Below are 71878 nucleotides of genomic sequence, written 5' to 3' on the forward strand. Positions count from 1 at the left end.
AAGAAAGCTGAGTACCGAAGAATTGATGCTTTTGAACTGTGGTGTTGGAGAAGACTCTTGAGAGTCCCTTGAACTGAAAGGAGATCCAAGTGGTCCATCCTAGAGGAGATCAGTCCTGAGTGTTCATTGGAAGGACTGATGCTGACGCTGAAACTCCAATACTTTGGCCACCTCATGCGAAAAGTTTATTCATTGGAAAAGACCCTGATGCTGGGAGGGATTGGGAGCAGGAGGAGAAGGGGACGACAGAGGATGAGATGGCTGGATGGCATCACCGACTCGATGGACATGAGTATGAGTAAACTCCTGGAGTTGGTGATGGACAGGGAGGCCTGGCCTGCTGCAATTCATGGGGTTGCAATGAGTCAGACATGACTGAGTGACTGAAGTGAACTGAACTGAGCCACTGCTCTGCCCCACCCTCACGTTCCTGGTCCTCCTCTTCCTTTTCTCCTGGACCCCTGGACAAGAAGGCTATCCTTCTGTAACCTAGACCTGCCCACTGTCCCTCCTCCACGTTTAATCAGAGTCTCTCAGGCTTGGGTCTCTGAAGTCCTACTCTGACTCCTAAGTGCTGTAACAAATAAATTCTTTGTTCAGATGGTCCACATCCCTTCCTGATTGCTAACAAGATGCAAATACATTCAAATCCCCTCCCCAGGTATGTTGCCCTAGGTAACAAAGTATACAGTTAATCCAGCCTTGAGGGGCAGGAGCAATAGGACAAGAATACCCAGTGCCTAAACCTGAAAGAGGAAACAATCAGCCTCTCAAAGTTTAGAGTCCTTGCTATTTATCGGAAGCACCCAGAGGGATTGATAAAAATTACAAGTTCCTGAGCCAATTAGAATATCCTGAAACAGACTCTCTGTGGTGGCACCAATAGCTCTTTGGTAATCCAGATGCACACAGAAGTTTGGGGGCTACTGGTTTAGGGGTATTAGTTCTATGGAATCCGGAATGAGAGATACTCCAAAGAGCCTCTGAGATACATAATTTAGAATCCTGTAACAATATTCTTAGAGGTGGGAGTAGTAATGATTGCTAGCATTTACAACTGCTCTTCACATGCCAGTTGCTATTTCTAAGTGCTTTATGTGTTATTTCCTTCCCACAGAAACCCTCTGTAAGTTAGCCCTGCTATTATCTCCATTTTGTAGATTAGGAAACTGATGTGTAGAGAGGGCTTTCCTAAGGTTACATAGCTAGTAAGTAGCAAAGCTTAAATTTGAACTCAGAAAGCCTAACTCCAAAATTCTCCTCTGAGCATTTATGCCATACGATCGCCCCATCCTAACTGTCCCTCTCTCCTTTTTCAGTAGGTGTAGGGTTGAAAGGGGAGAGGAAGTTTAGAGACTAACTGACAGGAAAGTGGAGAGTCCACTGGGCCCCCTCCCCACCTGTCACCAGCCCCACTACGTTAACAAGAGGACAACGAGGGGGTCTGGGGGTCCGAGAGGATGAGGAGAAAGAAATGCCTCCCCATCCAGCCTGAGCACTCTGCAAGTGACTTCCTACTAGCCCGTCCATGTGTCTGAGGAGTGGCCAAGTCTTCTCCCTCTGCCTGCCTTGTCTTTCTCTGCATCAGCATCTGACGAGATCCTCCTGATCCTTCAAGGCTCTCTGGAAAAGCCTTCAGGAACCCTCCACCCTGACCAGGCTTATGATGACAGCCATTTCTGAGATGATAAACGTTCACCTCTTTCTCTAGGTGTGTATTCCTTAAAAGCAGGGACTCCACAGTCCTCTTCCTCACTGTAGTTCCCATCCTTGGCACTTACGGACACAATAATGTTGAGCAGAAATGAATGAGGGACCTACGATGTGCACACACCACTACATCCCATGGATCTAGGAGGATTTGGCATCGTCCCTGATTGCAGGGAACGTGTGACCCCAGTAAGAGGAGCAGCTGGGCTCCTAAATGCTGCTGGCCAGCTACATCACTGTGAGTCACCACTGCCCGGGAGAAAGTCTTTCCTGGTAGAAAAAGATATATAAAACCTTTGGAGATGTTTTCTGCAGTTCTGTTACCTCTTGTTTCCACGAAGAAGAGACATCTTGAATAGAAAGACCTGTGTGCCTGTGGTTTGCAGGTGGGAGGGAGCCCGAGAAGGGGAGCGGGAACGGGGCCACCAGGAGGGGAGGGCAGCAGGTGGCCCTGTGTGGAGGAGAGGGGAGCTCACAGCCCTGGGAAGAGAGGGGGCCGCCTCAGGGGCCACCTGGGTGGGGGCCATGCCCCTAGGTACGGCCGGTCTGGGTGCCGGTCAGAGGCGGCTCTGCACAGTCTGGGTCTTGCAGCGGAGTGGAAGGAGCCAGCCCGACTCAGAGTCCGGGAACCCTCAGGCCACACTGGCTCCTGCAGGCCTCACACATTAGTTTGAGCCTTGCATACTAACTGACTCCACGCTGGCTTCCAGGGCTTAATTGTGAGCCCGTCACGACCCCTTCTGTCCTCAGATAGGAATGTGCACAGACTGTCAGCAGAAACTGGGGCCGCACGAGTACAGGAGGCTGGAGCGGGGCTGGCGGGGATCTTGAGTGTTAAGCTTTGCCCGAATGGATGCGTGGCCATCCCCTAAAGGGTGAGAGGAATCAAGATCAGGAGACCTAGCCAGCGCCACAGAGGTCAGGAAGGAGGCAGTGGCCTCCCGTGAATTTCCCTAGTGGAAAACCCAGGGTCAGAACCCAGGGTGGAGAGTTAATGCATCTCCCAGATATGGGCTACTTTCTCTCTCTCCTGATCGTAGATGTTTCCCAGATGACTTGTCCAGGCCTGGCCGGCAAAGCCTGGCCTCAGCAGAACCTGGATGGATGAAGTTAGGGCAGAGAGGTCAGCACTGCCAACAGTATTCAGGAGCCCCAAATCGGTCTTCTTTCCAGAGTGAGTCAGTCCAGGCTGCCCTAGCAGACTACCTCGCCTGGTCCCCACTGCAGGGGTCCAGCACCATCTGGGGTTCCAGGCCTAGATCTGGGCAAGAAGGACTAAAGGTGTCGAAGCCCTGAATTTGTGCATCAAGCCCCTGCCGGTTCATCTACCTCTAACTTCAGACCTTAGTTCTGACAACAAGCTTTCTCCCTCATTTTTGAGGCCCAGTTCCTCACACCCTGAAGATCTTGGCCTCTCCGCCAGTCTTTTAGTAAAGACTTAGTTGGGTAAACCCCTGCCTCTGGGGACTGCCAGCTACCAAATCCTCCTGTTCTTGTCCAGGCACAGCAAATCTTCTCTAGGCACCCATGGTAGCCACTGTTATTCAATCGCATTACTCTCTCCTACTTTTTCTGCTGAGGTCAGACTTAAATCCCCCCTTGACTCAGAACGCCAGATGGGCACTACCAATTCATCAGATCTGGCATGGGAATTCCCATTCCCTCCTAATCTCAGAGAGATACTGACATTATTCTACCTAGTTTAGGAAGAGGAGAATTTGGGAAAGAAAGAGGATACAAGAATCTTCTCTGGTTCTTAATCCAAAGTGGGAAATATGCTCTAATGAGACTGAACAAAAGTTCCAGAATGTCACAGGGACCACTAGCTTTATCCAATGTTCCCCTCATTAAAAAAACAAAGTGCATGATCTCCATTTACCTCAGGGGAAGTCTTACCTTTCATTCAGCAATAAACTCTCATCTCACACCTCTTTTATGCTGTTTGTTGTCAAGTACATACAGAGATGTCTATGCATATGACACTGTCCTTGCCCAACTGGACTCAAAGTCCACTTCCTCAGTATTCCCTGAGTGTGTCTTTGGGAATCTTAAGCTCTGACTTGCAACGTAGATCTAAGGCATTGGTTTCCTAAAACTTGTGCTTCAGAATCACTTGCAAGTTTGTTAAAAATACAGATGCCTGAGCTCTACCTTATTCACACTAAGAATCTCCTGGATTAGGGCTGGAGATTCTGGTCCTATACCAGTATTTTAAAGGGTAGCCCACAGAGCACTGGCATTATGAATACATGGGAACTCCTGATAAATACAAATTCTCCCTCTCTATCACAGACTCTGGAGATGGGGCCCAGCAATCTGTGTTTAACAGCCCTTCGGGTGATTCTGGTGAATACAAAAGTCTAAGAATCACTGCATTAGGTGGTTCTGAGATAGATTCAAGTTTGAGCACCATTGATCCAAGGGGACTTCCAGAATTCTGAGTCAAGCTGCTATTCCTTTGGGCATATCCGGTGCAGCCCAATGGATAGGGAGGAAACACCAGAGGATCTTTTGTCTTTTCTAGGGGACTGGCATGTTGCAAGGGAGAGGCTGGAGGAGACAGCTTCTCCAGGCTATTGCTATACCTGGCATTAGTTTCTACTGGCTGTTAGACCACTAGCCAGCCAAAGGCCCTTCTGAAAGGTTCTATTCAGAGTTGTTAAATGAGTAAACACCATCACTTTTTTCCTTTCCCTGCACCTGGAGCTGTGACCAGAAGTGTTGGCAACTGTACCTGTGGCCCCAGAAAAGGGTCAGAGCAAAAGAAGATGAATCCTTTCCTGTGGGGGAGCTGGGTCACTGGGAAGGAGCTAGCCAGTGGGTTAGGAAGCGAGCATGTCTACTGGAAAATTGGGGCGATTCCTTGGAGTGGGAAAACCAACCCTTAACTACATAGAATTTATAGGAATATTCCCAGCACAGTGCGTACATTTGAAAGGTGCCTGAATGCTGGGCTGTGCTACATGCTTAACAGATAGTCTCTAGGGGTCTCTCAACCTGAGGGGGACACATGGACAGGCCAACCCCACAGACAATCCTACAGCAGCGTTAAAACCAAGGCTGGAAACTGCGCTGTAGCACAGTCAGAGGTCGGGGCACTGGGATGGAAGCATCGGGCCCTTCTGGCTGCAGACAGCGCAGAGGTTTAAATCCATCCTGTCCTCCACGGCCTGCATCGCAGGACCAACTCGGGGCTCTGTAAGGAGCCGGCCCCTGAGTGGAGGCAATTACGCAGCCGTGCATCCTCTCTCAGGAGTCCCCACTCAGAGTCATTTCCACAGTGCAGTGTAAGTCCATAGTTGTGAGGTCAACTACAGCTTATTTTTTTTATCCTCCCATCCTTTGATTCACTCAGGGACCAGGAACAAATCCTCTGGTATTCTATAAAATCATACAGCTTTGACATGTTGAATCTGAGCCCCAGAAGGGGTCAAATGCCCTTCCTCTCCACTCCCGAAATCTCTTCTTACTAGCAGTGGCATCAGGTAACTTCCATGCCCTTTCCCAGCCTCAATCTTTTTATCAGCAAAATAGGGATGACATTGTCAACCTCACAGTGCCCTTATATCATGCTACAGGCAATGAACAATTTCTAATTTCCTACTCACTTTCTTTGGGCTGAAGAAGCTGATACCCAAGCCCCAAAGTGGTAGAAGTGAGGCCTGAGTTCGGTTTCTCCATCTCTCCATCCAGGATTCCATTGCAATGAGTTGCACATACCCTCAAAAGGAATGTTGTAGTCCTAATCCCTGGTACGTGAGTGCGTGCATGCTCAGTCACTCAGTTGTGTCTGACTCTTTGCAATCCCATGAACTGTAGCCCACCAGGCTCTGCTGTCCATGGAATACTGGACAAGAATACTGGAGTGGATTGCCATTTCCTCCTCCAGGGATCTTCCCTACCCAGGGATCGAAACCACATCTCCTGCAGTTCCTGCATTGGCAGGTGGATTCTTTACCACTGAGCCTCAAGGAAGCTGAAAATACAACCTCAGGGTCTCTGCAGATGTAATCAAGTTAAGATGAAGTCATATTGGACTAGAGTTGGCCCTAAGTTCAATAATTTATATCTTTATAAGAGAAAGGAGACTGAAACTTGGATTCAGAGACACACACAAAAAAGATAGTGTAAAAATGAAGGCAGAGATGGGAATGATGTAGCTATGAGCTAAGAAATGCCAAGAATGACTGGGAGCCACAGGAAGGTAGGATGAGGCAAGGAGAGACTCTTCTCTGGGGCCTTCACAGGGACTGCAGCCCTGCCAATACCTTGATCTCAGACATCTAGACCAGACAACTGTGGAAGAATAAATTTCTACTGTTTTAAGCCAGCTAGTTTGTGGCAGTTTGTTCTGGCAACTTTAGGAAACTAATACCTGCATCCTTCCCTCAGACCCAAAACATGGCCCTTGGCAGGCCCAGGTCCCATCAGCAGTCTCTGCTCTCCTGCTCATCTCCACCCTTATCTGATTTTCCATAGGAATCTTGCTTTATAGTTTACAGGGCATCAACAACATACAACTTTTCACTCAACTCTCACAGTCACCCTGAGAGATTTAAGGTTGTTGACTTAAGATATAGTCAAACTTAACAGTTGAGAGTTATATTTTATTCAGTGGGAATTTTTAGAACCTCAAGCCTGGGAGACAGCCTTTCAAGTAACCCTGAGAGAACCTCTCTGAGGCAGTAGGGGTGGGGGAGGAGTCAGGTTATACAAAGTTTGCAACAAAGGGCAGGTACTCTGAACATCAGAAGATTATTGTTAATTATGGAAAACCAGATATCTCAAGTTAAGGAATTTAGAACTTTTCTATCCTGGGATGATGCAAGAGTCTGGCTCACTGAAATCATTCCTTTCATACACATTTCAGCTCTCTGGGGCCAGTATCCTGCTATTATTTTTCACATCCTTAGTTCCTTGCTCCCTATAGGGAGTGGGGGCAGCCTCGTGGCTGCCAGATAACAGGCATTGATCTTCCTGTGTGCCCTTGGGGCTCAGAAAATCACATATGGATGGCTAGAATTGCTGATGACTATGATATCCTTGTTTATGGCAGGAAATACTACATTTCTCAAGGTTTGGTGAATCCATTTTATAGATGTGGAAACTGAAGACTAGAGAGATTAAAAATGATTGTATTATGATCTCTTGACAAATAAGTGGAAAAGCCAAAGATGAACCTCTATATTCTGATTCTTAGGCCAGGGCTAAGTTTATTTGTTGTGAAATTTAACAATATACATAAAAAATGCACAAAACACAAGTGTATAGCTCAAGGTCATCAATATTCACATAACCACTAAGTAGGTCAAGGAATTGCCAGTTCCCAGAAATCCTCTGCCAGTCACTCCCTCCTTCCTTCCACCCAAGGTAGTCACTGCCCCTCTCCAGGCCAGTGCTCTCTGTTCCGTTCTGACTTTTGCATCATTAAGAATCAACAGAAAACACAGGAAAAGACAGAAACCTATGTAAGTCCTCTCAACTTTTTCCCCAAGGCCCAGGAGTTCCCTGACACCAGGACAGTCTAAGGCTCTTCCCCATCCTAGTCTTCAGGAGAAAAGCAAAAACAAAACTCCCAACTGGCCTTGACATTTCAGAACCACAAAATCTGGGAGTGGTTGCCACTTTTTGAAAGCAGTCAAACCACAGACTTAACAGAGAGAGGGAGGGGGGAAGGCAGAGGACAGGCTCAAGAGCTGTGATCATAGACAAGTTAAAGAAACAAAACATAATTAGCCTCCAATTAAAATAAATAAATTTTTTAAAAAAGAAACAAAACAAAAATTACAAAGTCCCCCAGAACCCTCTAACTGGCACTGCTCGCTCCCCATCCCATCAGAGATGCCTCTGCTCTACTTGCAGAGGTTAGCTAGATCCACTGGATTTCAACCTAATCTTACTTGGAGTCAGGGGTGAATCACATGGATTCTTGAACCTTTCCTGCCTGAGTTCATGACACCTCTCTTCTCCAGAAGTCTGTGCTCTGCTTCTCGGTATCATCGGGCAGGGCAGGATATGGGGAGAGTAAGAGAATAGGGGCTGATCAGAAAGCTCCAGCCAAGAATTTGTACTGTCCTTCCCTTTCCTGACTTCTGGAAATTCACTTAACGTTTCTGGGCTGCAGATCCAGTCTTCTGATGTGAGAGCACCGGTCAAGTCCCTTTGGGGAGTTAATGATGATGCAGACATGAAATGCTCAAGCAGATTCCCAAATGAGGAGGGACAAGCAGAGGGATTCTCTGTGTGGGGTGAGCCTCTGGGTCACCCGCACACCCCCTCCCCGAGCTGTGGAGGTTCATTGTAACTATTTCTGCAGAGGGACTGAAGGCAGGAACACCAGGGGCTCTGGAGGGACCCAGGGGCTCAGGGGAAGCCGCAGCGCAGCTGGCTGTCAGTGACACTCGGTGCCACCCCCTCCCTGCCATCAGGCTGCTGCTGCGGAGCTGAGGCTCTGGCGAAGGCAGGACAGCATGAAGGGCTGGGAGCGCAGGGTGGTGGCCTCCCTGCTCAGGGCTCCTGTCTCTTTCCTTGGCCCAGGGCAGGGCAGGCCCCTGAGCCCAAGCGGAAATTCACACTATTGGAGACTTTTTACCCTCTAGGGAAAAGCCATGGCTTGAGTTCCTGAAATCTGTTTGAGAAAGACTGGCTCTGTGATCTAAAATTGGAAGCCCTGGGTTTACTTAAAATCCTGTGATATATAGGGGGCTTGAGCAAGTCGCTTGAACTCTCTGAGCCTCAGTTTCTGTATCTCATAATAATAATATTTTAAATTTATTGAGCACTTAGTATGTGCTAGGTAATGACCTAAATGCTTAATATGCAGTCTCTCTGATATCTGCTCTGTCCACCTCACAGGGGAGGATCAAATAAAAATATACTTCCTCAAAAGTTAGACATAGAATTGTGTTTACCATATTGTTGCAGGAAGGGGGGGCCCCTTCCAGGGCTCGGAACTGGGCTTTTGTCTAACACTCGGAAATGAATTGTCCGAAGAGACACATGTGCTGACAAAGCAAGAGACTTTATTGGGAAAGGGCACCCGGGTGGAGAGCAGGAGGGCAAGGGAACCCAGGAGGACTGCTCTGCCAGTGGCTTGCAGTCTTGGGGTTCATGGTGATGGGATAACTTTCTGAGTTGTCCTTAGCCAATCATTTTGACTCAGAGTCCTTCCTGGTGGTGTGCATCTTGTTTAGCCAAGATGGATGCCATAGAGAAGGATTCTGGGAGGTGGGCGGACAGGTGGTGTCTCCTTTGGACCTTTCCTGAACTCTTCTGGTTGGCGGTGGCTTATTAGTTCCATGTTCCTTACCAGGACCTCCTGTCATAAAACAACTCATGCAAATGGTTACTATGGTGCCTGGCCAGGGTGGGCAGTTTCAGTGCCCTTCCTCTAACAACTCCCCCTTGAGAGACTTCATACTCAAGATACTTCTTGGGAATTGGGGTTTAGGGCTCTTTCTTCTGTAACTTCTTCCTGCTGTGCATGGGCATAGGCCTGCCTAGCAGAGCAGAAGTCTCTCCCTACCTAGTCCAAGTCAAGGTATTTTTTGCCTTGACTGAAACCAGCATTCACCCTTGTAATAGTAGAACTTTAGTTTGAAACTGTTGGCTCCTCTCAGAGAGGAAATAGACAGGGACCAAACAGGGGACCTAACAGGATGGTCATCACTGGTCCCCAGAAACAGGAGGCAACATTTGGGGTGACGGCTGCAGGGTCTGTGACTTTTTTTTTTTTAATTGGCTGGTGGTGAAGCAAGAGAGCTGTGTTCCAGGAAACTTGTGTTTAGTCTGAAGTCACCATCCTCCACCTGGGTGGGGCTCCAGTTCTGTAGAAGAACTCAAAGACATTGTTATGCATATTTCTTTGAGTAGGAACCAGGACCCTGTCTCAAGGCTGTACCACCATTTGATTGTTTCTCCTCCGTTTCTGTATCCCCTCCCTTCCCTGATTAGCAGTTGTTTGAATCGACCCTTTGGAACTCAGGGAAGGTCAAGGAGCTGAATGAAGCCTACATCCTACAGACAAGAAATGGAGAACACAGAGCAGATCTGAACTCCAGAGTCGCCACCCCACAGAGTCCTGCTCAGTTTAATTTAGGGGACTGGGCAACTATGACTGTGATAACTTCCTGTCAAAATGGGGCATAGGACTGCCTCAGCTTGGAGAATAGACACTGAATTGGAAGTATTCCTGAGTTCCAGGACCTAGATCTGAGCCTTGTATGATGAAAATCTCAATCCCTTGGTCTGCCATTTTGTTGTAACAGACCCAATTAGAAGTAGCTGGAGGAGGGATAACTAGAATTTTAATAGACAAAATAAATCTCATTTCTTTTTAGAAGAATAGGCCTGAAACCCAGTCTGGACCTTGCACTTTGGGGAGACTTGTAGCCAGTTGCCTAGTTTTATAAAAATTAAGGTTGCAGTTACTAGCTTCCAGCAGACATTGTTTTGAGAATGGTGGCATCTAAGCCTGCCATGACCTAGAAAACTCAAGTGTTTAGCAATACAATGTCTAATCTGAAATTACACCCATAGTATCACCTAGTTATTTCCCAGGACGTCTGAACCATAGCTATTCTATTTTGACTTTTAATTGTAAAATTTTCCTTAATAACCAAAGCAGATGTCACCATTAATGACATCAGTGTTTCTCTAGGTATGAGAAGATGCAAGAATTGGAACTTAAAATCTTCTCCTGAAAAGATCTAACTATCTGAAGCCCTGTTCTGCCAGTTTTTCCCAGAGCACAGAGTGCCTCATTCCTGATTTTCACCCTGAACTCCTTTCAGGGGCATTGAAAGTCAGCAGTTGCAGTGGCCATGATTTAATCTTTGTAGACATAGATGGCAAGTGTCAGTTTTCAGTTGGCAGAGCCCCTTTTTGCTCATAAACTAGACCATGATTTTGAGGGGGGCATTTCATGACCATTTTATCCCCTGGTGCTGAGAGTGTCCATTCTGAGGTTTGGCAAAGATTTTGCTGATAAGGCACTCAATGTGCTGTGACTGGACTAGGCCATAAAACAGTATCCAAAATTCTCTGGACCACCTGTCTTACTAGCCTCTTGGTCCAGGAAAAAATTCCCTCTTGTTGCTTCTTCCCATATGTAGAGTTACACTGTTACCATCATCAATCTCATATGGAACCATATAGTATTCTATCAGAGGCCTCAACGCACATTTGGCAGTGTTCAGCTGAGTTCAGTTCAGTCGCTCAGTTTTGTCTGACTCATTGCAACCCCAGGAATCACAACACGCCAGGCCTCCCTGTCCATCACCAACTCCAAGGGTTTACTCATACTCTTGTCCATTGAGTCAGTGATACCATCCAGGCATCTCATCCTCTGTCGTCCCCTTCTCCTCCTGCCCCCAATCCCTCCCAGCATCAGGGTCTTTTCCAATGAATCAACTCTTCACATGAGGTGGCCAAAGTACTGGACTTTCAGCTTCAGCATCAGTCCTTCCAATGAACACCCAGGACTGATCTCCTCTAGGATGGACCACTTGGATCTCCTTGCAGTCCAAGGGACTCTCAAGAGTCTTCTCCAACACCACAGTTCAAAAGCATCAATTCTTTGGTGCTCAGCTTTCTTTATAGTCCAACTCTCACATCCATACATAACTACTGGAAAAACCATAGCCTTGACTAGATGGACCTTTGTTGGCCAAGTAATGTCTGCTTTTTAATATGCTATCTAGGTTGGTCATAATTTTCCTTCCAAGGAGTAAGCATCTTTTAATTTCATGGCTGCAATCACCATCTGCAGTGATTTTGGAGCCCAGAAAAATTAAGTCAGCCACTGTTTCCCCATCTATTTGCCATGAAGTGATGGGCCTGAATGCCATGATCTTAGTTTTCTGAATGTTGAGCTTTAAGCCAGCTTTTTCACTCTCCTCTTTCACTTTCCTCAAGAGGCCCTTTGGTTCTTCTTCACTTTCTGCCATAAGGGCGGTGTCATCTGCATATCTGAGGTTATTGATATTTCTCCCAGCAATCTTGGTTTCAGCTTGTGCTTCTTCCAGCCCAGAGTTTCTCATGATGTACTCTGCATATAAGTTAAATAAGCAGGGTGACAATATACAGCCTTGACGTACTCCTTTCCCTATTTGGAACCAGTCTGTTGCTCCATGTCCAGTTCTAACTGTTGCTTCCTGACCTGCATACAGGTGTCACGCGAGTGTATGTTCCTCGGTTCTTTGTCTCGTCACAACAAAAATTTGGAGCGACGGACATTGAAGCCCCTTGGCGGGTCAGAGCTCTCGGAGGACAGACCGTGTTATAGCCCTCAGGTCTCGAACGGACCGTGTTATAGCTCTTAAATAAATCAGTGTTACAGCTCAGTGTTACAGCTCTATTTATTTAGATAATAGCAGGAAAATCCACCTTTGAGGCATGAGGACACATTGATCCAAAGACCCGAAGAGACGATCGCCCTACCGCGCGGGGGAGAGGGAGGGAGCAAAAGGAGGGAAGAGGGCTTTGGCTCCCCTTTTTATATGTTTCTCTGTCCCTGAGCCCGCCTTATGTAAATTGGGCTTAGTCAGGAGCGTTGTTTGTTTCACCTGAGGTTCTCACTCCGGTCCTCGGACCTTCCTTTGTTCTATTTTCGCGGGCTTTCCCTTCCAGGTCTTTTAGCCGCCGCCATTTTGGACTCCTTTTCCCTATTCTAACTACCTAACACAGGTTTCTCAAGAGGCAGGTCAGGTGGTCTGGTATTCCCATCTCTTTCAGAATTTTCCACAGTTTATTGTGATCCACACTGTCAAAGATTTTGGCATAGTCAATAAAGCAGAAATAGATGTTTTTCTGGAACTCTCTTGCTTTTTTGATGATCCAGGGGATTTGATCTCTGGTTCCTCTGTCTTTTCTAAAACCAGCTTGAACATCTGGAAGTTCATGGTTCACGTATTGCTGAAGTCTGGGTTGGAGAATTTTAAGCATTATTTTACTAGCGTGTGCAATAGTTTGAGCATTCTTTGGCATTTCCTTTCCTTGTGATTGGAATGAAAACTGACCTTTTCCAGTCCTGCAGCCACTGCTGAGTTTTCCAAATTTGCTGGCATATTGAGTGCAGCACTTTCACAGCATCATCTTTCAGGAGTTGAAATAGCTCTACCGGAATTCCATCATCTCCACTAGCTTTATTCATAGTGATGCTTCCTAAAGCCCACTTGACTTCACATTCTAGGATGTCTGGCTCTAGGTGAGTGATCACACCATTGTGATTATCTGGGTTTTGAAGATCTTTTTTGTACAGTTCTTCTGGGCATTCTTGCCACCTATTCTTAATATCTTCTGCTTCTGTTAGGTCCCTACCATTTCTGTCCTTTATTGAGCCATCTTTGCATGAAATGTTCCCTGGGTATCTCTAATTACTTGAAGAGATCTCTAGTCTTTCCCATTGTATTGTTTTCCTCTATTTCTTTGCATTGATTGCTGAGGAAGGCATTCTTATCTCTCCTTGCTATTCTTTGGAACTCTGCATTCAAATGGGTATATCTTCCCTTTTCTCCTTTGCTTTTCACTTCCCTTCTTTTCACAACTGTTTTTAAGGCCTCCTCAGACAGCCATTTTGCTTTTTTGCATTTCTGTTTCTTGGGGATGTTCTTAATTCCTGTCTCCTGTACAATGTCACAAACCTCTGGCCATAGTTCACCAGGCACTATGTCTATCAGACCTAGTCCTTTAAATCTATTTCTCACTTTCACTGTATAGTCATAAGGGATTTGATTTAGGTCATACCTGAATGGTGTAGTGGTTTTCTCCACTTTCTTCAATTTCAGTCTGAATTTGGCAATAAGGAGTTCATGATCTGAACCACAGTCAGCTCCCAGTCTTGTTTTTGCTGAATGTATAGAGTTTCTCCATCTTTGGCTGCAATGAATATAATCACTCTGATTTCAGTGTCAATCATCTGGTGATGTCCACGTGGTCGACCATCTGGTGATGTCCAGGTTGGAGACAGTCCCTTAAATTATGTCTTTTTCCAGTCCTGGTTGCATGTCCTGAGGCATCTGATTTTCATCCAAAGATACATTATTGAGATAAGCTTCAGAAACAAACTTAGGGTGTTCTTTAAGAATACAATTACATTTTACATTAATATCACATAACAGCAAAGAACTATCCAAGAAACTAGTCTTACTAGATGTAGACCTCCATTAACAAACTGGGATTTAACACTTATTGAAACATCTTTTTCTCCCTAAAATTACCCTCATTTTTATCAAATATAACCAAATTAAGGCTAGCTTGTTTGCAAAATAGGTCTGTTCTCACTAATTTTGTTCTGATGATTTATATAACCATAATTGATCTCAGACTTTTTATGCATTTATAGAGTCTCAGACTGAACTTTTAAAATAAAACAGGGCTGGGAAACTCACACCTAAGGCTTATCACAGATTTTGTCTAACAAATCTAGGTGAATTCTTCCTTTTTTAAGGTCTGAAAAATTCCTTGAGATTTTTGTACCTGTTAGTGAGATAACCTTCCTAACTCATTTGATAAACTTACTGGAAACCTAAGAGTTTCAAATTTCTGGAGGAGTCAGATAGAGAGAAAATATAATTGCTTTGTTTATAACATATAGTTTTACCAAACTATTGTCATAATTAATTTGAGAGGAAGGTTTTCCCTACTCCCAGAAAACACAAGATTCAAACCTTTACTTTTTCAGATAGAAACCATAAAAGTTATAAGCATATTCTCTGTTCATTCAATCCTTTGTTAACTTTTGTGAAGTCATCAGGTTTTTCATTAGAATATCAGGATACATCAGAATGTTAAGAGCTCCATATAATTTCTAGGATGTCTATATTAGTAGTATTTACAATACATTATAACATGGGAGGATTTATTACTCATTTGATAATATTTTTCATGTAATTTAACCTCCAAATAAATACAGCTTAATATCTCTCTTTGGGATGTTTCAGGGGCCCTTTGAAGCACCCCAAAGTTAGTTAGAGGTCAAAGGAACTTCAAATGAATTCGATTTAGAAAGTTTTGTCAAAAAATCAATTAAAAGGGTTTAGAACATTTGGTCAGATATAGTCAATGTTGATGGGTGTATCATTTAGTTTACTGATATGTCACGATGTGCGTATATGCCGAGGTCAAGGTCTAGTGAAAGTTGACTCCACCATCTTGGACCTAACCAGTTTTCCTATGGCTGTGTCATTTCTAACAAAATCCATTTATCTAGCTAATTGTAATCCAATTTTTAAAAAATCCTGATCATGCATAACTCTTTTTAGTATTTTTTCATAATTTCTTTTACCGAAAGCACACTTCCTACTTTCCTTTAGCAACCAAGAACTAACTTAGCAATACCAATGATAATTTCTTTTCTTTTCTTTTTTTTTTACCAGTGATAATTTCTAAAACCCTTGCTTTCTTAAAACATTTTAGGATGGCACCAAACATTATTCATTTATAGTCCCAAATCTGTTTAGTTTTTCTGTAAAAGGAAATCAGTGTTTAGTAGTAAATGTTTCAAAATCTTATTTTATTTGGAAATGACCTAATTATTCAATAGACTTCCAATACTTAGTTTAGCACAACCCTTAGAAATTCATGTTACCCCAATCTGGGGAGACTATTTTAGACAGATATTCCTAAAGCATAATTATTCATAATAGAGCTTATCTAAAAGCTCATATCTCATTTACATTTTTTAAGAAGTTTCTTCACTCAAGGTAATGTCCTTGTTGATAAACTTGTAACAGATATGATAATAATTAACTTATATTAAACCTAGATATAATGAAAATATTCTACATAATGTTAATTACTCTAAGACATGTCTATATTAGATAGGTCAACAAATAAACATTAATATCAGGTATTTAATACTGAATATTTACCAGTTCACATGAACCTGGAATTTATTGTTTAATTTAGAATTATTTGATTTGTAAGTGCTTACCTTACTTCAAGCTGATTAAATAGAGCTCATTTACAAATTAACCTCAAAAATATTATCCAGAGACAAAGACATACCAAGACATATTTAGACAGACACAGTGCAAGATCTAGCTTCATTTTCTAAGTTTAGTCATGAATTAGATATTATAATATAAAATTGACTAGTTTATAAAAACAAGTTGGAATAAATAAACATTTTAAAGGCTTTTTTCCATTTTCCCTCAGTCTCAGGAGTTAGAGATGGTCTAGATAAGTGTTCCTGAGAGCCCTGGTCTCAAGGCACAGGGAAAGAAAATCAAGTTCTAAAAAAATGGCGGCACGTCTAAAACAAATGGTGGCTAGACAAAGCAAAATGGCCGTCACAAATCACAACACAGAACACAGAGTTAAAACACACACCTATATACCTGGCAGTCCTCATCAGACACTCCTTTACATACAAGGTTACAGCCTCTCAGAAAACCCCCTATAGGACACAGAACTTCAGATCCAAGTACTAACAGAGTAAAGGAAAATATCTCAGATCTTCAAAGATTTCAAAGGGAGGAAAGGAAGCCAGGTTGAAAGAAGAAGGGGGAGGAGGTGGGAGAGAGGGGCAAAAGGGGTGGCCTTACAGATGTCTCCTGCCACCTGCAGATTCCCAGGCGTTACAGGACTTTACCCTGGGCCTCCAGAGAAGGGAGGACTGGAACTTGGCCCTACCAGAAACCAGACCAGAACAGAATCAGAACTCAAACTAGAAACCAGACCAGATCAGAACCAGAATTCAAGTTCTCTGCCAGGAGGAGGTGATCAGTCTCCAATCTTCAGCTCAGGCTGAGGCCCTTCAACCAGAGTCCTGCGTCCAGGACCAGGGGACTAGAAAAACAGGGAAGGATAGGAAGGGCTAAGGAGAGGAAAGAGAGAGGGAAGAAGAGAAGTCAATAATGTCTCTTGTTCCTTACCGGTAGGGGCACCCTGGCCAGTTGTTCATTTCAGGAGAAGACCAGGGACAAAAGGGTCCCAGTTGTGGCCACTGGGTCTGGTCCATTGGCAGGCAAGCTGGCCCTTGAATACCCCAAGTGGTCAGGATGTCAGTCTCCGCAAAGAAGAGTCCTGCCAGAGTTGCCATTTGTTGCAGAAAGGGGGACCCCTTCCAGGGCCCGAAATTGGGCTCTTGTCTAACACTCGGAAATGAGTTGTCCGAGGAGACACATGTGCTGACAAAGCAAGAGACTTTATTGGAAAAGGCACCCGGGTGGAGAGCAGGAGGTAAGGGAACCCAGGAGGACTGCTCTGCCACGTGGCTCGAAGTCTTGGGTTTTATGGTGATGGGATTAGTTTCCGGGTTGTCTTTAGCCAATCATTCTGACTCAGAGTCCTTCCTGGTGGTACACGTCTTGTTCAGCCAAGATGGATTCTGGGAGGTGGGCAGACAGGTGGTGTCTCCTTTGCACCTTTCCTGAACTTTTCTGGTTGGTGGTGGCTTATTAGTTCCATGTTCCTTACCAGGACCTCCTGTCATAAAACAACTCATGGAAATGGTTATCTGGCCAGGGTGGGTGGTTTCAATCAGTGTGCTTCCCCTAAACAATATGATCCAGCTATCCACTGCTAGGTATATTCCCCAAAGAACTGAAAACAGGTACTCAAACAAATAATTGTTCACAAACATTCATAGCCACACTATCCACAATAGCCAAAAGGTTGTTACAACCCAAATGTTTATCAGTGGATGAATGGATAAATAAATTGTAGTGTATACATACAAGGGATTATTATTCAGACATAAAAAGCAGTGGAGTCCTGATAGATGCTACTAGTTTGGATGAAACTTGAAGACATTGTACTAAGTGAAAGAGGGCAAAGAATCACACATTGTATGATTTTTTTTTAATATGAAAAATTCAGAATAGGCAAATCCATAGAGATAGAAACCAGATTTTTGGTTGCCAGGGACTGAAGGGGAAGAAAGAATAGGGAGTGATTGCTTAATGTGTGAAGGGTATTCTTCAGGAGTGACAAAAATCTTTTGAAATCAGAAAAATCTTTTGAAATTAGCTTCATAATGTTGCAAATGCACTAGATGACACTGCATTGCACGTGTAAATGGCTAATTGTATTTTTATTTCAATAAAAGATGTACATATTTATGGAAGTTTGGCAGTGTGTGAAGCCTTTGGTGTTTATGACCACTGACTTACTTTCTCCTCTAAAATGAGAAGAGATGAGGGCAGCTTGCCTTAACTCTCCTCTAAAGCATATTGAAACCACACTCCACTACATATGGTTCAGTTCAACCTCGCAGGTCAGTGTTGCTGCCAGACTGTGTTGGCCTATGTTATCATGAATACACTGATGTGCCCACAGGTGGTGGGGCTCTGCGGAAAACACAGTTCCTGCCTGGAGCACCCATCGCTCCGCAGTAAGCAAATATGTCCTAATTTATCCATCTCAGGTGGAGAATTGTCAGCGAATCCAATGAGTTCCTATTTTCATTGAGCTCTTCACACATAGCACTGCCCAATAAAGGCCAGAGAGACTCCAGAGGCAATAACCAGAGGGAGACTGTGGGCAGCTGAAGGCAATGTGCAGACGGGGTTTGCTTTTCGCTGATGAATAACACACCACACTCCTCTGACGCCATCCCCGGCTTGTAAAGGGTGCTGCTTTCCTTCGGGAGGGCCCCTGTAGAGGCAGGGGCCAGCAGGGACCCTGAGCCTGTAGGGTTGGATGTGCACCGTGCTGAAGGAGTGTGGCCAGATTGCTGCTGCTCCAGGAACTCTGGGTTGGTACCCAAGCCTCGTGTGCTGTTAGGGCTGGCCCTTAGGCCTGGGTTTACTACTCTGTGAAGATCCCAGGAGGGCTGAGTGGGTAGGACAGTGCGTGTGAGGTGGCAAGAGAACACTCTTGGGTGCTGGGTGCTCAGCAGGAAGGCTGCTTTCTTAGCCTCCCAAACAGGAGGGCCTCCAGCTCTCCTCATCCATCCATGCCCGGGGATGCAGAAGTCTAGCAGGAACCTGATCACCAACCTCTAGAGGAGCCGCCTGTCTGCCCTTGAGGCCATATCCCTAATGACCTCAGGTGAGTGGAGCCAGGTGACCTCCCTGAATCCCAGAGCTTAAAGTGGAAGTGAGTTCATGCTGCTGGGCTTCTTTGCATTGGTTGGCGGGTTAGAGGGGCAGTTACTACATGAGGTGCCAGAGGTCCTGCCAGGAGCACTCAAGGCTCTACCTGGTGGCCTGTCTCACCCAACCTCTGAAAGCCGGAAGTCTTAGGTAACAGTTCCTGGCTGTTTCCTTGCATTTCCCCAGTCCTGGGATGTACTGGGCTTTAGGAGAAGCTGCTGGCAGCCCAGGACACAGACAGCAGTCTGCAGGAGGTTTTGCAGGAAGTCAGAGGGAGCCTGGACAACCAGGCAAGCCATGTGCAGCGATTGTTCTCCAGGGCACATGGACCTGCTCATACATAGGCATTCATGGGCATAAGACGCAAGAGAGCGAATAATGCAGAAGGGAGGAGGTTTGTCAGAAGTGGATCCTCTGTAGTTGGAGAGGCATCCAGCCAGCAAAGAAAAAGAATGGCAAAATCTGACTTTCCTTTCCCTACAACCAGCTGGTGCTCTCTTCCTACCCCCCGCTACACTAAACTAGGAGAGGGCCTCATGCAGCGGAGGATAGGACACTAATTAAAGCATCACTCTGTGCCTGAACCCCAGGCACTTTTTCCACTCACTTAAAATGCCTCCTGATGATATCCCTACACAGTTCAGAGCCTCCATGGGGCTCCCAGCCCTGGGTTGCAGACATAGGTCTCTAAGAACAACAGTACAACTAAGCACACGACTAAGAACACGTCTCAGCTACTAACCTTTCAAACCTTCCTTCCCTCCCAAGTAGCAGCACTTGCTCACATCAGATCCCACCAGCTGCTGACACTAGCTCCTCTGCTCCAGCCAACCCACAGCAGCCAACTGCAGACCGAAGCCTGACTAACTCTGGGCCCCCTCCTGCTCCTTTCCCAACCTCTGCCTCCTCTTCTCTCTGCCTTGTCCTGTCTTGCCCTCTCCCCTCCTGCCGAGGCAAGATGGTACGTCTGGCAGCTGGCAGCTCAGTGCACTTTCTCAAACCCTGACTGAACGAATACGAACGATGCCCCAGGCCCAAATGCAGAGTCAGAGGAGCTGTTCCTTCAGCAATGTCAGTGCATACAAGGCCCCGAGTCAAAGAAAACTAGGCCAGAACACAGAAAAAGAAAGAAAAAGAGTAAAGAGCCCCTTGACTTCTGCCCCCTTCAGGCATAGTTCTCATGGAAGCCTGAAGAAAGAGACGGGGAAGGATGAAAAAGCAGCTGGGTGTCCTGCAGCAGCTCACGGGCTTCCTGCAGCTCTGGACCCTGTGCTAGAGACCATAGGAACCGCCCCTCTGGAGCCGGGGCTTTCTAGAAGTTCCTTCTCCTTCTATGTACCATTTACTTGTGTTTAAATCTTAGCTCACTTCTTTGAGGCTCCATATGTTAACTATGTGTTAAATAGAGATAATTGTAGCTGTGTTCCGGAGTAGCTTCCCTGCTGACTCCGATGGTAAAGAATCTGCTACAATGCAGGAGACCCGAGTTCAATCGCTGGGTTGGGAAGAATCCCTGGAGAAGGGACTGGCTGGCTACCCACTCCAGTATCCTTGCCTGGGAAATCCCATGGACAGAGGAGCCTGGTGGACTACAGTCCATGGGGTCGCAGAGTTAGTCTCAAATGAGTGAGTAACACTTTCACTTTCTTTCCAGAGTTCTATAAAGTTCAAATGAGATGATGTGTGAGAACTTAGCCTTAAAAATATTAATTCCCTCTGTTTCCTTTTTCTAGGTCTCCAGAAAGAAGGCAGATCCTTCTAATCCTGCACCCTACATCCCAGTTATACCCTCAAACCAGAACATGTTTGCTCCTGGAAGATGTTGTTTTATTGATTTATGAAATGAGATGTTGGAGGAGGGGAGGGGCAGGTCCAAGGGAATGTAGCAGGCCAGACAGAAATGTCTCAAGGTGAGTGAACTTTTTGTGAGGCTGGCTGCTGGGGGAAGTGAAGGAGAGAGCAAATTGTCTCACAAGGATGTGTTTTCTAAACCGGTTGGAAACTGAAGAAGCAAAAGAAGAGGGAGGAGAGTGAGTCTTTCTGCATCTTGATTAAAGATGAAAACGGTTTCTATTCTTGTAAATTCCTTTAGAAATGTGGCCTCATGAGGATTGGGGAAGGAATTCACTTCTTCATAAACCTTTACCAAGCTGCCTGGCCAGGAGCCATTTGGCAGTTTCTCTAGTAAAAAGCTGTGGAGGAAGCAGCAGTGTCCCTCCTCAGGCTACGCAGCAGACTGCAGGGGGCTGGGCCGGTCAGTTCCTGCTTTGGGTGACCTCACGGCCAGCATACCTCCCCGAGATGCAAAGGGGCACCCCTGCACCCCCACCCCTACCATCACCAGCTGCTCCTCCAGTGACTGAGGTGCTCACCAGCCAAGGTGACCTAAAACTGTACTATTCAATTTGGGATTCCTGGGATTCACGAGGCCCTGGAAAAGCAAGGCGTATCTGAAGCATCATTTTTACTACAGGAGATTTTTTTGGGGGGGGGGGGGGTGATGTGCTCAGTTGTGTATGACTCTTTGCAACTCTATGGACTGTAACCCACCGACCTCCTCTGTCCACGAACTTTTCCAGGCAAGAATACCAGAGCAGATTGCCATTTCCTACTCCAGGGGATCTTCCCAACCCAGGGATCACATCCATATCTCCCGAGTCTCCTGCACTGGCAGGTGGATTCTTTACCACTGTGCCACCTGGGAAGGCAATTTTTTTTTTTTTTGATGAGGGGGTAATTTCTACTGAAATAAACATGAATGTTTTATGGAACAAAATTCAGGTGATTTTTTAACATCAGATGTGAGATCAGTTTGAATGAGCTGCTTTGGATTATGTTCCTTAATCACTGGAGAGTGCACATTCATTCTCTCCTTTTCTGGGTATTTCATTTTAAAAAATGTTTGAAAAGCCCTTCTATTTGGAGCTAGATGTTAGGATGATCTCTGTCTTAAAATTCATCATGATCATCCGCCTGCCTCTAGAGAGCCCTCTCAAACCTGGTTACACACTAAAACCATCAATCAATTCACAAAAAGACGTCAGATCCCATCTGCAGAAATTCTGCCTCATTTCCCTAGAATGGGGCCTGGGGCTGGGTTTGTTCTAATGCCACCGCAGTGGCTCCCACGTGCAGTAGGGGCTGAGAACCACTTTTCTGAAACTGAGTGCTGCATTGTCAGAATCCTAGATCCTTTGGGCCTTTGTTCTGTTTTCTCTTGGGTGTCAAGTGTTTACTCTGTTTTCTTTCTAGGCTGTCATCAACTACAACCCTACTAAGATTATTTTCCCTCTGATCTTCCCATAGATTAAGACATAGGTCCTCCTTTTTAACCAGTTCCTGGACAAACATCCAAGGGAAGGAAAGGAATAACATTTTCTAAGTATCTCCTATGTGCCAGGTGCTGTGCTAGACACTTAAAATTTTTTTTAAACTACCCCAAGAGCTAGGTGTTAACATTTCATGCTATAGATAAGGAATCTGAAGACCAAGGAAATTAAGTGGTATGTTCTAGATTCTGGGATTGAAAGTCATTCTTTCTGACTCAAAATCCCTGCCCTTTCCAAGACAATGACAATATATTGCCCTTCCTTTTTGTTTTTAAGGGATTTTTCTTAATTATTTTTTTTAATTGTTAAACTATTGCTTTATTACAGGAACCATAGAGTGAATTAGAGTCCTAGATATCTCACATAGTACTAGGGATCATTATTTCTGGTCTTTGCAGACCTAATAGAACTAGATCCAAGTCCAAAGACCTTTGGATGGACTCTCGGGAGCTGTTTCCAGTTCTTGCTTTGAGAATTCAGCCTTGTCCATCTCCAGGTAGGAGTTAGCCACTCTTCGCAGCCCAAAGGTATTCAGAGTGCTGCCACCAGTTAGGTGGTATTCTCCTCCCAGCCCAAACCTGATTCTTATACTCCTGTGTGGGAAGGAGCTGAGGCATCTCCCTTTCTGGACTGCTCTGTACATGGCTCTTGAATCCTGACTTTTCCATGACCCCCTGGGTAAGATATTTCCCCTATCTATCCCCCAAAGACATTTGTACATGTCTGTGGAGGTTTCTACACTGATGTTATAGTCACCTCTGTTGTCCTTCCTTGGGGCAGTTCAATAATTTCAGCCCTAAGATTCCTACCTCTATCCTCGGCTAACTTCTCTCTGATTGGTTTAAGTTACCAAAGTATGTTTACTACCGTTTAGTAAAATCAGCTTCCTCACCGCTCATTTATTCATAAGGTTTAGAAAAGGCCTAAGATGTGCCAGGCACTTGGCTAAGCATTGTACTAAAGGAGGCATAACAACATTGCCTCCTTCCTCAGGGAGCTTGCAATCTACTAAAATATCAAAGGATGCCCCCATTTATTGAAGGCCCACATGTGGCAGTCTCCCTACTAGGAGTCTATGTCCTGTACGTCATTAAGTCCTCCCAACATCTCATGAGTTTAGGGTTATTGCCCCCACTTTACAAACTCCAAATCTCACTGATGCTTAAGCAATGCTCAAAGTCACAGAGACTTCGCTTTAGTAAGTGGTAGAGCTGGAATCTGAACATATATCTGTGTTCTCAACATGCTTTTTCCTTTACTCTGGAGATTCTATAGAGCATAGTGGTTAGAAACCCAGACTCTAGAGGTGGACAGGCTTAAGTTTAAAACCCCAGCTCTGCCACTTTTAATTGCTATACAGTCTTGAAAATATTAATTCCTGTCTCATAGGTTGTGATGAAAATTCAGAAATGGTAGGTAGTATTTTAGAGCTAATATCCAGGCCTGGTCTCACCTACAGCCAGGTCACATTGCGGCAGATACTAGCATGTGGGCACTCATCTGTCCTATACCTGTTCTCTCCTATAGCCCCAGGCACAGTCTGAGAGGCACCACCAGCTCATTTGCAGAACAAAGACGGATGTCACATACTTAATTACTGAAAGACCAAACCCTCTAGGCTTCAAATTTCACTCTGTCTCCTCTGTCTCCTTCCTCATTTAGGTATCACTCCCTGAACCATCCTCCCTTTCCTGACTCAAATATACTCATACTTTCCAGAAGGTGATTTTCTGGAATCCATCATGTATGTCATCACCATGTGAATAAAGACAAATGTGCAATAAATACATAGTAAAAACAAGAGATGCTATCCATTAAATAATAAAGGTTGTTTTCTGTCTTATTTTTAAAGAACTTATTAGAAGGAAATTCCGAAGCCCTCAGTGCATTTCCCAGAACTTGGAACTTGAGATCTGTTTCTTCTTGCATTTGAAAGAAAACAAGCCTCCCCAGCCAGCTCCAACATCTTTGTCTACTCTTTGGGAAAGAGGAGACTATCCATGGTGAGAACCTACAACAACCACTCAGTGCCAAGGGAATAAGGGAAAACATCTCCCTTGGAAACTCTGGGACACCATTTTTGGGTACCCATATAACAAGGACTTTCCATCAAAACCTCAGACTAGTAAACAATCCCTCTCTGGCATCAAGAGTTTTCAGAATGGGCAAGCAGCAGGACCTGGCTGGTAATGCAGGACCATGATCATCTTTCTACTGACCTCTTTATATCCAACTCAATAATTTTGTTTGGGTGGATTTCTAGTCTTACCCTTCATTCCTTGGTTGTTTGGGATCAGAAGTGGTGTTATAAAAACAATGACTTTGGGTCTTATGAAGGTTGAAGAGGAAGGGTTTGGCAGTCACAGGCACATATCTCTCTTTGCTGAGAGGAATTTCAATCAGAAGGCACTTCAGCCCTTCCAGACAGAGTGGGTCCAAACATCAAAGGCAATTAGTTTCGCCCAGTGGTTGTGGCTTAACCTGCACTTTTTCTGGGTGGGGAGGAAATAGCAATGACATGAGACCCTGGAAAATATAACTGACCTGAAGGCCTAAGGGTTTTCCTGGCCTGGTTGGTGGTTATTCCACCAAACATTGGGTTCTGAGGATAGGCAAACTCCGTAGAGAGCCAAAAATACAGTTCATTTTATAACCCACCTACTAAATGCCAAGCATTATATGCCCAGTTGGGGATAGGGGTTACGGAAGCAAGTAATAGTCTCTCTCTTTAGCTTGTTTGCCATCTAGTAACTGGGTAGTGCTGCTGGCTTGACACCTCTCAGAAAGCACTAGTGTCCCAAATGAACTTCCTTTATGTGCTGATTCCTTTGGCAATCTGCAGACATCAGGATCCCTTACTTGGTGTCCCATATTGAAACCAAGTTCTGAGGGCCTAGACCCAGAACCAGGCAGACTGAGAGGCAGTAGTCAAAATGGAGGCTAGAATTCACTGACAAAGGAATTTGTGAACAGTGAATGGTTTGCTGAAACTCTCCTCTCGACCTGATCCTGCTTGTCCGCTCCCTCTTTCCTTTCTCCCCAGCCTACCTTGCAACAGAACAGATGACTAAAGACTTAGTGCAAATCCCACCTGGGGATACTGTGTTTTTTGGTAGATCTTAGTTGGAAAGAATCCCAATCAATGTTTGGCCCCTAGACTCTACTGACTTCCATTGTCAAGTATTATTAAGTGTGGGAATATAAAAGTCGTTCCTTTCTCAAGGCCCTGTTTTCTGGAGACTGTCCTGTCTTACCCTTTCATTACATACTCTTTCTCATGCTCTTAAGACAGATACCGTGGCTGATATGCCGGTCTCAGCAGATGTTGTTCTGCATGCAGAACCAACTTCCTTATCTTCAAAGCCTTGCTATTGCCTTGCTGAGCCCTGTTACTGAATTCCGGATACATCCTCAACGAATATGCACTCAGTGTTTTCTCGGGGAGTTCTCTTTCGCGAGCTCTCCCTGCGCTGTCTCTCATAATCCTGTGTGGTTGTGAGAATTAATTCAGTGCAACACTGCCACGTTTAAGTATGCTAGAATTTAAAAAAGTTAACATCTGTACCTAAGGGGTAGATTTGTCCAGGCTATCTAGATCTAGCTACGAAGTGTCTCTTATGTCCTGTTGCCAAAACTAGTGTTTTCCATTGTAAAGTGATTGATTTCTGGATTCAAAAATGATGAGAAAGTTACTGTGCATTATTTATAGCCATCTTCACATTAAGGCCATTCTGCCTCACTCATGAAACCAGATTTTGCTCCTTATGTGTGCTCAGTTGCTCAGTCGTGTCCAACTCCTCGCCACCCCACAGACTGTAGCCTGCCAGGCCATCCATGGGATTTTCCCAGCAAGAATATTGGAGTAGGTTGCCGTTTTCTTCTCCACGGTAGCTTCCCAACCCAGGGATCAAACTCTTTTGCAGCTCCTGCACTGGCAGGCAGATTCTTTACCACTGAGCCACCTCGGAATCCCTTGCTGCTTATACACCTGATTTATTTTCAGCAGGTAGTCTATCAAACCTTCTTTGTGTTTCCAGCTCTTAAGTGTATGCCAGACATAGAGTAGATGCTCACATGTATTAAATTGAAATGAAATATGTCTGGAGTCAGGAAACGAAACCCAGTATCCCAGACCCCTCTCATCCTTACCATCCCCTGCCACAGGTTCAAGCAGATTGGAGCACTGTAATTAGTTGGATTCCATATTAATTGAGTTCAACCCTGACAATAAGGTGGTCACCACCCACTCCACTGGTCCTCTTGCCTTGTGTTGTGAGAAAGTGTTAGGTCTTTGGAGTCATGTAGGTCAAGGTTCGAATCTTTGTTTTACAATTTAATCGCTATATACCTGCAATCCTCTATTTTCAACACAAAGTATCTGCTGTGATTACTAATGAGATAACATCCGTAAACCATCTAGTTTATAGCAGGTAGTCAGCAAAGGCCCATTCATTATATTTAATCTTTTTAAAAATTTTGAAATTTCTGAGGAGATTGGGTCCCTAACAAGGACTTTTCATATTATGTCAACAGTTCAAAACCTACTGGAGCAACTGAAAGTTCCATTGTTTAAAATTCAAATTTTAAATTCTTCAAATTCAAATTTGAGGCTTTCTCAATTGGTATTTTTAAAAAAAAAAAAACAGGAGTGATTGTTTCAAATTCAAACCCTTGTTTATTGTTGATGAAAATGTAAAATGATATGACTACATTTTGAAAAACAATATGGAAGTTCCTTAAAAAAGATACAGATTACCATATGATCCAACAACTCCATTTCTGAACATACAAGCAAAAAGTAATTAGAAGTAGGCTCTCAAAGAGATATTTGTACACCAATGTTCATAACAGCATTATTTGCAACAGCTAATGTAAGCAACTCAAATGTACATTGAAAGATAAATGGATAAGCAAAATATAGTATATACATACGATAGAGTATTATTCAGTCTTTAAAAGGAAGGAACTTCTGACACCCGCTACAACATGGATGAACTCTGAGGACATTATGCTGAGTAAGTAAGCCAGTCTCGAAAAGATAAATACTGTATGATGCCATTTGTATTAGTCATGTAGAGCAGTCAAGTTCACAGGGAGAAAATGCAGTTCTTTCTGCTCTGGTGGTTGCCAGGGGCTGGGGGAGGGTGAAATGGGGCATTTTTGTTTAGTGAATACAAATTTAAAGTTTTGAAAGATGAACAAGTTCTGAAGACTGGTTGTATAGCAATACTTAAACCTCTGAACTGTGAAAATTGTTAAGATAGTAAATTTTATGTTATGTGTAATTTACCACAGTTTTAGAAAGAATTTAAAGGGGTGTTTCTTGGGTGTTAGCAGGAGGCAATTAGTTTAAGAAAGAGCATTTCAGATGCATGGGTTCATCTAAGCTACTGAGATTCTGGGTAATCCAGATTCTTCTAGTACCTGACCTTCCAGTTTATCCTGATATATCTAACTGCCTGCGTGCATCTACACTGGAATGCCTAACAGGCGTCTCTAACTTAGGCTCTGTCCCTCCCCATCTTTCTAAGGTCAGGAAATGGTGCTACCACCCACCCAGTTGCTCAAATTCAAAATCGAGGACTCATTCTTCACTTTCCCTAACCCCTTCTCTGGTCCATCTTCAAGAGTTTTCAACTCCTTGTCTAAACATACATTGTTCCCTTTCACCGCACTGGCCCAATCTGCCATTATCTCTCAACAGAGGAGAGCTAGAGCTCCTGCTTCCACACTTTTCTCCTTTTTACCGCACAGCAGTCTCTCCCATGGACTTTTTAAAATGTAGGTCAGATCTTTTCCCTTTCTCTCCTTAAAACAAGTTTTTTAAATACATTCAGAATAAAAGTTAAATCCATTCCATGGTCTACAAGTCCTTTCATGGTCTAGTTCCTGCCTACTTCTATGACCTCATCCTCCCCTTGCTCAGAGTCTCGACATCTGTAAAATGGGTATAACAGCAATCATCTCTACCACAGACTGAGTGAGCATCAGCTGTGTGCTGGGCCAGGGACCTCACACAAACTACCTCAGAGAGACCTTACTACAACTCAACAAGGCAGTATTGTTAACCTGAGGGTCATCATGAGATTAGGTGGGTGTGCATGATGTTAGTGCCCAGTAAAGTGAAAGTCACTCAGTCGTATCTGACTCTTTGCAACCCCATGGACTATACAGTCCATGGAATTCTCCAGGCCAGAATACTGGAGTGGGTAGCCTTTCCCTTCTCCGGGGGATCTTCCCAACCCAGGGATCAAACCAGGGTCTCCTGCATTGCAGGCGGATTCTTTACCAACTGAGATATGAAAGAAGCCCTAGTGCACAGTAAGTGACTAACAAATATGAGAGTCCCTTTCTTCCCTTTTATTCCAGTGGGGAGAGAGAAATCCTACAGCCCAGACATGTCTACACTGGTCAGGGATGGAACTGGAGCCAGAGCCAGCTAGCCTGTGTCCTCTCCCTTGTCCACTAGCCTAACCATTTGCCCACAGAGGGAGCTGGAGCCCAGAAAGGTGAGCACTCACTCTCCAGTGGGACTCTGGGTTGCTGAAAGAGTTAAGATGCCTCCTGGCAAATCCTGGCCCTCCCTATCCCTGCATCTGCCCTATGGGTTTAATGAGAAATCCAGGCCTTTGTAAGAGACTGTACAAATAACCTCCAGAGCGCCACTAACTCATTCAGCAGAAAGAGACCCCAAGCTGCCAGTGCTTCAGGGAAGATAAGTGAGTGGAAAGAAGGTGGTTTTTATAGCAGTTTTGAGCGGTTGAGTGTGAGCTCCGCCTCTGCAGCAGCACTGAAAAAGCCAGGATCTGGGCTCCTCAACCTCTCTCTTCACGACGTCTGATTAGGAATTTGGGGGCGGGCCCTGGCCTGGCACAGGCGCGCACACTCTCAGTAGACACACTCACTCCTTTCCTGCTCACACGCTCTCCAACCAAGGAGGCCAGACAGAGGGACGTGGTCACTCTCTCAAAGATTCAACTTCAAGGTAAGTCGGTCGTTTTCCTTCAGATTTTGTCCCTGGTAGTTCCATTAAAGGAGCAAAGGAAAGAGGCTGGGGAGAGGGGACAGGGCCCAGGGCAGAGGAGCGATTCCTCCTTCCCCATCTGGACCGTGTCCCAGGATGCTAGAGCAGCAAAAGGGGGTAGAAGGAGGGGGTTCCCACACACCACCTTTGTCCACTGTAAGACAATCCTTTCTGACTGTTGGGGAGCCTTCAGCTTTCAGGCATGAAAAAGTGAAGGGTCAGGTATGTGGGGAAGCCAGCTCTGCCCCACTACTACTCAGAAGGTCCACCATCCTAGACCTGTGCCCTGCAGTCTCTTCAGAGGGGCTCAGGCACCTAATGCTTTTACATGAGAGGAGAGGAAATTTTGTGTAGTGCATGTGTTTGTGTGTGTGTGTGCTTGTGTGTTGCTGGGGTGAAAGGGAAAAAACACACAGCAGTGTTGAGAGTTGACCAGGTCCAAGGAACTGTGAAATGGGGACCTAATTCAGGTTACAAAGCAGCTTTTGGTTTGACCTCCTGGGCTCTGATAGGAAGAAGACATGGGTCTCTAGAATGGAGAAATGAAAGAACAGCAGTAACTTCTGAGTATGCTCCCCCCAACTCAGAAAGTACCAATCCTAGAAGCTTTCCACCTCACAAAACTTTGAGCACGGGAATGTCTCTAGCATTGGGGGTGGGGTGGAGAGGATTTAGGAGTATAAAGCCTGGAGCAACATTGCTAAGAGATGGGGGAGGGGTACAGAGAGGCATAAAGTCCCCAACAACCCCTTTCAGCAGTCATGACACCAAAGAGAGTCAAGTGGGCAGCATGCACAGCCCTGGAAGGCTTGAAGAGGAGGGCTGCTCTTGCCTGCCAAGGTGCCTAGTTTGGAAGGAGAAATGGAGACAGAGGCTCACTGTGCCAACCTCCAGACAGCCACCCTGGTCCTGCAGCAGTCCAGAGCTGAGCATGGAAAAATGTGCTACTGGCAGTGAGCCACTCTATCCGCGTTCTCCTGGGCAGTGCCAGGGCCCAGCCAGCGTGCCCAGGCCATGGGTGGCTGGGGAGGCTCCCCAGGATCACTGTGGGCTCTTTGTCTGAGGCTGCTGAAGATGAGTGAGGCACCTCGCTTCTGGAGCCCGCGGGCTACTGGGATGAAGCAGGCCTGAGGGACTCGCTCGCAGAGGACAGAGAGATTTGAGGGAGATGGTGGCCAGAAAGGAACCAGACTGTCACCCCCAGGGGCCTTCTCATCAGCTCATGGCTTCGACATTGGCTTTTAGAGCCCTTGCTTTCTCTTGTCCCCAGCAAGGGCCAATGGCAACGTGAACAGCATATGTGACTATGCCCAGATCAAGAAAGGTTGTAAAGTTTCTCTACCCAAGTGTGACAGTCACCCCTCTGGAAGGTGCCAATTGCTCACTGGGGCTGTGCGGTGCTCTGGCTGTGGATATCCAGAGTATGACATCCAGCCGGACAGGCCGCCCTCCTCTTCCACGCCTTCAACTTCCCTCTCGGGGACATCAGACTCACACTTCTCTCCAAGCCTCGCCTGCTCTCATCTCACTAGCACACAAGGTCAAAAGCTGTGAGCTGCCAGGCAATGTGGGGCCCAGCTACGGAGACTGGTAACCCAGAGGTCATCACCGAGGGCTTCGGATGGGAGAGCAGGACACCAAATCCCATTCTAAAGGCATGTTCCCCTGGGTACACTCAAGAGTCTTCAACTCCTGTTTCATTGTTTGATGTTCCCCTCGGCCCCTGCTGGCTTTGGCATAATGTCCATGGTGGAGCATGAGAAGTATTAACGCTTTACTAGACACCATGGAAGACAGCCCAGGGCGCTAAGACTTCATGCTCTCAGTACCCCTCTAGAACACAAGGTCCACACTGGGGGCCACAGCCCCTCTGAAGGGAATCTGTAACTGCTGTATAATGGCCCTTGCCAGCCAAGTTGCAAGTGTAGCCACAAACTGCCAACCAGAGAGTTTCCTCACTAGTAGACCGTTACAGGTTCTGGCACTGTTACAGGTGCTGGTACCACAAGCCCAAGCCTTGTGATGACTGCAGGGGACCACACCCTTCCCCAAAGACTCAAAACCAGAACTTCCCAAGTAGTTCAGATCTTCCCCGTTGAGACCTCAAGCCACTTCTGGGTGTTTCCCAGAGATATAGAAAGAGCCAGAGGGTTTTTTCCTTGGACTCTTGGCAAACATTATTCCCTGGGGAGTTCACGCTGACTGTAAAGTCAGGCACAAATAGAACCCACCACCACTCCCACTCCCATGGAAGTTGCTGTGGGCTTTCTAGCTTCCCTAACAGTACCTTCAGGTTGCTAGAGGCTCCTATGGGCCTGCTCTCTGAAAAAAAATAAAAAATGCAATACCTCCATTCAAGCCCCTTCTGATCTCAAAGGCTATGTTTCTGTGAGTCTGTGAGCAGAGGGAAATGCACCTAGCTCCCCCAGGGAGCCAAGGCTCATCTGGACCAGCTTGTAGAGGCAGCGCTGGGAGAGGCCCAGAGGAGGTGGCAGCAAGGACTCTGCTCAGAGCTGCTTTCTGCTGAAGGTCAGGTCTGCAGAGCTCAAAGCCCAAGACTCACCTCTTCTGCCTCTCTGACTCCCCGGAGTCTCCTTCATGCCTGATTCCTCTGTTTTCTCTCCCTTCTTGCAGAAACACAGAATGCAGTGGGCTTCCATCCTGCTGCTGGCAGGGCTCTGCTCCCTCTCCTGGGCCCAGTATGAGGAAGACTCTCACTGGTGGTTTCAATTCCTCCGCAACCAGCAATCCACCTATGACGATCCCTACGACCCTTACCCCTATGAGCCTTATGAGCCTTACCCCTACGGGGGAGAGGAAGGTCCAGCTTATGCCTACGGCTCTCCACCCCCACCAGAGCCCCGAGACTGCCCCCAGGAGTGCGACTGTCCCCCCAACTTCCCCACAGCCATGTACTGTGACAACCGCAATCTCAAGTACCTGCCCTTTGTCCCCTCCCGCATGAAGTATGTCTACTTCCAGAACAACCAGATCTCTTCCATCCAGGAGGGTGTCTTCGACAATGCCACTGGGCTGCTCTGGATTGCTCTCCATGGCAACCAGATCACCAGTGATAAGGTGGGCAAGAAGGTTTTCTCCAAGCTGAGACACCTGGAGAGGCTGTATCTGGACCACAACAACCTGACCCGGATACCCAGCCCACTGCCCCGATCCCTGCGAGAGCTCCATCTTGACCACAACCAGATCTCAAGGGTCCCCAACAATGCGCTGGAGGGGCTGGAGAACCTCACAGCCTTGTACCTTCATCACAACGAGATCCAGGAAGTGGGCAGTTCGATGAGAGGACTCCGATCGCTGATTTTGCTGGACCTGAGCTACAACCACCTGAGGAAGGTGCCTGATGGACTGCCCTCAGCCCTTGAGCAGCTGTACCTAGAGCACAACAACGTCTTCTCAGTCCCCGACAGCTACTTCCGGGGCTCACCCAAGCTGCTGTACGTGCGGCTGTCCCACAACAGCCTCACCAACAACGGCCTGGCCTCGAACACCTTCAATTCCAGCAGCCTCCTTGAGCTCGACCTCTCCTACAATCAGCTGCAGAAGATCCCCCCAGTCAGCACCAACCTGGAGAACCTCTACCTTCAAGGCAATAGGATCAATGGTGAGACGCTGGCAAAGGGGAGTGGGGAGTGCTGTCTGTTGCATTGGAAAGATCTGATCCCAAGTGCTGGGGGCAACACAGAAGAATTAGAAGTAGGAGAACCAAAGAATATTGATGAAGCAAGTTGAGAACCCTGCCACATCCCCGTACAAAATGGTACAGAGTGGCATACTCTTAGACTACATGGCAGTGCTAGGAAAAGTCACTGGGCAGTGGGTTGGTATGGAAGAAGAATTCTCAGAAGAGGTAAGCCTAAATTTAGATCCCTAAAGATAAATGGGTATGGGCTGGAGGAACACAGAACTGAGCCATCCTTAGAGGTGCCATCGCCACAAAAGGACCAGCCATTTACCAGGTCACTTTGAGGGGACAGCTAGGAGATTCCTGTGTCTAACAGGAAGGGTTCATGTGTCAAGCTATGAGAAATGAGTTTGGAAAAGTTTGGCAGGGGGTGGTTCATAGACAAGGGCATTTAAGATGAGGAGGAAAGTGGGCTGCTAAGAAACGACTGTATCTGTACTTTCTCACTGACTCCAAGGAGGACAAGCTCTCTGTCCCCACCCCTCATCAGCCTGGTCTTATGCTTGGATGCTTGTGTTTTAAACACGCAGCCGGTGGATGGGAGTTTGCAGCCCCGCCAAGCTACGTGCAGCACGTGCTCTGGCTGGCTCTCCAGGAGCATGAGGAGGCCCTGGCGGCGAGGCAGAGGGCTCCCTGGGTGACACGAGCTTGACCCCTACCAAACCCTGCAGTGGCAAGCAAGCACAAGGCCTCCTATTTCCCAAACACTCCCCAGAAGGCCCAAGGGCCGGCCGGGCTGTCTGCGAGAACCAAAGTCTCAGTCCCTCTCTGGGTCTTGTGTTCACAATGTGCTTACACTGCGCCAGAGCCTCTGATGTCTCAGCCCAGTTGGAAGGTGAAGAGTCAGCATTAACTTCTCCTCCTCTGCAGCAAAGTACCTCTCTCCCTGGGGGAGGAAGGACTCATTAATGGCCATTGGCAGAGGGCTTTGAAGTAGAGCCTGCTGAGAGCAAACAGCACCGTTGCAGCATCAAAGCAGAGATAGGACTGAGGCCACAGCCTCTCCATGGATCTCTCTCTCCCTGTGCTCACAGAACAGATCACTCATTTGGCAAGATGTTAACAAGCCAGACAGCCCCCCGAGTGAGAGACGCACCAGTCCCAGAGGTGAACCATGGGGTGGGCAAGCTGAAAAGGTGTCTGGTTCTCTACTTTGAAGTGCAAGACACCATCACACACACAGCAAACTGTTCTGTATTTAAAGTCTCTCTTTCTTTGGGGAAGGTCTTCCTATTCCCAACGCAGGGTTCTCTAATCTCTCATATGTTGCATGATGCAAAAGCTTTGACATTTACTTGTAGCTGTCTATCATCTCACCCAGAAGTCACCACTACTTACCTGCTACCCACTCTGAATCCAAGAGGAGTGTTGCAACAGAAATGTCATATAGTATACTGTGCTTTATCAGAGTTTGACCTTGAAAATGTGACAGCAAAGAGCATCTGTCACGGGAGAGAAGCCAATAGTTACTGCCTAACTATACAACCAGTGAAACTTGGGGTGGGAAAGACTCCATCACAGCATCTTGTCACTCTGCCTTCTTGCAGAACCACATATGTCGTTTAAATATAAGGTAGTTCACTTCTTCCAAAAGCTCTGCCAAAGATAAAATCACATTAGTCAAGAGTCCTGAGGTCTTGCAAGAAAGTTTTTCCTAAGTCAAACCTAAAAATGTTCAGTATCTACCCCAATCCCTTCTTGTGCAGTTTAAGCCAAAGCTCCTCTGTCTGGTTGTCTCCCTCTTAGTCCTCATTTTGGGGGTTATTTACACCAACACCTCATTTTTCTTAATTAGTGCATTAGTACACCAAAGGCTTTGGTTCAGGACCGGGCACACAACTGCAAAAGCACTTGCTTTTCAACACACAGTAACTATATTATAAACTTTCCCCCTCCTTGCCACTTTGACGTTGCCAGACACAGTTTTATTTTATCTTTTGCATTGCATAGATAGGGAAACTGAGACACAGGGAAGGAAAAGCAATCTCTTCAGGTCACCCAGATCATGTAGTATAGCCTCTGCCTTTAACATCAAAGGACTGAGAGCCAGGCTTCTCTGGCTGAGAAAGGAAGGAGTACATCTCTGATTCAGACCACCAGCAGGAAACTGAGTTCCCCAAGCTCAGCCACTCACCTAGGCAAATGTGAAGGAGGTCTCCCTGCAGGGGACCCAGAGAAGGGGTGGGTAATGAAGGTAGGATTGAAGCAACCCTTTAAGAAGAGAGCTAAAAGGACAGGAGATGAGTGCAGGAGAATTAAGCCTGGCTCTCTCCCTCCCTGCTTCTTTCTTCCACTAGCATCTCCCTCAGTTTTTCCAGCCTGGCAACAGCAGGAAACACAGCTCAGAATGTTATTCAGTAGCTCTGGGATCCAGTGGAGGAGGGCCAGTACGCCAGAAGGAATTTGGAAAAACTTATGTCAAAATTTAATCTGGGATGGAAAGTGTCCTCCAGCATCTCCAAGCAGAAGCCCCTGTCCTATTCATGAACTTAGAGAGGACTAACACGGGGGCTCACAGTGCTCAACGTGTGGATAAAATCTATAAATGCTGAGTGTTGAGCAACTCCTAAATATGTCCCATATTTATACCTGCAAAGTTGGGAGCCAGGACTTCAGCAGACAGTCTGAAAGCCCCAGGCTGGTGTAGAGAATCCATTGTGGAACCTCTAAGTGCAGTCCCCCAATACAGCTGGAAGTGATATTCAATTCAGGCCACTTTGTTTTTCTCTCCAGCCCAACCCACTCTGCCTGTTCCATGCAGACACCATAGACCCAGACTTGACTCAGCCTCGACTCACCCCCAAACTGTCCACTTGGACGTCACTCGATCCATTCCCTGGGTCCAGAAAGGGAACATCCAAAAGCATTCCGGGTCTCCACCCGACCCTCCCCGAGTGCTCTCTAAACAAGGATATTTCCCATTCTTCTCATTATTCTTTGGTTTTTCTGTCTTACATTTGTAGCACATGTTAATTGGCTGCAGACTTACCCCATGTCCTCTTGGTCAGTTCTTAACAGAGACTGAAAATAATCGCTAGTGCTAATTTCAAAAACAATTTCTTCATCTGTCTAAGCTCTCTATAGAGAGCTTACTTTTCATACTTACAACCACAATGCCTTTGACTGTCACCCCAGGAAGAGAATCAGGAAAGCCTTCCTCCCATTCCTCCTGCCCAGCTCCAGGCTGACACATAGCTCCTGACCACTGTGGCGAGCAGAGGAATGCCTCTGGTGGAAGCAAAAGCAAGCCAAGCTCTGAGTCTGCCTAAGTGTTACAGCCCTCCAGATGTAGCCTACCAAGTCCCAGCAAATAACCTCACCCAAAGTCCCTTTTGACTCCAGCCATCTTTCTGATGCTCTCACATACCATGTTGAAGGCAGCCTCTATGGGCGGCTGCAGCTTTTTGGTGGTAACTTTCGCTGTCCCTGCTGGAGTTTTGGGGCTTCCCTGGTGGTGCTAGTGGTAAAGAATCTGCCTGCTAATGCAGGAGACATAAAAGATGTGGGTTCAATCCCTGGGTTGGGAAGATCCCCTGGAGGAGGGCATGGCAACCCACTCCTGGAGAATCCCACGGACAGAGGAGCCTGGTGGGCTACAGACCATGGAGTTGCAAAGAGTCAGACGTGACTGATGCAACTTAGCATGCACACAGGCTGGAGTTCTAGCTGAGCTCTTGTTTTAATCCTTCAAGTTTCTGACCCAGTAGGATAGAGACAGAGGTAGTTGATTTGTCTAAGAGAACAAGCAGAGGGAGAACCGGGTGAGTGGAAGCTGAAGGACTTGTGTTTAAACCAAACAGAACGATTGTATCTATTAGGATTACAGGACTTAGAGGGTAGGGGAGAATCTTCAAACTTCTTTTGAGATTACAAAAATGGAGAGTAAACTAATCATATTAAATGCAGGAGGCAAGGAAATCATTTGACTTCTGAGCTCCATGGCAGCTCTGTTCATCTGTCTCCTTAAACCTCAGGGCCTAGATCACTCCTTTGTCTGAACTCAGAATGTACATGGAACAATCCCCTTCCACTTTCTCTATCTGCAAACTGTTAGGAAATAGTCAAGATTTAAGTCCTTCCACCTACCCAGTCTTCCTTCTCAACACAATTGGAAAATGCCCTCCTCTTCAAACGCCATCAAGGGAGAACTTCAAAGCTGCTAGGGTTCGTCTTTGACTGCCTTCTGCTGCCACCTGCTGCCCACAGAGGGGAAAAGACCAAGGAAGGCCTGCCAAGAAGGACCTTCCAGGGTTTTGGGGGGTGGGAGGCGTGGGTGGGAGGTGGAGCTGTGCAGGCGGAGACCTCACTCTATCCCTGGCTCTGCTCCCCAACGGGTGCAAGTTTGACTCCGATCCTGGGAAGCGCCTGCCCCACCCAGCCAAGCTCCCCCCTCCCTTTAGAAGCTTCACAGACTCCGTGGGGCTTTCCTGAGGTCCCAGGCCCCTGATCTGGGCTTCTCCCCATCCCTGCCCCTCTTGTCCCCACAGAGTTCTCCATCAGCAGCTTCTGCACCGTGGTGGATGTCATGAACTTCTCCAAGCTGCAGGTGCTGCGCCTGGACGGCAACGAGATCAAGCGCAGCGCCATGCCCGCTGACGCGCCCCTCTGCCTGCGCCTGGCCAGCCTCATCGAGATCTGAGCGCCACCGGGCGCAGGGCTGTGCCCCCACGCCTCTTTGCATTTGGCTTGATGGTTTGGTTTGGCTTTTGCTGGAAGGTCTGGGACAGACCGTGTGACAGAGGTCCATGGGCTCTCTCTCTAGTCCTCTTCCCTGTAGGCAGTTTTAGGCGGAGTCAGGGGACAGGCAGCCTTCTGCTGAGGGACACAAAATGCCCGTTTCCAAGACAGAAGTGGTTGGCAGAAGGTGTGAACCCTGAAGTCCCAGTCCCCGAAATCTCATTACCCTCAAGGTCTTCACAGTGATCCGGTGTCCTGAACCATTACCCGAGCAATAGAATACCTGTGCTTTTGAAGTAATATCTGACTCTGAGGGCAGCACCTGACTGCTCCCCCATGTGCTGGGCTGGTCGTGCCGATACTCTGGGCTCCCACTTGCTGCTTCTCAGATATACCTCTTGCCCAACTGCTGCCTCCTCAGTCCACCTCATCCACTCAACCATGACCCACAGACATCTTAGGTAGAGGCAGGAGAAGCCAAGGCGTATGCACAACTGCCCAGTGACTGCTCAGAGAATGCACATTGGTGGCTGAGATTGGAAGGACGCCAAGAATCACCAGAGGTCACCAGTGTGATGACAATATTCCTGGCTTGATATGGGAGGAGACAGCCAACCTCAGACTTAGCTAAATGTGTGGGGCTATATTTTAGCAACTGGGCAGTTCTTTGAAGGTGGGTCAGACTTCAAAAAAGGAAAGTGACCTGATGCTGCTTATTATCAGCATCCATAATGGAGGCAAATACACCTTGAACTGGCTGAACTGAGGACGCAGCCCCAGTAGTGTCGTTCTTGCCCAGCACTCTCTGCATTCCCAGCTGCTCCCTACTTGAGTTTTTATCTTCAAAGGCAGAGGTTCTCAAAGTATGAGAGAGGTAATTTGTCCTCTTATGCAAGCAGAAAGGTCGATAACCTGATTGAAGAGATAGACTCCAACCAGCCCTGGACTTGCCACCCTCATTACTGAAGCTGGCTGGCGCTTTACAGCTTGGCTGGAGAGCAATTAATCTTTCCCATTTCTGAAAGTAGTGCTGCCTGGGGACCTAAACCCTGCTTTGTGGGGTACCACTGGGATGGGGCCATCAGGGCAGCCATGGGCAGAGACCGCTTGAGGAGAGCTCCCTGCACAGATGCCGTTGCTTCCCTGATACCGTGTATGCTTTGAAGCAGTTCCCTGAAGAAAGAAGAGGGGATCCTTGAACTATGTTCTTGGCTCCAGAACCTCAAATCCACAAAAGCCAAACCAGCTCATTTCAACAAAGAAGCTCTGATGTGAGGGGCAAGGCTGCCCCTTGCCCCAGGGCTCTTCAGAAAGCATCTGCATGTGGACACCATCATGCCTCTATAAAGGATCCTTATTACAGGAAAAGCATGAGTGGTGGCTAACCCAACCAATAAAGTTATTTTACTATTGCACGTGCAAGAATGGAGTCATTTAAGGCAAACACAGAGAAAGGTTACTTTAAGGGGACCTACCGGCATCACATAGGCCTCAGACTGGAGGAGCCCACATTCTCATCTATTCTGCTTGGGCAGATGTAGCTAAGGCTTTTTGTTTTTGTTTTTGTTTTTGTAGGTCACCTGTATAAAATCTCTGCAGCAAACTTTGTGCTCTGCAAGTTCTTCTTTAAATCTAACTTCAATTCCACTAGCTTCACATTTTCTTCCGTTTGGTCTCCAAGAGATAAAGAAAAACTGTTTTGCTTTCCACCCCCAGTCATTCTAACATTTTTCTCCTTCAACCATTCTCCCTTGTCTACCCAATAATTCTGGCACTGGTGGGTCTAGGGTATTGTCTTAAATGCCCCTGCCCTCTAGTGGCAACTATGCAGAACTGAGGGCAGTCAAGTACTGCAAAGCCCAGTTGTGCCTGAAAGAGTAAACTAAGCAGTCAGTAGCGTGGTTCCATTCAAGAGTCAGGAAGATCATGGCAACCCACTCCAGTATTCATGCCTGGAGAATCCCATGGACAGAGGAGCCTGGCGGGCTACAGTCCAAAGGGTCACAAAGAATCGGACATGATTCACAAAGAACTTAGCACAGCACGGCACAACCCATCTGCTCTTTCGTTCAACCTCTCAATGCACATTACTTGAAAGCCTTTAAAAACATGGTGCTTAGCAACTGTTATATAAGTCAGGAGTGTGGGCTAGGCTTGTGCTTTTAGGACAAATCATCATTTTCTAATAGAGAAATAATCACAACTGATACTTACTGAGCTGAATATACTATCTACTGAATATATTCACTAATGAATTCTGTGAAATTCTGTGCCAAGCGTGTTACAAACGATACAACTTCATCTGAAGCCAGAGTGAGCTAATTTGATTATAATCCTCTGGAGCAAGAGTTAAGCAGGAATTTGAGAATGCAAAAAGATGAGTCACAACTTTAGCCACACACCTCTCTTCAAGCGCAGCAAGGTCGGCACATCTGCCTTGGTGCTCCAGTTCTGGGAGATGTTACATGAAGGAGGTGGAGACACAGACACACAGAAGGGGGTCCAGCCAAGCTGCAAGGAGGAATCCCTTGCCTCTCAGTTTTGGTTTTTAGCAGTTCTCATGAATATCCCAACCAAGATAGCGGGGGAAGAATCCAGAGCCAGGCTCAGCCATGATGCAAGACTTCCCTGGTTTCTAAATCCAGTGCTTCTCAAGTTGGTAGCAGGACTGGATTATCCATCAGGCTCAGTCAACTCTTTTCCTTTAAGCTACCACTTATTATGGGTTAGGTGTTAGCATTCTATGTCAGAGGTACTACTATTTTCAATATTTTATAGGTGGAAAGGCAGGCACAAAGAGGCTAAAGTCACCCAGGAAGGAAGCATCAAGGCCAGGATCTGAGCCCAGGCCATCCCTAGCTGCCAGTCTTCCTATCCTGTCTCCACTGCACTAGCGCGAACACCTCACAGTTACTGGTGTATGCAGAACTACTGGAGTATGGAGGAGACTTGAGGGCAGAGGGGGTGTCGTAAGTTGGGGGAGGCCATCTGAATTTATTTTTGTGGACCTAAATTCACTCTGCTAGTATTCCCAGTCCTTTAATGATTTTTCCAATTAAAATTCACTCTTCATCAATAAATACTTACCACGAACCCTTGGTCAGGCACCCGAGATACTGTAGACAACAAAAGCAAGCCTTCCCTGCCACTGAGGATTTACAATCCAGTGCGGTGACAAGCACTGAACTAAAGAAGCATCTGAAGACCACAGAGCTACAAATGAGAAAGGGCTGTAAAGATGAGGACGGGTTTACATGAGGAGTATCTAGAGGCCTGGCCTAGACTGGAGGATGGGGGCAGATACTCAGACACGAAGGGAGATGAAGAGATGAGAGGAGAGTCCAGCACAGCTAACAGAAAACACAGACTTCCTAATGCAGGGAGTCCCCTAGACACCGAAAGACAACAAAAATGACTGGGGGCACAATGACAAGGAACAATGAGCCTAGAGCTGTAGGCAGGGGGTAAAACCATCTACTAACTTTATTCTATTTCAGACACAAGTAACAGACACTTTACTAACATTCCAAAGCCCCAGCTCAATCTCACATTTCTGTCTTCCAGAGACTAGTAGGTAGCATCTCATTTCACACCATCAGACCCTTTCCAGAAATCTTTAAAGGCAGCAATCTATTCCCACTTTCTCCTATCTGGCCCAGATCAGTACATTGGACATGTAACAAATAATCAAATTATCAGAAGGTAGGTGTAACCAGGGAGTCTTGACCTTTGTGGCAGTCTGCCAAAGCCTATGGACCTCTTCTCAAAATGTTTTTAAAGGTATAAAATAAAATCCATCAGATTCCAAAGGAAGCCAATTACATCAAAATAGTTATCAAAATATAAAATATATAAATATTTTAGATCACACACAGATGCTTGATTATTCATGTAATAAATAACAAGATCCAGCAACAGGTCTAACTACAGTCATTTCACAGCGCTGATGAGCACAAACAGCATTTCTAAGTATCTTCAGTAACTGTAACGTGATATGCAAATACACCTAATTTCAGTTGGTAACAAAGCTTCAGCTTGCTAATATTGCTATAACTTGGTACCCTCATAACTGGAATGCTAAACTTCAGTTAGTAGCATGAAAAATGAAGATTCAGTATTTTATCATCCAAGTTCCAGGACCCTCTCCAAATTGAGCCATGGAAAGACAGGCAGAAAGGCAGATCACAGAGGGAAGGTAAGAAAAGAATGTAAATCATTGTCTTGTCTTTCTAGGAGCACAGCTCAATCATTCAACAAATTTTTTCTTTACGCAAAACCCTGAGACAGATAATATTAATTGCTGGTGCATTTAGTATGCACCTTTACATTCATGAAAGAATGAATGCAAAGGTCTCCAGGTACTTGCTGTGGAATTTGGTGAAGACAACACTAACTAACCTGTATGACATCCACAGGTGAAGCAGAGAATTATCTGTCTTTAAACTTCACACAGTGGCACTTTCTGTATTACTCTGCTTCTTTCAGTGAACATTGTGTCCAAGATTTATCCATATTAATTCTTGTAAATTCCAGTTCATTCATTAACCATGTTATGGAAATACTTAAATTTATTTCTCTATTCTCCTTTTGAGGGATATTTAGATTATTTTCAATACTGTAATGTTAGAAACAAATAATACAGTAAACCTCCTTTTATCTGTCTCTTTGAGACTGCATTTGAGAGTCTCTCGAGAGTTTACATCAGGATTCCTTAACGGTATGCTACTAGCATTTGTGTCTGAATAATCTTTTGTTGAGAAGGGGTGGGGGGACAGAGTGGACTGCCTGTAGAATGTTTAGCAGCATCCCTGGCCACTATCCACTAGATGCCAGTAACATCTGTCTCCTTCCGAGTCCAAATCAAAAATATTTCCAGAGTCGCCAAATGTTCCCTGGTGGTGGCAGGGGGTGGGGGGGCACCACCAGTTAACAACCACCGGTCTATATGCCCAGGAGGGAACTGCTAAGTTGCGAGGTACGAACAAATTTTCCTCTACTTGATGCTGTCAAACCACTCTCCAAAGTGTTAGTCCCTCAGTCTTGTCCTACTCTTTGCAACCCTAAGGACTGTAGTCCACCCGGTTCCTCTGTCCATGGAATTCTTCAGGCAAGAACACTGAAGAATACTGGAGTGGTTAGCCAGTCCCTTCTCCAAGGAATCTTCCCAACCGACCTAGAGATCAAACCTGGGTCTCTGGAATTATGGGCAGATTTTTACCATCTAAGCCCCCGTGTGCACTTATACCAGTTGTACCTGAGTCCCCATTTTTCCACATCCCCATGATGCCAGTAGCTTCAGACTTTAGTAATTTGGACAGTCTGATGGATGAGACTTGGTACTGATATTTATTTTAATTTGCATGCCCATCTTTTATTGTCAAAGATGATCTATTCCTTACACTGATCTACTCCTTCTTAGAGGCTATGCTGAGGCTTTGTTGACAGTCCCCAAAAAGAAAAGGTGCTAAACCTGCTGGTCCAGCACTGAGAATCTGGAGCTGCAGCCTGTTTGCTGAGCATGCAGCAACAGAACTGGTCCTCCACGCAATCGAAGATTAGCTCCCTCCACCAAGAAGCCTGAGGGAGTCCACAAAGAGGATTCTATGCTGTGGGGAAAGGTAAGCAACGTGCATCTTTTCTAGTCTACCTGGCCTGGGGAGCAAATAGAGATTAGAAGGTGTATACTAGCACCATTCTTCTTGCAGAAAGGGAAAGGAAACGGCCTCTTTTGCCAAGCACAGAGGAAGAACACCCCAGTGCCCACCCAAAGCCCACTCCAGAGCTGCTGTCATAGCTACAGTGACTGTGATGGCACTCCACAGCAGTTGTGTAAGCAGTGTAAGCAGTGTTAGTGGGCAGGTACAGGCCGGAAAGCATCAGGAACACAAAGTCTAAGTAAAGGGCAGCGTCAAACGTGAGCAAGGCATCTCCCCTAACTCAGGTCACAAAGCATCAGGCCATGGCTGGTGAACACTGGTGAAGGCAGCAGAGAGGCTGGTTTGTAAGACCCCATGCCCCACCAAGGATGGAAAGAGAGAGATTCGAGGCCAGCAGATGCGCTGGTTGGAGTGAGGCACAACCACGTATTGGCTACATTGTAACACCACCAGCTCACCCTTACTGTAAGACAGAAGAGGTGGGGTCCCACAGTCAGCACCCACATCACTTCACGTGTCAGCTGAGCAACCTGGTTAGATTGTAAATTCTTTAAAGGTAGAGATTGTGTCATATACCCCATAACAGTTAGCACAGAGCTGGGTTCATAAGACTTAATGACAACTGTCAGAACTTATTTTGGGTGGCCAAATGGAAATAGTGGCATAAAATGGATTTAATAGCCTGTTACACACACACACAACCATTCCCCCCCCCCCCAAAATATAAAGTACCTTCAACAGTATACTCTATTTCCCCCAAATATCTATAAACTAAGGAGACAGGTCTGAGTCACCCATTTTACAGATAGGGTAGTTGAGAGCAAACACTTTATTGACTTGCCCCTAATGGCACAGACACAACACTGAAACCCAGGTCTACTGGCTTCCCACTCAATCGCACCCCAACACTCTGTGTTTCGTCCTGGTGTACCTTGCATCCTCCCTGTCCCCAGCATTTGGCATTGCGGAGATGTCCCAGACATTATTACTTTTGTTCTTAACAACACATCAACAAAGGTCACTTCTGACATCAACAGGGCACAGCAGGTGATGGGACATGGCAGGATGATCACCAGGGGTCTGTGAGCTGTGAATTGCCAGTCTTTGTGATCACTGAAGAAAATCTATGGACCAGTGTGTAGCATTTGGAGAAGAGGCAAAGACTGCAGAAGAGATGAGTTTCTGATAAGACAAGAAAGGACTTCAGTAGAAGACGTGTAGGAAAAACAATCAAATCTTGGTGTTAATGTAAGTATATAGAGAGATCAGGTAGGGCACTTCAGAAGTCCATGAAAAAGGAGAATGTTAAATTCTTTAAAATGGGATTATCATAAATCTTCAGATGCTGCTATTCTAAAGTTTTTGAGAGGGACGAATTTGAATAAAAGTTCTTGAGGAGAAAAATAATCCTATCTTGCCAATAGGTCTCTCCCTTTATAAAATTCATGAGCTAAAAGCATGTGAAGGCTGGGGACTATGAGAATGTGCTAAGTGTTAACCTGAATCTTAAATTGCTTTAATGATAGAAATTTTACATGTCTAGAATCTAGTTGTTACCTCTAGCACCTAAACCAAGAATGGAGGACTGAGAGTAAATGTGGGAAAGGAATACTCCTTCCTTTGTTATTAATACCTAAAATAATTTATTAGGCATTATGTCAGACATTTTGTCATAATAATGCTAGGAAGTAGGTGCTACCATCAGTAGCATTTTTCATTAGTAGAAGCTGAGGTTCAGAGAGGTTAAGAATCTGCTCAAGGTCACGCAGCCAGTAAAACGTAGATCTGGAATCGTACCCTGTCTCCGTCTCTAGAGTCTTAATCTTGTTGCAACTGTACTAAATTCTTTGAATCTGTACGTGTGTGTATGTTTGTGTGCACTGAAGTGGGGAACAAGGTTATTAGAAGATTTATCTTACCGAGTTCACAATGCATATCCTCAGAAATGCATATTCTACTAAGTCTAGGAGGCTGCTGCCAGTGAGGTACTGTGTAATAAAACGGATGGTTAATTTGGTTTTAGAAGGTGGGTGAGACACAGGAGGGCGTGAGCACATACAGGTAAGAAGACAGGAGGGCCCTACTGACAAACGTGGGAAAACAAATGCTCAGATCCAGGGGGGCTTTGGAAAGACGGCCGAGGATGTTCCCGAAACCCAGAACCTCCAGAATGACTCAAAACACCCTGCACCAGCCGTGCCGTTGGTCTGGCTATGGGGGAGGTCTGAGAAATGAGGGCGAGACCTTCAAACTGAAGAACCTGAGACGCTCAGGCAGCCCCGGCGGGAGGGAGGGGGCGGGCACAGCGGCCGCCCGCCAGCCCCGCCCGCGCCGCCCTCCTTCTCCCGCGCCGCCCTCCTTCTCCTGCTCTGTTAACGCCTCTCCCAGGCCGCGAGCGCCAGGGAGGGTTTTGATTGGTTCGCTCTGCCCCCGGCCAGCCAATCAGCAGCTTGTTGCCGAGCTTCCCAGAGTGGGCGGAAGCTGCGGCGCTAGTCCTGTTGCCAAACTAGGAAAACCGACTAGCGAGCGCGTTTAGCAGCGTGCCTAGGTCTTAGCCAACTCCTCGTACGTAGGCATTGAGGGACGTGGCGAGTGGCCGCGGGCTCCTCCCTCGCCCCACATCCGTGAGGAAGGTAGGCAGACACCTGCCGGCCCTCACGCCCGCGCCTGGCCGCGGCTCGCCCTCGCTGGGGATGTGTGAGTCCGCGCAGTCCTCGCAGGTCGTCCGCGGCTGTCCTTGGCTGACAGGCGTCGCCGTTGTCCCCGGCGTGTTGAGAGTGGAGAACTGCCTCGCTGGAAGGTGCAGAAAGCAGCCCACCCCCCACGTTTGAGGCTGACCACACCTAGAAGTGAGGACAGGCTGAGGTACATTACATTGTACCCCACGGTGACCAAGGGACCCCCTCATTCCTCGTGCCTTTGTGGCCTCGGCGGGGCTAATGAGAGTGAGAAGAGCCTCGGGAAGCAGAATTATATCTCAGGTCCCCTAGCCATTTGAATTTGTCACCCCATCAATAAATTACTGCTAACAATAATGCTCAAACTGCCACAAAGTAAGGGTCTGGACCAGAGGGTGTCAGAGGCCCAGACCTGGGGCTGTGTACTCGACCTGGTGAAGGTGGAAGGGGGTGCAGGTGGGACAGGGGGCTACTCAAACAAAACTACTATTTTAGCAATAGCAAAAACCACACTTCCAACCATAGCTCATTACAAATGGAACGGGCAGAGGCAAATAACACCTTCATCAAATTCCCCGTTTCACTCAGTTCCCGTTGTGTAGCCTGTATGAATGCCTCCTGATCTGGTAATGGTAATGACAATAATATTTAATAACATTTACTGTGTGCTTACAGAGAGCCAGACATTCTAAGTGCTTTAGCTATATTAATGCCCTCAACCATACTGATGGAACAATTTTTTATCTTCATTGTAAAGATGAGAAAACAGGCATTGAGAAATAACTTACTTATGGTCTCAGAGCTAGTACATGGCAAAGCTGAATTCAAATTGCATCTAACTAGTATGTTTCTTCCTGGGGACCTAGGGAGCCTATGTTCTTGGGGACATATACTGCCTTTTGAAGCAGTGTGTGCTCCCAGAAGCAGGACCTACAATTATTTGCTTTCTCAGTATTTAGATAGATTCACTGTATGGTCTCACTTTATAAAAATGAAACTAGATAAAATGGTGAATTTTGTTGTAGATTTTTACCAAAGAAAGAAAGAACAAATCCTCCTATCCATATGCCTAGTCCTGGTCACCACTGAACCAATCTGGAGCATCCCTAAGTGCTATTGCTGCTGCTAAGTCGCTTCAGTCATGTCCGAGTCTGTGCGACCCCATAGACGGCAGCCCACCAGGTTCTGCTCCGCCATCACTGGGATTCTCCAGGCAAGAACACTGGAGTGGGTTGCCATTTCCTTCTCCAGTGCATGAGAGTGAAAAGTGAAAGTGAAGTCGCTCAGTCATGTCCGACTCTTAGCGACCTCATGGACTGCAGCCTACCAGGCTCCTCTGTCCATGGGATTTTCCAGGCAAGAGTACTGGAGTGGGCTAAGTGTTATTAGGTTGGTGCAAACATAATCACAGTTTTGGACTGTGAATTTTAAATCATTATAACTAGGCTCAAGCATATCTTTATTAATCAAAATATGAACCATTATAATCAACACATTTTTGCTAATGAGAAATAAGTTTGTTTATTCCTGTAGCATAAAAATCCGTGCTTTATGAAAACATTTTCTGCATCCTGCTGGTTGTAGAAGCATTTTCTTTGCAAAAAGTTAAGATGCTTGAAGAAGTGGTAGTCAATTGGCAAGAAGTCAGGTGAATGTGGCAGATGAGGCAATCTCTAGCCCAATTTGTTCAACTTTTGAAGCACTGGTTGTGCAACATGTGGTTGGATGTTTTTCTGGAGAAAAATTGGGCCCTTCTATTGACCAATGCTAACTGCAAGCGTTGCAGGTTTTGGTGCATCTCATTGATTTGTTAAACATACTTCTCAGATGTAATGGTTTTGCTGGAATTCAGACAGCCCTAGTGGATCAGACTGGCAGCAGACCCAGCAGACCACCAAACAGTGACCATGACCCTTTTTTGGTGCATGTTTGGCTTTAGGAAGTGCTTTGGAGCTTCTTCTTGGTCCTGCAACTGAGTCAGTTGGTGCTGGTTGTCATATAAAATCCACTTTTTGTTGCACATCACAATCTGATCAAGAAATGTTTTGTTGTTGTTTCATAGAATAACAGATGACACTTCAAAAAAATGATTTTTTAAAATTTGTGGTCAGCTCATAAGGCATCCACTTATCAAGCTTTTTCACCTTTCCAATTTGCTTCAAATGCTGAATGACAGTCAACATTGAGTTCTTTGGCAACTTCTCACGTAGTTATGAAAGGATCAGCTCTGATGATTCTGGGAACTGTTTGCTGTCAACTGCTGATGGCCCACCACTATGCTCCTTATCTTCAAGGTTCTCGTCTCCTTCGCAAAACTTCTTGAACCACCACTATGCTGTATGTTCATTAGCAGTTCCTGGGCCAAATGCGTGTGGCACGTTGTCTCCACTGCTTTATGACCTATTTTGAGCTTAAGAAAATTGCTTGTATTTGCTTTTTGTCTAACTTCATTTCCCTAGTCTAAAATAAATATAAAATATACAGCAAATAATGTCATTAGCAAAAAAGCATAAAGTGAGAAATGTGCATTAAAATGATGTATAACATAACCACATTTATTTAAGAATGTATTCCAGAGGAGGAGAACAAGATGGCAGAGGAGTAGGTGGACGTGGAGCACATCTCTCACCGTGGGTCCATCAGGAACACACCTTCAGACACAGACGTACATGCAGAACACCAGCTGAGAGCGGACAGGAGTAAATGACCACTGGAAAATAATATATAGAACCATGCAAAACTCCATATGACAAAGGAACTGGGGGGATAAATGGGAGTGTTAGTAAAACTGGACCTTCCCTCGGTGGGTGTGGGAACTGAAGCAGGGGTTCAATCTCCACATCAGGGCAATTGTCTGGGTCAGAAGAGAAACATTTAAGGCTGAGAGTGAAACATCTTATCTGTGGCAGCCTAAATGGAATGAGAATCAGACCGTCCTGGCCGCAGCCATACATACACTGGATAGGAATGCTGGTCTCCTGAAAGGCCCAGCGGCTGGGAGCTGGAGTTTAGGGATTGTTGAGCAATCCCAGGGTGAGGGCTGCTGTTGGCTGTGGAGAGATGGATCGAGGGGATATGAGGAAGGAGATTATGGTGGGAAATGCCTGTGGAGGAAAGTCAGGAAGCCATGGAAGCAAGGCGATACTGCTAAGTCATGTGTAGGGGGTAGAACCAGCACCATAGCCTCTCTCCCCCTACACAGCAGCATCGGCAGCTGAACAATAGAGGCTGGCCCATCAGGTGTCTGACACACTGAACTACAGAGCAGGAGTCTACCCAGATGCCCCTTCAGTGACTGATGCACCAAACTACAGAGCAGGACCCCAGCCGGGGTGCCCCTCTAAGTGCCTGGTGCGCCAAACTACAGAGTAGGACCCCAGCCAGAGGGCCCCTTCAGTGACTGATGAGCCAAACTACAGAGTAGGAAACCCTTTAAGTGCCTGTGCGCCAAACTACAGAGTAGGACCCCAGCCAGGAGGCCCCTTTAAGTGCCTGATGCGCCAAACTACAGGGTAGGACCCCAGCCAGGTGCCCTCTCTATGTGCCTGATGCTGAACAGTAGAGAGGGACCCCAGGCAAGGGAGACCTCTAGGTGCCTGTATGGGTGGAGCTACAGAGAAAGACTGGCCAAAGAGGCCTTCTGATTGCTAGCTACCAGAGGCTTGAAAAATGACTCCGATAGGGCCATAACTCCTGCGGCGGAGGCAGTCCATGTCCCTGCATACTTGGCTCCGCCAGGGTCCCCACGACCCAAGCAGCTGCACCATCTACATGCTCACAGGGGCAGAGCTGCCACGAGCAAAAAAAGTCCTCTGTCTATGCACACTGGGTCACTTCGGTCTTGTTCAACTCTTTACGGCCCTGTGGACTTTGGCCTGCCAGGCTTCTCTGTCAGTGGGCTTCTCCAGGCAAGAATACTGGAGTGTATGGTCCAATACTGGTTGCCATACCCTCCTAGAGCACTATATTTCCTGCTGTTCTAGCTGCCAATTTCCCTGAGTGCCTGGTGCTGCCAGAACCCCTGTGACCCAAGCAGCTGCACCACCTCCACACCTGGCCCTCACAGGGGCAAACCCAAGCTGTCCAGGACAGCCTCAGGTGCTAAACCCCAGTGGATGACCCACATGTAGAGGTGGGAATAAAACCATGGTTGAAATCCAGGGGTGGTGTGACTAAGAAAGAAGATCCAAAACCTTCCCACCAGTTGCACAAGTAGCAGATCAACTAGGCAGACTCTGTGTCCATGGAATATATAAAAGGACATGAGAGTTCTCACCAAAGAAAACACACTAGCTCTGATAGTTGTGGACATTGGAGGCAAGAACACATAGGAGTAGGACCAGATTAGAATTCCCCCACAGCAGGTCCAGAGACCAGGACAGTGTTGGAGGACATCCTACGGAGGTGAGGTGGACTGTGACTACCAGTGAGGGAAAGGATCCTGACAGCAGTGACTCAAGAAAGACATTTACTATTCATATATTTTGACTTGTTCTGCAGTTTCTTTAGGATTTTTTTTCTTTCTCTGTCTTTTTCCTCTGTTGTAGTTGTTGATTTTATTAGCCCTATGGAATCTAATTGAGGTTTTGAATTTTTTTAATTACACTTTTTCTTGTTATAAACCTCTGCCTCTACATTGGCCTTTTGCAGTTATATGGAGTTTTCCTTTTTTTTTTTTTCTTACTTTTTTTTCTCTTTCTACATTTAATTAACAATTTTTTAAACCTATTATTTTTTCTACATTTATTCCTTTGTTTGCTTTTCCTACTGTTCTTTTCCCCTTGCAGTTAATCTTTAATGTATATAAATTTTCTTTATCTACCTCTATTTAACTTTGCATATCTATTCTTTCTTTACTTTCTTTCCTTTCCTCTCAACATATTTGTTAGGTTTTTTTTTTTAATTGCTTTATTCCCCACTTGGCACCTTGCTTTAGTTTTGTTTTCCAGTTCATGCTTTAGTTAGTTTTGTTCTTAACTGGCAGGTATCATTTTTGGTTTCTTTTGTTTGCTGGGTCAATCTCTTGTATTTTATTTTTGTTGAGCTGTTTTGATTTTGTTTATGGGTATATGTGTATATGTGTATATTCCATTATTTTAATTATTACTTGCCTGATTTTATTACTGCCATTTGTCTGGGGTTCACTTTGGTTTCTCATTTTTGGGTATTTGCTTTAATCTCACTTAATGTCATAACAAACCACTTGTGGAATTTTCATTCCTGACCAGAGACCAAGCCCTGAGCACTGACTCCAAGACCCTAGACTACCAGAGAACTAACCATAGGGAGTATCAAATAGTGAGAACTTCCACAAAGGAAACTAGTTGAATACAAGACCTGGCATCACCCAACCAAAAGTAGCACTGTGTGTAGGATTCCTCATCCAAACAAGAAACACAACAAAAATACAAACCCGATCATCAGCAGACAGGATTATCACCTCACTCAGCCCTGCCCATCAGAGGGAAAACAAACAAACAAACAAAAACTCAGCACAAACCTCACCCTCTACAAAGTTTACACAAACCACTGGACCAACTTTAGGAGGGAAGAAACCAAAAGGAAGAAAGAACTCAACCTTTAAGCCTGGGAAAAAGAGACCTCAAACACAATAAGTTTAAAAAATGAAAAGGCAGAAAAATACAGCACAAATGATGGAAAAAAAACTAGGAGCACAGAAGCCCAGATAAATGAAGAGGAAATATGCAAACTACCTGAAAAAGAATTCAGATTAATGATAGTAAAAATGATCAAAACCCTTGAAAACAGAATGGAGAAAATGCAAGAATCAATTAAAAAAGACCTAGAAGAATTAAAGAAGAAACATACACAGACAAACAATGCAATTACTGAAATTTAAAATACTCTAAAAGGAATCAATAACAGAATATCTGAAGTAGAAGAATGGATCAGTGAGCTGAAAGATAAAATGGTGGAAATAACTGCTGAGGAGCAGAATAAAGTAAAAAGAATGAAAGGAACTGAGCATAGTCTCAGAGACCTCTGGGACAATATTAAACACACCAACATTCAAATTATAGGGATCCCAGAAGAAGAGAGGAAGAAAGGATATGAGAAAATTTTTGAAGAGAGTTGAAAATTTCCCCAACACGGAAAAAGAAATAGTCAATCAAGTACAAGAGGCACAAAAAGTCCCATACAGGATAAACCCAAGGAGAAACACGTCAAGACACATACTAATCAAACAGATAAGATTAAACACAAAGAATCTTAAAAGCAGCAAGGGAAAAGCAACAAGTAACATACAAGGAAAACCCCATATGTTTAACAGCTGATCTTTCAGCAGAAACTCTGCAGGCCAGAAGGGGATGACAGGATATATTTAAAGTACTGAAAGGGAAAAATTTACAACCTGGATTACTGAACCTGGCAAAAGTTAAGAGAATTCAGTACCACCAAACCAGCTTTATAACAATTGTTAAAGGGAATTACATAGTCAGGAAATATAGGAGAAGAAAAAGATCTACAAAAACAAACCCCAAACAATTTTTTTTAAATGGCAATAAGAACATATATATCAATAATTACTTTAAATGTAAATGGATTAAATGCTCCAACCAAAAGACACAGATTGACTGAGTGGATACAAAAATAAGACCCATATATATGCTGTCTACAAGAAACCCACTTCAGACCTAAAGACACAGATAGACTGAAAGTGAGAGGATGGAAAAATATATTCCATGCAAATGGGAAGCAAAAGAAAGCTGGAGTAGCAATCCTCATATCAGACAAACTAGACCTTAAGATAAAGAAGATGACAAGAGATAAGGAAGGACACTGCATAAAGACCAAGGGATCAATCCAAAAGGAAGAAATAACGATTGCAAATGTCTATGCACCCAACATAGGAGCACCCCAATACATAAGACAAACACTAACACACATAAAGGAGAAATTGACAGTAACAAAATAATAGTAGGAGACTTTAATACCACACTAACACCAATGACAGATCATCAACCCAGAAAATTAGTAAGGAAGCACAAGTCTTAAATGATACATTAGATGAGATGGATCTCCCTGATATCTTCAGGACATTCCATCCAAATGCAGAAGAATCCACCTTCTTCTCAAGTGCACATGGAACATTCTCTAGGATAGACCACCTCTTGGGTGACAAATCAAATCTCAGTAAATTTAAGATAATTGCAATTATCACAAGTATCTTTTACAACTTCAACACTATAAGACTAGATATCAATTACAAGAAAAAAAAACTGTAAAAAACACAAGCACATGGAAATCAAACAATACATTTCTAGATAATGAACAGCTTACTGAAGAAATCAAAAGGGGAATCAAATAATTCCTAGAAACAAATGACAGTGAAAATACCACTCAAAACCTGTGGGGTACAGCAAAAGCAGTCTAAGAGGGAAGTTTATAGCAAACAATCCTACCTCAAGAAACAAGAAAAACATCGAATAGACAACCTAACTTTACACCTAAAACAACTGGAAAAAGAAGAAGAACAACAACAAAAAACAAAATTAGCAGAAGGAAACAAATCATAAAGAGCAAAACAGAAATAAGTGAAAAAGAAATAAAAGAAACAATAGTAAAGATTAATAAAACCAAAATATGGTTCTTTGAGAAGATAAACAAAATTGACAAACCTTTAGCCAGATTCATCAAGAAAAAAAGAGAGAGAATAAAATCGACAAAATTAGAATTGAAAAAGGAGAGGTTACAACAGACAATGCAGAAATGCAAAGGATTATAAGAGACTATTATGAACAACTATATGACAATAAAATGGATAATTGGAAGAAATGGACAGATTCTTAGAAAAGTTCAATCTTCCAAGACTGAACCAGGAAGAAATAGAAATTATGAACAACCCAATTACAAGCACTGAAATTGAAGCTGTGATCAAAAATCTCCCAAAAAACAAAAGCCCAGGACCAGATGGCTTCACAGGTGAATTCTATCAAACATCTGGAGACAAGTTGATGCCTATCCTTCTAAAAGTCTTTAAAAAATTGCAGAGGAAGAAACACTTCCAAACTCACTCTATGAGGCCACCATCACCCTGATACCAAAACCAGAAAAAGACAACTCAAAAAAAGAAAACTACAGGTCAATGTCACTGATGACCATAGGTGCAAAAATTCTCACCAAAATTTTAGCAAACATTCAACAACACATTGAAAAGCTCATATACCATGATCAAGTTGGGTTTATTCCAGGGATGCAAGGATTCTTCACTATATGCAAATAAATCAATGTGATACACCATATTAACAAACTGAAAGATAAAAATCATATGATAATCCCAATAGATGCAGAAAAAGCCTTTGACAAAATTCAGCACTCATTTATGATTAAAACTCTTCAAAAAATGGGCATAGAATGAATCTACCTCAACATAGTAAAGGCCATATATGATAAGCCCACAGCAAACAAACATTATTCTCAATGGTAAAAACTGAAAGCATTCCCTCTAAGATCAGGAACAAGGCAAGGGTGTCCAATTTCACCACTACTATTCAACATAGTTTTGGAAGTCCTAGTTACAGTAATCAGAGAAGAAAAAGAAATAAAGGGATCCAGATCAGAAAAGAAGAAGTAAAGCTCTCACTGTTTGCAGATGGCATGACACTGTACATAGAAAACCCTAAAGATATCATCAGAAAATTACTAGAGCTAATCAGTGAATTTAGCAAAGTCACAGGATACAAAATCAGTACACAGAAATCACTTGCATTCCCATATACTAACAATGACAAATCAAAAAGTGAAATTAAGGAATCAATCCCATTCACCATTGCAACAACAACAAAAAATTAAATATCTAGGAATAAACTTACCTAAGGAGACAAAAGAACTGTACACAGAAAATTATAACACACTGATGAAAGAAATCAAAGATGACATAAACAGATGGAGAGATATTCCTGGGTAGGAAGAATCAATATTACAAAAACGACTATACTACCAAATGTAATCTACAGATTCAGTGTGATCCCTATCAAATTACCAATGGCATTTTTCACAAAACTAGAACAAAAAATTTCACAGTTCATATGGAAACACAAAAGACCTGAATAGCTAAAGCAGTTTTGAGAAAGAAGAATGGAGCTGGAGGAATCAGCCTTCCTGATTTCAGACTATACTACAAAGCTACAGTCATCAAGACAGTATGGTAGTGGCACAGAACAGAAATATAGACCAAGAAAACAAGATAGAAAGCCCATAAATAAACCCATGTGCCTATGGGTACCTTATTTTTGACAAGGCAGGCAAGAATATATAATGGGGCAAAGACATCCTCTTCAATAAGTGGTGCTGGGAAAACCAGATAGCTACATGTAAAAGAATGAAATTAGAACACTTCCTAATACCATACATAAAGATAAACTCAGAATGGATTAAAGACATAAATGTAAGACCAGAAACTATAAAACTCTCAGAGAAAAACATAGGCAGAACACTCGATGAAATAAATCAAAGCAAGATCCTCTATCACCCACCTGCTAGAGTAATGGAAATAAAAGCAAAAGTAAACAAGTGGGACCTAATTAAACGCTTTTGCACAGCAAAGGAAACTATAAGCAAGGGGAAAAGACAACCCTCAGAATGGGGGAAAATAATAGCAAATGAAACAATTGACAAAGGATTAATTTCCAAAATATACAAGCAGCTCATACAACTCAATACCAGAAAAACAAACAGCCCAATCAAAAAGTGGGAAAACAACCTAGACAGACATTTCTCCAAAGACATACAGATGGTTAACAAACACATGAAAAAATGCTCAACATCACTCTTTATTAGAAAAATGCAAATCAAAACTGCAATGAGATATCACTTTATACTGGTCAGGATGGCCATTAACCAAAAGCCTACAAACAATAAATGCTGGAGAGGGTGTGGAGAACAAGGGAATGCTCTTGCACTGTTGGTGGCAATGTAAATTGATACAGCCACTATGGAAGATGATATGGAGATTCCTTAAAAAACTGGGAATAAAACCACCATAAGACCCAGCAATCCCACTACTGGGCATGTACCCTGAGGAAACCAAAATTGAAAGAGACACATGTATCCCATTGTTCATTGCAGCGCTATTTAGAATAGCCAGAACATGGAAGCAGCCTAGATGTCCATTGACGGATGACTGTATAAAAAAGGTGTGGTACATATACACAATGGAATATTATTCAGCCATAAAAAAGGAATGCATTTGCATTGGTTCTAATGAAGTGTAACAGATGGAGAGATATTTCATGTTCCTGGGTAGGAAGAATCAATATTATGAAAATGACTATACTACCAAATGTAATCCACAGATTCAATGTGATTCCTATCAAATTACCAATGGCATTTTTCACAGAACCAGAATAAAATTCACACACTAGAGCCTGTTATACAGAGTGAAGTAAGTCAGAAAGAGAAAGATAAATATCATATAATAACACATATATATATGGAATCTAGAAAGACGGTACCAAAGAATTTATTTGCAGGGCAGCAAAGGAGAAACGTACATGGAGAATAGACTTACAGACACGGGGAGAGGGTGAGCTGTATGGAGAGAGTTACATGGAAACTTACGTTACCATATGTGAAATGGACAGCTGATGGGAATTTGCCGTGTGGCTCAGGAAACTCAACCAGGGGCTCTGTATCAACCTAGAGGGGTGGGATGGGGAGGGAGATGGAGGGGGGCTCAAGAGGGAGGGAATACCTGTGGCTGATTCATGGTGAGGTTTGACAGAAGACAACAAAATTCTGTAAAGCAATTATCCTTCAGTTAAAAAATTAATTAAAAAAATAAAATGGAAAAAAATAAGAATGTATTCCAATATCAAATGGCAAATTTCAACTGTTGAAACCGCCATTACTTTTGCACCAACTTAACAGAGAAGGGGGTAATCCCCTTCACAGTTTTGTTGTGTGTTTCCAAAATGTATGCCTCTTAGGGCTGATATGAATTTTGAAGTTGAGGAGCAGTGGGCAGGAGGGTAGAAAGGAGAGAGACTTGCCCCCAGTTGGTGTAGGGAAAGGCTATGGGCAGGGCCTGCTTGGGTCTGGAGGGCAATCTCTGTTTCCCTTCCCCTCCCCTATTCTCTGACCTCTGGTTCAGCCCTCCTAAACTCTCCTACCCCCACCCTCACCCATTCTGCACCTGGTCCCCAGGTTCCCAGCAGCTTGGGCACACCATCTGCCTATCCCCCCCCTTCCCCAGGGTTTTGGTTCCTTTTATTGAGACCTTTAAATAATTAAATGCCCTAAAGCCTTCCACATACTGATCCCGGTCCCTGACCTGGGGTGTTATTCAAAGACCAGGAGCTGGGCTGAAAGACTGCCAACCCCACCACCTCTATTCAGTTCCCTTTTTTTTTCTCCTGCTCAGCTGCTGGGTGGCTAATGGGTCTTTCCTCATGCTCTGGCCGCTCCAGCTGCCAGGCCTTGTACGCAGAAACCAAACAGAAAGAAAAAATCTGTAAGGGCGGTGCCACCTCAACCTGGGAAATGAATAGGAAGCGAGGGTAGACAGAGAGACAGAAAAGACCCGGGCAGCTTTTCCTGCTCCTCCTCCCTGCAAAGGAGCTGGGGCCACCTCTAACCCTGGGGAGCTGCTTGGCCAAAGCGGAGGTGAAGGGGTGTGTGAAGGGAAGGGGGCTGGGGTCTTCAGTCACTGCAGTGTCTGGGGGCTTGGGCAGCTTCCTCGCGTCAATCACCCTGATAAATCACTGAAAGTTTGCTCCAGACACAAAGCAGCTGCCCGACCACAGTCCCCACCCGCAGTCAACCAAACAAAAGGCCGGAGCCCAGTGGTGCGTGAAGCAGTGAATGGGCAAGGCCATCCGCGCAGCCTCCCACCAGACAGATGGCAGCAGTGGCCCCACGCGGGCTGCAAGCCTCCTTTCATCCATCTGCCAGTCATAATGGAGAACAGCCTCCGTCCCTCCAGAGTGTATCAGCTCCTCAGAGCTAGCCCAAAGACAGACGGGGGGCGGGGGAGGTGAGAGGCGAACGAACCCTGGATGTGTGGCTGGAAAAGAAAAGCGTTATTCAGAGTGCTTGAGCTCCTTTGGGGCGCTCTACCCCACGCTCCTCCTCGGCTTCTGGCCAGCTCTGTGCAGGGCCGGGCCTTGGAAGCGAGACCTCGTTTTGGGGCAGCAGCGCTACACTGAGGCAGCTTGGGGCTTTGTGCTTGGAAGGCTTTCGTTCAGTAAAAATCCCTTGACTGAGCATTGTTTTGCCTCTTAAAAAATAGAGTTGAATAGAAAAATCCAAGACTTTGGGAACAGGTGGAGAATGGTGGGATCTGGGTACTCTGTCATTAAGTAATATAGTTTGAGTTGTTCTAAAGTGGGATCGTATCGAAATAACCCATGCATGCTTTCAAACATTAAGAGGCTAGGTGAAAAGGAGTGGACCAAGAGTCAGGAGACCTGGCTTCCACGCTCAACTTATCATTTGCCTGCTATATAATTCTGGGCAAGTCATTGAGCTTGTCTAAGCCTCAGTTTCCTCTCCATAAATGGAGATAAAATTACCTGCCACCTATATATCAAAAGTAAGCTGATATGCAATCCAATGCTCTATAAACAGCAGAGGCTGCACAAATAGGAGGCTTTGTTTTCTTTCTTCCTTCCTTCTTTTCCCTTTTTTTCTTTCTTTCTTTTTTTTCCCTGGTGTGTAGCATATGGGGTCTTAGTTCACCAGCCAGGGATCTAACCTGTGCCCTCTGCAGTGGAAGCATAGAATCTTTACCACTGGACCACCAGAGAAGTCCCCCATGGAGGCTTTACTTTGAATTTCCCGACAACTATAACTCCCAGGAGGTGGAGTGCGCAAGGCACTTTAAACATTTTTCAAAGTGCTTCACATCTATTATTTTGTGAGGCAATTGAGACCAGAAAGGTCCAGGCAATGCAAAGATCTTTTTTTAAAGAGTAGGAGTGAAGGGTGCTCCTGTCCCCTAATCTCCTGAATTTCTGATTTTTGTCTCCTTTCTCCCTCCACCCTCCAACATCAATCCAGTCTGGTTTGGGAGGATTAATGGGAACTCTAGGTTAAGGTCCAGGTTAAGGGATCTTAATCAATCCAGAATAAAAGGGCATCATTACCTGTGTCTTAAAACAGTAAACACAAAGTTATGATTCTGAGGCCATGGTCTGCACTCTTCTGGGCTGAATGCCCCAGGTTGCTCCTTCTGCTCAAGAACTGAGCTGTAGTGCTGGAGTGAGGGGCTGGGGGTGGGTGGGTGGGTAGAGTGGCTCAGAGTGCTCAGAGAACAGAGCTCACTGCTCTCCTCTTACCTGGCTCCTCCACCCACCCACCTCATTAGTGCTGGCCAAGAATTGCGTGGGGTTTCTTCTGTCATAAGATAACAAAGGCAGTTCTCAAAACATCTCTCTCTCTCTCTCTCTCAATCATTGCTCAATCTAATCTCACTCATTTCTAATCTTTTACATTTGTCTAGTAACCATCTAAGCATTTATTTGTGTACAATGTTTCATTCTATATAGTTCCATTAGTTTATATTTAATCTCATACTGTTGTTTTATGTAGTCACATTTATAATTATCCCATCAAGTCCTTTGGTCTGGCAACACCCTGTGGACAAAACCTCACCTCTGCCCACCCCTACACTGTGTTTCTCACAAGGAACCATCTCTGGACATAAGAGACACATAAATGCCAGGACACATAATTGTCTGCCTGCCAAGCAGAAAACTGAAAACTCAACACCATAAAAATGTCCTTCAAGCTGCAGGTACAACTGGCCCTGTGCTGGAGCCTGGCTATAGACCCTGGATTCCAAGACCTACACTGACCCATTTTAATCCCTCACACTATAATCAAGTGCATTTATATCCTATTCCACTCTCCTGGGTATCTTTGAATCTCATCCCAGGACACAATCAGTGTTCCATTTTTTTTTTTCTCCCCCCTGGAAGGCACCATGGGAAAAGTTTATTGGTGATTATGACAGGGAGATTATTTTCCTTTTGCAAAAACAAGAGAAGCCACAGAGACCTAAGCCTCCACCCTGAGCAGGTCCTAGTAAGAAAGGAAGTGGGTCACAATGAAGACGAGGCGTTCCTGTCTTTTAGTACAAGAGCTGGGAAGTCAGCAGCTGAGGATGAAGCAGTCCATGTGGCCGGTTGGTCTCTACTGGACTGGGATTTCTCCAGCTGGATCGAGGCAAAGGGCAAAGAGGGGAGAGAGGGAGAGAGAGAGAGGCAGAGCAAGAGGCATCACTGTGCAGTTGGGGGAACTTCACTGAAGGGCATAGACTAGACTACTCGATCCTCCAGCCTTTACTGTGCTCAGGCTCACACCCAGGTACTGCATCAGACCCAGATGCTGTGGTGGCTATTGAGAAATAACAGAGGTGATCTCTAGGACCTTAAATTGAAACATGACACGTAAAAAAGAAATTTGAGGAAGACATACACAAACAAAAGACCAAATACATAAGTAAAGGAGGGAATGGCAACTTCTTCCTATAAGAGTTCAGAGGGTTGTTATATAGTTCGTCAAGCCTAAGATAAATGGCAGGATTTCAGAGGACAGGCAATCTGAGTTTGGACATAAAATATATGTAAGGTTGAGATTCCAGACTTACCTTTTTTGACTATTTGCAATATGAACTGTGGCTCGGTATAAAAGTTTCTGAAATCCAGAAGACCAGAGGGCTAAAGGTGACAAGGAAAATTAGAAGACAAGACACCGTGTGTTCAGTTTTACCTTTGTTTTTCTTTCTTTTTCTTTTTGCCCCCTCTATTCAACCATTCCTGGATTTTACCCAATTCTACCACTTAACTAGCAGTATGCCTGAAGGTAATTTGCTTCACCTTCCCTGAGTCTTAGTCTCTTCATCTATAATCTAAGAGTAATAATGTCAACCCATGGAGTTACTCTCAGAATTTAATGAGATTATATTATCTCATTATATCTCATTTGGCCTCTTGTTTGTGTATCTCTTCCTCAAATTTCTTTTTTACCTGTCATATTTCAATTTAAGGTCCTAGAGGTCACCTTTGATGTTTCTCAATACCCACCACAGCATCTGGGTCTGATGCAGTATATATAAGATTATACGCACTAGTGCTATTTATTATTGTGTTATTTGTTGCTGCTGCTGCTGCTAAGTCACATCAGTCATGTCTGACTCTGTGTGACCCCATAGACGGCAGCCCACCAGGCTCCTTTGTCCATGGGATTCTCCAGGCGAGAATACTGGAGTGGGTTGCCATTTCCTTCTCCAGTGCATGAAAGTGAAAAAAAGTGAAGTCGCTCAGTCGTGTCCGACTCTTTGCGACCCCATGGACTGTAGCCTACCAGGCTCCTCCGTCTATGGGATTTCCCAGGCAAGAGTACTGGAGTGGGTTGCCATCATCTTCTCCGGTTATTCTGTTAGCCCATTGCAAGCACAAAGGCAGAAAAGAGGGAGGTAACATTCCCATTCATTCACTTAGAATATTTTTTGAGATTTTTTTCTTTCTGATGTGAACCATTTTTAAAGTCTATATTGAATTTTGCAATACTGCTTCTGTTTCAAGTTTTAGTTTTTGGCCACAAGGCATGTGGGATCTTAGCTTCCCAACTAGGAATGAAACCAACTCCCTATATTGGAAGGTGAAGTCTTAACCACTGGACCACCAGAGAAGTCTCCAGAATATTGTTGAGAACCTACTAGATGCCAGGCCCTATGCAAGCACTGGAGATACAACATAGCATCAAGATAGACAGCCCAAGCTCCCAAAGCCAACAGCCTTCCTGGGAGACATAGATGGAGTAATCATCCAGATGAGTGGACCACTTCAACTAAAATGGAAAAACCTGAACTGCAAATACTGCCCTACCTCCTGGGAAGAGTGGTTAGGGAGAAACCAAGACAGCATCTGTCTCCATACGGACTGTCTGGGGTTGGGGAGGTTTGGTGAAAACAGACTGTATGGTCGCTTCAGCTGTTGGATAAGATAAGAGAGGCTCTGTCAAGATGGCGCCTTCTACTCCGGCCTGTGCCTCCAACAGCAATGCACTCCACTTAATGGCGGGTGACCCAGCACCACCTGCCCTTGTCATGTGAGCACAAGTGTCGAGGGCAACCAGGCCTTTGTCCTGTGGGCCCTGTGGCCCCACACTTTAGACCCCAACCCCCTCCCCTGGGGAAAGGGGAATTGGGGTGGGAAACTTGGGGACATTTCACTTGTGAAATGACCCCTCTGTTCTGACCCAGCTGAAGCTCCTGCCTGGCTCTGCTTCTCCCTCTCTGGGCTGAGCACTGCTCCCGCACTCTCAGGAAGGCAGGTGGCAGGAGGCAAGTGCTGCCTGCGGTCAGCCTCCCCAGATACAGGCGGCCGGGCCCACCCCCACGCTGGCTGCCATTGGTTCACAGGAAGCCAAACCAGACTCCCTCTCGCCGCCCACAGCCACCAAGCTGGCAAACAAAGAGCTACAGGAAACACCTGGAGAGCCGGGCAGCTGGCAGGAGACGCTCTGCCAGGGAGAAGAAAGGGTTTTCAGGATTAGTGAGGTCAGCGAGGAGCTGGGGAGGGGCGCAGCTGCTTAACCGTCCTTCTCTGGGTACCCGCAAGCTGCTGAGAACTGATGCTCAGTTGCTCAAACGCATGTCACTCCCCCACCACCCAACACACACACACACACACACGCACACACACACACACACACACACACACGCACACACACACACACACGCGGAAGGGATCAGCTGTCTCCAGCACCAGCTTTCCTGGAACTAGGGCAAAAACACTCAAAAAGAAAAGACTCCCCAGCGGGCTTGTGCCTCTGGCCCTCTCCTTCCTTCAATAGCCTCCTCAGTGTCAGCCAGAATGTTCAATCCCTTTCAGACCATGTAAATTTAAACCCATGGTCTAAGCGGGAAAACAAAATCCTTAAATGATGCATCAGCCATTGGAATGTGAAAGCATTTTCCCGAAGATGTCTCCATTTATTTCCAAACTTATATAGATGTGTCCATACCCGCCTGGTGCTCATGCATGCTCAATCTGTTGTGCTGACTTATGCTCAGCCGTGTCTGACTCTTTGCGACCCTATGGACTGTAGCCTGCCAGGCTCCTCTAGTCCATGGATTTTCCAAGCAAGAATACTGGAGCGGGGCTGCCATTTCCTCCTCCAGGGTATCGTCCCCACCCAGGGATAGAACTCAAGTCTCCTGCATCTCCTGCACTGGCAGGCAGATTCTTTACCACTGAACCACCTGGGGAGCACCCGAATCTGCCTACTTATTGCTTATTATTTCAAGTTATGGTTCCAGTTGTATGTGGAACAGACTCAACTGAAAAGATCAAATGAAGTCCTACCATCAGAGCTTACTGGGTGTGTAGATCATATGTTGGGAACTGTATGTAGGCAGGGGGTGGTTCTCAGCTCACAGGGCTTCCTCACCTTCTCTCAGGAAACTCCCAAATTGGACAGATTCTTTTTCAGGTCCCGAGGAGGATTTGAAGAGAGCAGTGAGGAGAGGTGGCTGCCCCACAGCCATCGTGGGCACACCACAGTTCACTCAGCCCAGGTCCTTGCATTCAACTGCCAGTGGACTCAGGCAGTGTGCTTAGACTATCTCATGCCAAGCTGTCAACAGCACATGGACGCATAAAAAGAAATAAAACACAATGCTTCCTCCTCCAGTAACAATTGGAGACCGGATGCAAGCTTGCAAAGCCACCAGACATCAGCCAAAAGTGAAACACAAAGATGTGCTGACTCTTTGTTATGAAAGTATGAACAGTGATAAATGACACGTATATGTCATTAAGAGATTCTGAAGTAAGAAATGTGTTATAAAAGTGTACAAATATTGAAAAGCCCTGAGATAAGAATGTTTTTAAAGAGGACTAGTAGGATTATTCAGGGAAAGTATTTTGAAGAGGCAGCAGATGAAGGAAGAAACTCTAGAGTGTCCCCTAGGCTTTAAACCTGTTTCCATCACCTCCTCCTCTAGGTACTGGTGCTTTCCTCCATCTGTGAACCTGAGGTAGCAGTATCTCACAGTGTGCTTGTGGACATTTCAAGAGACATTCCATGTGTAAGGCACCAGGCAGAATGTCTGGTAATAGCTGATGCTCAGCACATAGTCAATGCTCATATTCTAGAAAAAAGTGTGTCAAAGTCCCTTCTATGAGGAGTTTTGGGCCATAATTGTCAGAGTAGAGAAACTTGCAAATGTGGACAGGACCGCAAGGAAAGGTGAGCAGGTGAGAACTGACAAGATGAGGGTCCTGGTGCAGATAGGCCATTGCACAAAGTGTTTGAGGTTGGAAAGACTGGACTAAGGGAATTCAGAATGACCAAAAAAGGCAGCAGGAAGGGAATGGCATGATAAGAAAAGTTTGCACCTATCCCAGGCTGCTGACCAGGCCAGATAGTACAGCAGGTAGAAGGCTGTTGTGTTATTTCAGTTGTGACACGTCCAGAGCACAGACTTGGACTCTGTGCTGGCCTAATGGGAGGGGAGAATCAAATTTTCCTGTTCAATATGGAAATGGAATGGTGAGAGGGTGACTGAGCATAAGTAACTCATTTCACAGATGAGAAAACCAAGATTCAGAAGGGGGAAGTGACCAGTCTAAGTTGTCAAAGATGTCTGTTACTAGATATTATCAGACCTGAAGCTAAAGCCCCGATTTCCCAGCTCCTAAACCTACAGTTATTTCTGCCACCCCATAGCTGTCCTCACCAGTAGACACTGGAAAGGATTTCTGCAGACAGGATCAGTGTTCAGAAATTGTGGAGTCTATTGTCTGTCCTGCCACCTCGGTCAGAATTCCTGTATGACAGCAGCCCAGCCTTTGTTTTCTCCAGGTGATTACCTTCCAGGTAAACCCATTTAGGGAGTTAATTGTTAACTGAGGCCCTCCCAAATTATGATTTAAAGTGTGTCCACCCCTCTCTAAGTGATATTTACATTTCAACGACAGGTGCTTAAAGATCTTTGAGTCTAAGAATTTTTGTTTGTTTGTTTTAAAGAAGGAGCAATCACAGGTTGGCACTTTGAGCTGGGACCTCTCACTGAAAGACATTAAGGGGACCTGAGTTTTTTCTTCTACTCCTGATCTCTTAATAAATCCCTTTCATCTATTAGCCTCTGCTCTTGGCTGCTCTTGGGCTTCCCTAGTAAAGCATTCGCCTGCAATGCAGTAGATCTGGGTTCAATCCCTGGGTTGGAAAGATCCCCTGGAGCTAGTCCATTGGGTCACAACGAGTTGGAGACAACTGAGTGACTAACACACATACTCCTGGGCTACTCTGACATTCATTCAACCAATATTCAGTAACACCTACTAGGCATCAAACAGACACTCCTCAGGTAAGGCCCTGGCCTATACTCTAGCTGTAAACTCAGGTTACATGGACTAGGACAGTGGAAAAAACCAAGTATCCTGGGAACACAAGTCCCAGGGCTACATCTTGAGAGATAAGAGTTAACCAGATCAAGTGAGTGGTTAGGAGCGGGCAGAGCAGGCTTGAGAAGAGGCCTGGAGACCACAGTCCCAGGCACAGGTTAATGGTCACCAGTTGAGGGAAGGGAGAGCTGCTTCTAGTTGAATCCTTGGAAGGGGAAGAGGCCCCGATGTGCCCTTGTTTCTTTCAGGGGTGTTCTTTTCTAAAGACCATGGCCATTGTGGTAGTCCACACTGGTGCCCTTAGTGCAGAGCCTCACTGTGGGGGGCGGGGGTCAGAACCCCCACATCCTGGAGATAACATGGGTCACAAACTGGCAGCCTAGGCAGATGTAGTCTTCGTGATTAGAATTTAGGGAGATGTCAAATAGAAATCTACATTTCAGGTTTCTCTAGAAAAATGATAATAACTGGTATTACTGGTCTCCCAGGATAACTAGAGCTAATAAATGGGGCCCTTTTCTGACAAGACTTGAGCTAGCTCTGCAAGCTCACTGCGTCCTCTGTCCAGCTATCCTCATCCATTGACTGTCTGGTCTTTCCCTCACCTCCCTGCTACCCACCAAACTTTAAAGGGTCCCTCCCTGCTGGTAAATCAAGTAGCTCTTGCTCCAGCCTGACCAGCCATAACCTCCTGATGGGTGTTCTGAGCAACCCATCAGGTTTACTAGGCTAGGACTGAATTAAGACCCATCCTTGTTTATGGGAACGAGGGTGGGCAGTGGAATAGCCAGGGAGCCAGGGTTCTGGTGGGAACAAAATGACCTGGAGCTGATGGGAAGTCAGAGAACTGGGCTTCCCTCAGTGCCAGGGGATGGACTGGCTGCATGTGTGGGGTCCATTTGCTTGTGTAAGATCGCTGTTATCCAGCACTCTGGGAATCTTTTAGACTAAGCTCAAACATTTTCTTGCTAGCTCTGCAAACAAGTGGTGCAGAAAGAAAGGCAGAACTCTCCAGAACTCATCATCCTTGCTCTTCTCAACTTCCCCATTTCTCTGTCTTCTGGGAAGGGAGAGCAGGTAGGTGTGATTCCATAAGTAGGCAGGATGGAGGTAAGCAAAGTTGTTATTGGAAAATTTCTTTCTCCACTCACTTGGTGTGTGAATGAGCATATAGTCACTTTGTTATAAATCCACAGCAGAGCCGGAAGCCAACAGGTCAAAACTGTTTAGGGGCCAATGAGATCAGCTGTCTGGAAAGAACACTGTCCATTTAAGCAACAATGACAAAGGTCAGACATCAGTTCATTCATTCATTCATCAAGTACTTATAGAGACTGCTTGAATGGTGTTCTCTGCAGCTGCTCTTGGAGGCCCTCATAGGACCTATTACTTTTATAATGGTTTCCTTCCAGTTATTAGAATGTCAGAGTCCTTACTCATCTCAGGACCAATTCAGAGCCCTTGAAGAGATGAGGTCAATTTCTATTTAAAACTACAATTCTCATTCATTTAGTAATTAATAGAATAGTGCAAAGCACTATTCAAGAATATGGACAGAATATGGATCTCATTTAATCCTCACAACATTTTGAGATGGATTCAATTCCTAATCCTATTTCACAAATGGGGAAATGAAGGCCTGGTGAAGTAATCTGCCCCAGGTTTCACAGCCAGTAGGTAGGTGGTGGTGTTGTTCAGTTGCTAACTTGTGTCCGATTCTTTGTGATCCCATAGACTGTAGCATGACAGTGCTGTCTTTCACCATCTCCTGGAGCTTGCTCAAACTCATGCTATTGAGTCAGTGATGCCATCCAACCGTCTCATCCTTTGTCTCCCCCTTCTCCTCCTGCCCTCAATCTTTCCCAGCATTAGGGTCTTCCAATGAGTTGGCACTTCACATCAGGTGGGCCAAAGTATTGGAGTTTCAGCTTCAGCATCAGCCTTCCAATTCAGGACTGATTTCCTTTAGGATGGACTGGTTTGATCTCCTTGAAGTCCAAGGAGATCTTTACAGTCTATCTCTTACATCCATACAAGATTACTGGAAAAACAATAGCTTTGACTGTATCACTTTGTTGGCAAAGTGATGTCTCTGCTTTCTAATACACTGTCTAGGTAGGTGGTGGAGCTGAGATTAGATTAGATTAGGTTTCTAGGCAGTCTGACACTAGCGTCTGAGCTCCTGACCTCTTGGCAGCACTGCCTCACTAGACCTAGGAATTGAGACCTTATCAGGCAGGAATTTGATCCAAACAAGGGAAGATTATTACTGATTCCACTTCCTAGCCCAAATGAACTTTTGGTTCAACTAACTGAAAATAATGATAAGAAATATGCTAATTTGCTTTCCAGTGATTGCCAGGATACATAAAATGATTTAGAATCAAAAGTTGAAGAAAGGGACAGAGGTCATTCAATCCATCTCCTAATTTCTGAGATAGGAAAACTTAGGGACTTATCCAAACTCACACAGTTAGTTGGGAAGAAGAACCTGGACCACAACCCATAGATTCTCCCTCCCAGACCAGAACTCACTCTTGCACCACTCTCTGCTGAGCCAGGTGCCAGTACTCTCCTGGAAGCCAGGATTTCCCACGATCTTTCCTGACCACAGGCTGGTAAAGGAGCAGACGTCAGCCTCACAGAAGTGGGTTTCTTTCCACCGGGGCTCATTTGCTGCAGCATCAAGCACTCTCCCACCCAAACCTTCTTATCAGGAGCCAGGATGGGCTGTTAATCTGCAGCTCCTAGAGCCCTGTCTACACTCTCTGGGGTGGTGCCTATCATCCAGAAACAGCTGACCGAGCACAGGTCTCCCAGGCTAGCACTGTTTACCAAGTAGAGAAGCTAGGAGCAGAATGGACCAACCAATGCTTGGGCCCTGAACACAAAAAATCCACCTTGCAACTCCTCAAGCAATTCCTGTTCATAGCCCCTGTTTCCTCACCTGGCTAAGGGGAGCTCTCCACTCTTATTGACAGTCAGATCTAAAGTAAATAACACACTGCTTGAACACAGAACCCTCTTATGTAAATTGAGGGACTACTAGTCTATCTAGAACCAAGAGCAACCCCAATACCAATATGCCATTCTACGGTTTCCCTGGCTTGGAAAACAGAAGTGGTTGATGGTATCCTCTTAACTTCCAGACAACCCTCCCTGAATTTCAGAATTTGATTAAACAATGAAATATCCTTCATGAGAGGAGTCTGTTGGGAAACAAGAACATAGAGGCTGATTTTGTATCTAATAAGAGAAGAACAAAAATTCAACCCTAACCTCATTTGTAAGGACCTACCAAAAGAGTAGGTCCTTGACAAATGAGTGCCTAGGACATTGGTGTTAGAAGGTAGCCATGGAAATGGGGCCATTCCTTTTAAATAACTCCTCAACACAAATGGGTCTCTAACCAATTCTATTTGTGATACAGAAGAGCTAGCTTCCCTGACTGAAATCTCCTGGTTCACCTACCCTCCCAGTATATCACACATGGCTTCCCAGGCCTACTTCCCATCAAGGACACCTAGGTCAAACTGCATGTATGTTGATGAAGGTCACGGAGGTATGAAGTATGTGTATGGTGGGGGTATGCCACCGTTGATGAGTCAACATGTTTAAAATTGAGTTTAAGTACAGTTCACTTATGCTTCCCAGGTGGCAGTGGTCAAGAATCCACCTGCCAATGCAGGAGACACAAGAGACTCAGGATCAGGAAGATCCATTGGAGTAGGAAACAGCAACCCACTCCAATATCCTTGCCTAGAAAATTCCATGGACAGAGGAGCCTGGCAGGCTATAGTCCGTGAGGGTTGCAGACAGTCACATGACTGAGTGACTAAGCATCCATGCATAGCCCACTTATGGCCAACAAAAAGATAGCCCAGGTCAAAAATTCACTTGTGACCTCAGTGTGAACCGCAGAGCTAGCAAGTAAAGTGGGCATGGAGAAGCCTGTGTCAAAACCTCACGGGTAGAACCCAAAAGTCAGGGACAAGGAAGGCTGCTCATATGTCCTTACACAGATCCCATCCATACAGTCAGAGTCATAAATGGGTAACAAACCTTTGCTCTTGGTGTTTGATGTCAGAAGTAGCCACATTTTAATTAACTGGTGACATTAACCTTCTGTCACATGTCCAGCACCAATGCCTGTATCCTGAGGCTCAATTGCTCTCACATAATAAGAATAGTCAGTGTCATGTGGGAGCCCCAAAAGATCACAAGGGAACAGGACAAGAATTTTTAAAATTCTGCCCCAAACTGGAAAGGGGTTCAGTGTCCTCTGTTCACCATCCCAGTCTGTAAACAGACTGCGTCTTAATCATTTTTAATATTTTTAGTACCTAGCACATATAATAAATGCTTGCTGAATGAACTAATGAGTATGGCTGAGCAAGGATGCATAAGATGAGCCCTGGCTAGGAAAGTTCAGACTAGATCATGGGCCCATCTAGCATTTTCACATGGAAGTTAGAATATGCATTAAAGGAAGGAAGTAAAAAGCTATTTCCCAGGAAAGAGGAAATGCTTGGAAATGTCCCTACCACCCATGCCACAGGACTTCTGAATCCAGCTAAAGAGAAACACTATGAAGCACAAAGGATTTGGATTTGAGGGAAATGCAAATTAGCGATGTGGGAATTTAATCTTCTCTACACCACACGACTTCATCTGCTACATTTTTATTAAAGTAACCCAAAAAACTGTACATGTGTCCATAAAGCTGTACATTCTTCTATATAACAACACTATTATACAATTAGTAACCTTTGTCTTTTCTGTCAGAATAGCTTACAAATGTATTTATTTTTACTTAATAGGAGAGACAGGCCTGCTCAACAGTCCAGCTCTGGGTGTTTATTGTTTTTAAAGTGAATGTCAAAAAGAAGAGAGAAAAGATTAAGTATGAAACCATGAGGATGCTTATAAAAAGGCAGGAACCTGTTTGCAGACAAGATGTAACAACAATCTGCAGGGATTCACAGCTTTGTTTCAACCCATATGCCAGAAAATGAGCACTTGGGTCTACGGGCCTGAAGTCAACTTTAAAGCAATAAGGACTGGAAACAGGGCCTGGAAGGTAGCTTGGGATTTGGAAAGTTCAAGAGGCAGAACTGGCAGGAATGGGTAGGGATAGTGTTTGGTAAATAGCACCTCTGAGTCAGAATTGAGTAGTTAAGAAATCCAGGATAGGGGACTGGCAGTGGAGAGAAAAACTCCTCATTAAGGGCAACAGCCGGAGAGCAGTCAGGTTCACCAGACGTCCCAGCTGTGGCCTTCTCAAGGTGACTAGGGTTTGGGAAACTCAAGGCCTTGAGGACCCCTCACCAATGTCACTGAGAAACTGAAGCAATAGGATTTCTTCCCTGTGAAATTTTCCATTTTACTCAGACCCAGAACAGTAAATATTGCACAAGTCTGTAGACAAACTTGGATTGTACGGAGAGAGATGGCAGCCTCTCCCACGGGTGCTCTGAGCACCAAGGAGAAAAAAACAATGCCCAAGGCTTGGCTGTTAGAGTCAGTTCTACAAGAATGCCAAGTAGTAACTTGGGGCATTCTCTCATTCAGCCAAGAAACATCTGCAAGGCTAAGCATAAAGCCACAGTCCTGAGGACAGAGGGAGAGAGAGTTTCCTAAGCCCACCGGGGCACCAGGAGGCTGTGACAGCCAGCTCTCTCCAGCTTCTCCTGGGACCCAGGAGGCCATATTGCACAGTGACTGAGAACTCTTATCCTAGAAAATAGGGTCGTTCCATGACCCAACCAGAAGGGGAGGGGGATGGGGTGCGATTGGTGGTGGTGGGGGTAGTTGGAGAGGAGTGTGTGCTTTTAAAAAGAAGGCAGTAATCAAGGACCTGAAGTTCCCTGTAGCTTTTGAGCTACCTCTCGAAGAGATAATGGTAGCATCATTAGGACTTCCATCTGGTTGCAAAAAGAAGAGTTTTGGCCAAAAAAAACATCCCAGTGGATACTCTTTGGATTCTAAAATTCCATTACAAGTCACCCCCAAGTTAATCGCCACACAGAGTAGCACTACACCAAGGCAAGGGTCGGCAGAGAATAACCTTCTGTCCTGACTCCAGTAACCTCCAACCCTGCCTCGCTCCCCTGACCTCCAGAACAAAAGCTTTACATTCTTGGTGGGAAGCAACATCTACAGGTCTCTGAGAATGGAATTAGAAACCAGTCACGATTTCAAGAAAAGCTACTCAGGACAGAAGGAATTAGGAAAGGCCTTTTCATTCTGTGCCTAGGATCTCATAAAAAATAAAAATAAAAGAGAAGATTAGGCAATATAGTATGACTTAAGTCCAGGCTTGCATGCCCTTGAGTAAGAGAGGGGCCAGGGGTGCAGGTTGGCCTGGCTGGGAGAGTGAGAAGTTTGAACTCAGCCTCTTTTCTCTCCCAGGACAGATTCTGACCTCTCTTGTTCACAGCCACTAATCTTGTTTGCTCCCTCTCACACCTTCCTGGGTTGTTAGCCAAACTTCTCTCACCTCACTTTGGCCAGAACACCATTTCTCCCTCCCATAGGCAGATACTGGCTCCCAGACTCAAGCACACAATTCTCTCCAAAGGCACCTGTGGAGGCCACTTCCAAGCAGCGTTCATTAAGGATTTTTTTGTTTAAAAAATCTTTTGGTTTTTTCCTCCCCTTTTCTTAAAAAAAAAAAAAAATATGT

At 45.3% G+C, this 71878-nt stretch overlaps 2 protein-coding genes and 1 long non-coding RNA gene across 3 annotated transcripts in view; 2 read left to right on the forward strand and 1 right to left on the reverse strand.

Annotated features, from left to right (window-relative positions):
• Positions 1 to 28783: 28783 nt before the first annotated feature.
• On the forward strand, positions 28784 to 38897 carry FMOD (fibromodulin). The gene is made up of 3 exons (XM_020894153.2): positions 28784 to 29063; positions 31737 to 32724; positions 37293 to 38897. The coding sequence occupies exons 2-3, from the start codon at positions 31746 to 31748 to the stop codon at positions 37442 to 37444; spliced, it is 1131 nt and encodes a 376-aa protein (XP_020749812.1). The 5' UTR covers positions 28784 to 29063; positions 31737 to 31745; the 3' UTR covers positions 37445 to 38897.
• Positions 38898 to 45657: 6760 nt separating this feature from the next.
• Positions 45658 to 53914, forward strand: LOC139036044 (uncharacterized). The gene is made up of 2 exons (XR_011488742.1): positions 45658 to 46004; positions 48382 to 53914. It is a non-coding gene; the product is annotated as an uncharacterized lncRNA (long non-coding RNA).
• Positions 53915 to 69859: 15945 nt separating this feature from the next.
• The window catches only part of BTG2 (BTG anti-proliferation factor 2), a 4208-nt gene continuing 2189 nt past the window's right edge, over positions 69860 to 71878 (reverse strand). The window contains exon 2 of the mRNA XM_020894151.2: positions 69860 to 71878. This exon is cut by the window's right edge and continues 454 nt beyond it. The gene's annotated coding sequence lies outside the window, so the exon portion shown is untranslated.

This window comes from Odocoileus virginianus, chromosome 7 (assembly GCF_023699985.2).
Source record: "Odocoileus virginianus isolate 20LAN1187 ecotype Illinois chromosome 7, Ovbor_1.2, whole genome shotgun sequence".
NCBI lineage: Eukaryota > Metazoa > Chordata > Mammalia > Artiodactyla > Cervidae > Odocoileus > Odocoileus virginianus.

Coding starts and splice junctions, on each gene's coding strand:
- FMOD (XM_020894153.2), top strand. CDS start 31,746: ATGCAGTGGGCTTCCATCCTGCTGCTGGCAGGGCTCTGCTCCCTCTCC. Junction 32,725..37,292: donor TCAAGGCAATAGGATCAATG/GTGAGACGCTGG, acceptor TTGTCCCCACAG/AGTTCTCCATCAGCAGCTTC.